The sequence below is a fragment of the Schistocerca serialis genome, chromosome 11 (genome assembly GCF_023864345.2).
Source record: "Schistocerca serialis cubense isolate TAMUIC-IGC-003099 chromosome 11, iqSchSeri2.2, whole genome shotgun sequence".
NCBI classification, from domain to species: domain Eukaryota; kingdom Metazoa; phylum Arthropoda; class Insecta; order Orthoptera; family Acrididae; genus Schistocerca; species Schistocerca serialis.
This window is the reverse complement of record NC_064648.1, coordinates 139,596,276-139,668,364: the sequence shown is the minus strand read 5'-3', so window position 1 is coordinate 139,668,364 and position 72,089 is coordinate 139,596,276. Positions and strand designations below refer to the sequence as shown.

Below are 72,089 nucleotides of genomic sequence, written 5' to 3'. Positions count from 1 at the left end.
GTGTCAACAATTTTCGCCATTCGTAGAGTTTCAGAAATGACGACCGACACAGCCAACATTCCTGCTTTCATCCAACCCAAGGATTTTGGGAAATGTTTGCCGCGTAGCGTGTGCTGTTGTCATTTGGGTTGAAATTCTCGCTTTCGAAAGAGTGTCCAAACATTCCTGAGTGATCGGTCAGTGGGCAAACTGTAACGACTTTTGTTTCACGTGTCTTTTTGATGGTCGGCAAGCGCGGGAGCTCACCGGTCAGCCCAGCCCTAGAAACGCATATGCAGATGTGTAGTCATACTGTGGAAAATTTACATATGTTCCATACGCATGGCGTTCCATGATACACAACCGTGACTTTGTAACCTCTACACTCCCGTCCTGTTTATTACGAGAGATTGTCACAACCTACATATGCAGCCCCTACCTTATCCTCTGTTCACCAACATGATACGTTCAGTGTTCCAAAAGATTCCTCCGTGTTAACGTTGTAGTTGCATCTTCCTCCGCAAAGTAGTTCCGCGACATCTCACACATTCCGGCCACGTATCAAATCAATATCAGAGTTGCCTTGATGAAGAGTCAGAGTAAATTACTCATTAATATCTGCTTCTACAAAACGCGTTGTGCACTCTCCGTCGTGTTTAAATGGTCCTTACTAGAAGACTGTAGTAGAAACTTGCGCCAGTCATACATGTACGTAAACTTTGAAAACTGTGACCCAATTACGGGAAACACAGTTGCCGTACTATAACCACTGTCTGCTACTAGAAGTTTTAATTTGTCACTGATACACTGACTTTTGCGTAACAAAGCGTCTGTTGTACTCAGGAGATTTGCGTGAATAATGCATACTACGGCACTTCTGTTTCTTTCAGACCGATGCCTCGACGTAAACATCGAAACTTCCAGTTGCTATTAAAGTTTTGGAGCCAGTGAAGATGTGGTTCTGGAGGAAGTATTTTGCTGGTTTCAGTTTAGTCAGTATTGGTAACATTTGAAGCTACTTTGTCTTCTGGTCAGAAGAAACTGATAGCACCTCTTGGTTCCGGCAGATTATACTTTACCGTTCCTGCACGTACAACCACCACGTCACACAGTATGTGTTACTCTTGTGCCGTAGCTTTATAGTGAGAGCAGAAAGGAAAAAAAAGACAGCTGATATCAGTATATTTAACGAAGTCATTCATTTCTGTGTTCGTTATTCACCTCTCGCTGTGTGCCCTGCTCTGTTTGGGAAAGGAGGAAGCGTCGGTAGCAAACTTTTGTCAACGGCTGAATCTGGAGGTCGTCCGTACTAGCGAGGCGATGAAGGCATTTGCGAACTAGGGGTAAATGTGTTTAATTTTTTTTTATTTCATCGCATTGGTGAATAGACTGAATCAGCATAGTGTGGTCTCCCCTAATCCACAGAAGATACGATAAGAAATGTTACGTTCTTCCGATTAATCTACAGCTAAGAAAAACCTTCAACTTCTCATCGTAATCGCAGTTCCTTCCAGTTCACCGCCCTGCAATTCGTCAGAATCAGATGAACGGACAATTCAAATGACGCAGTGTTTACAATATACTGTTGCGAAAACAGCTGTGCGCCTAAAATTCCGTTACAACGGGGAACGGAGTGGCTCGCGACGGCATTCTTGCGTCAGACGCTGTCCGTGCTCTTGTCGAGTTAAACTTTTATATCTGTTCGGGATTACTTTAGAAAGATTCATCTCCTTTACTTCGGCTCCGCATCACTGTCGTCGTACTGCCAGACGAGGTGTCGACGTCTGCGACGCTGCTCCCCCACGTCCGGACGCAAATGATTCGACCAACTGCCCCGTAGAATAGCCGCTGCACAAATTGAATTTTTTTTTGGGAAATCTGATTTTTGCGGCATCTCTGACGACAGAAAAATGTGAAGCCCTTTTCTTATACAAAAGTCTGTATTCCTATATTTTTTGTTGGTAACAGTACTCTAAATATTTTTACGTAAAACGCTAGGCAAAGTATTACACTTAGATGAGGCAAGTGGCAAACGAGGGAAAATGTTAGAAATATGGCGTTCTTCCCAGACTTGACTGTTCCCTTCGCTTCAGTTGTGTTACACATATTCAGGTCTGGGGAGGGCGTCTCTTGCTGATACACTGTGGAGACGTCGCAACATCGACACTCGCGAGTCATTCATTACCGACGATCCTGCACTGGCAAACAAGCCACGCCTGTAATCTAGTGACCCTGGCCTCACATTCTTATTACTAAAGTACTGAAGAAACAATTTTTTTCTATTTCAATGTGTCTCATTTTTGCTCTACTATACGCTTAATACACCTTGAAAACGTAAACGGCGGACATCTTTCCGACTGGTTTCAACTCTGCTAGCTACAGCTGCCAGCTAATATAATTATTAATCGCTCTGTCTGGTGATTGTGCAAAAGGATCGCGCGAGCCGAGTAGACGACATGTTTACATCGCTGTGACATCTTCTTCCCGGAAGTGGTGCTGTGGTCTCCTGTACATTCCGGTCGTGTATAAAAACAGGCCAGTACCCGTCTTCTTGACAATGTGGAAACACGTAAAGTTATCCTTTTTGCAACCTGTTGTCAAGTATGCTGGCCATTCTCTATCGTGTTTGAATAGTGGGTACCACAAAGCCGTAAAAGAAATAAGTGCGCAACCTGTATCTACACTTAGTTCACAACCGTGCACCAGTAAACGTAACTTTTGTCGCCCAATACAGCACTTTCCAACGCTTTAACGGACGTGGATACTTTTGAACACCCGTTTATGTGCAACCTCCTCCTGCTCCCCATGTTTTCACTGGCGTCCGTAACAAGTCCGTACCCTCCACCATTTGTTAATGTCTCCTCTCGATATTAGGGAAACACCGAAAAGTTCGCTGTACCGAGGATAGTTGCATTGCAGAGGCTATGAGCGTAATTGTTATGAAGCTCGCAAAATAGAGGCTTCTTCGGACTAACGTTTCATATGCAAACATGACTAGAGAAAAGCAGTTGCCCAAAGTTACGTCTTGTGAATGTTGTGTCCCGTGTGAACGTCATATCTGTCGTACAGTACACCTTACCTGCTCAGTAACCAGGCTAGGTGTTAAATCACAGAAAATATTAAATTCTGGTCGAGGTCTACGTGGTTTCATAGATTGTTGTCCACATATTTCAGATGTTTATTGAAATACAAAGAGAAGTTAATATCGCAGTATTCAACAGCCTCTGAGTCATCAATACCGAATCACAGACGATAAAAAAGAGTACCGCCATTACTCACGTTGATGGTAACAATGTGACCAACGCAGTTAAAAATTTTGCCTCGTTTTCAATCTTTGGCAATTGACCGACGGTGCATAGTCTTTACTTTCATTAATATTGACTCTGTGCGGTCTCACGTGTTGCCCCATAATAGCGTGACTGATACGCTTGTCACGACACTTGTACACTTACTACTTTACCTGAGGACATTTTGTAATCAAGAAACGTACTTCACATCTATTTCCACTGAATTTTAAAGTTACAAATTGCTACCAACGCGTTCCGTCATTTTGCCGTTTTCCACACTTTCCATCAAAGATTAAGTGTACTGGACTCTAGAGAATTCGACCAACCCTCTGTCACGCCTCGTCTGGCATATGCAGGGTGCGGAAACACAATTTGACCAAAAGTGTAGGGCACAAGGACGGCATCAAATGAAAGAATCTCAATATAGAAGCCAGAAGCCGCACGTGAATATTTAAGGCGCTATGTCAGCATGACAACGGTGGTCGGTTTTTTAACCATTTGCTACAGATAATTATGTTATTTAAGTGGATGCTTATCCGTCATTCATTTGGCTCTTTTATGAGATATTGAAAAATGAAACATGGTGCGTCAGCCAAGTCCGATACACGTGTGATACTTTAAATTTATCCTGTTCTTCAAATATTCTGTTTACGTATACACGTCCTGCAAATGCAGATCGTAGTAATATAGAAGCCGAGTTTATCTCTCCGTTAATTCTCCATATCTCGCAGACCACAGAGCTCTGTTAGATTCTGACTTTCTCCGGAGCAACTGGGATTCTATTAAAGAAATGAAAACAGAAAGAAGTAACGAACGCGGCAGCTAGCAGTCAGACAGCACTTTTTTTTTTAAGTTTAATGCGACGACAATTTTAAAAGATAAAGAGTTTTATCTATTAAAAAAATCAAAGTTTAAAGTTACGCTCGCAACGGACAAACTCACTAAAAGTTATCGTCCTTGCCACATTTCATTTTACACACAACTGAATCAGACTATTTCCTATGAGCTACACATAATTAAGCCTGTAATTCATGACGAAGTTGACTGTTACTATTCCTACTGTTGTATCTTCCTTACGTAACGAACGAGCAAAACGCTCACATGAGATAGTAGTCTTGTGTCTAGAACGCTATCACCCGGGAAACAATACCTCCAGCCAGAGCATTTCCTGTTGCCACACATGAAAATATTTTGTCATTACCTCTACATGTAATTCATATGTGACCTTCCAAACTGAATTACGTAGGCCTACTACATTGCGTGAATGAATGCGGCAGTTTTCTCGGCAACAACGATAAACGAGCAAAAAAATAGAAAGACTTGGCTATAGATGTCTGCCATCACAGGGCTGTCGTGACAGCTGAGTCTTCCGTGACGTCTTAACGGTGACGACAGCGGCTGAGCGGCGTTTAGAGAGGGCAGCAGACCACAATGACGTGTGACGTCACTTGGCAACCAAGTCTTCTTGTGTCCGCTGCATTTATTTTTATCAGTCATTTCATAGGTATACATTTTCGGTAAATTAGCCATCATTTGGTGCCAAGATGCCCGTGTGGGAGATTTTAATTACGTTCCGGTACCGCCGAAAATGTGCAAATTGCGACGCCTAAATGCTATTCTCAAATTTCTGTGTTTCATGCAGCGCTTCCAGGCTACGCTTTTCATCATGTATTTTCTATGTACCCTGTATAACGATGCTGGATGGCAAACTTCACTGAATCAGCACTGCTTAAATTTTTAATGTTTTACATACGCTGCGCATATGTCATTCAATGACTCCCACGGCGATCGTCCACCTATATTTTAGTACGTCACGCTGGCACGCGACATACAAACCGTCAAACCAGCATCAGCTCCTCATAATTACACTGTGCAGAGTGTAATTATTTAAAATTTTAAAAAGTAGACAGTAGTAATGTAGAAGCTGAATTTATTTTTCTGCTAGTCTTCCGTCTCCTGCAGCCCACAGAGCTTTGTCGCTGCCTCAGTGACTGATTGTTGCTGCTACCACGAGGATCGGTGTAAATTTTAGCTCTCCCACGAGTAATGGCGGTTTTCTGAGATAAACGAAAACGGGAGGAAAATATATATGCAAGTGTTCGTCATCGAAACGATAGTGAATCCGTAATTGGCACAGCGACTTAATTTTTAATATTTAGGAACAGCAGAATCTTGCGTTGCCCGCCAATTGCGAGATGCGTGTCCATTCCCACACGTGAATCACACTCCTAGTCGCTGGCAGTTGTACCATTGTAATGCATTCAGAGTGTGCTGTTTCGCACTCCGCACCTACATGGATAGCCTTCTGTCTCAGCTGATCTTACCCTACACTCCTGAGAAGGAGGAGATTCTGTGAGTAAATCTTCCGGAAAACACGTATACTAATCGTCAAAAAATACCGTCCAAACGTTTTTATCCAAGCCAATTACCGCATGTGATGCTTTTATTATGCTCACTTGCATGACGTGCGTTGTGCGGAGTATGCGTAGCGATAAGGGATGGAGCTCCACGGTTTTGAAGACGTATGATGGCTAGAAAAATTCCTCTCGAGTCAAGGCGAAACCTTAAACACGTACATAGGATTAGCAGATATCTAGTCACCACCCATCGATTGTCAAGACATAATAAAGAAGTTGACAGCGTCGTGTGTTTCGTATCGACGCGGATTATAATCGCAGTGTCAAAACGTGTTTTACTTCGTACAATGTGTCCAGCTGTTGTCCTTCCGTTTCTACAGATTGCGTTCGTATCTGGTAACGGATAAGAAAAAAGATCTATCGTCGGCTTTTACACACTGCATATGTGAAGACGAGAACCGCAGTGAAGGTCACAACTAATTTACTGGAAAGGCGATAAAAACAGAAAACCTTCTGTCGGCGATATTACTCTGTCATGTCGCCGGTGAGCAATGATCGCGAGAACGAAAGTCACCAAGGCTTTATTTTACGGCGCCTGACTGCATTATACGCTGCTCTTTGGCGCATGCGGACACACAGTTATCGGATTAAAATGGTTCAAATGGTTCAAATGGCTCTGAGCACTATGGGACTCAACTGCTGAGGTCATAAGTCCCCTAGAACTTAGAACTACTTAAACCTAACTAACCTAAGGACATCACACACATCCATGCCCGAGGCAGGATTCGAACCTGCGACCGTAGCGGTCGCGCGGTTCCAGACTGTAGCGCCTAGAAACGCTCGGTCACTCCGGCCGGCACACCACGTTTCATACCTTAGGCCATAGAGATACACATATTAAGGCACGTGCATCTATCCTTACCGTGTTGAGGTTCGAAACCAAGGCAGTGCAGTATTTATAAAAATTTCATTCTGCAGTATTTATAGGTAGAGTCAAGGACTGATTTCAACAACTGATCTCCTTGTTGTACTAGTATCACACACGTAGTAATGAAGTTGAGCTAATTTCCCCAAGATTCGCAGTGTTAATCCGATAACTGTCCTTATTGCAGTTGGCCACGTGAAACGACATCAAACGTTCCAAACACTGCCCTGACAATTCTTTATTTTCACAAACGACAGAATACAGTAATACGACGAATTCCTGTTCTTGTTGGAATGTGGCTCATTTAGCTGGCCGCTTCCACAGAATTGGTTTGGCGGGAAGCATATAGTTTTCTGGCCGTTTCATCGGGAGTACGTGTGAGGTGTGTTATTATGCTCTAACATCCGTGATGTCCGAATTTACACAGAATACGAGGCTATGATCCCTGCAGAATCCAGTACAGGTAGCGACACAGTATCGAGATATGAAGCGTGATGTACCGAATACGTCACTGATGGAAGACTTTAATATACCGAGTTAGAGATTAACATCCTGTCGTCTGAAAATCTTCACCATTCGTAGCGTTTTAGACCTGTCGACCGACACGCATCCCTGCTTTCAACCCGTGCAAGGATTCTGAAGCAGGTTTGGTGCGTAGCTTGTGGAGCCAGTTGGGTTAAAATTCTCCCTTTTGAAAGAAGGGTGTCCAACCATTACTCAGTGCTCCGTCACTGGGCAGACTGTAACGACTTTTGTTTCACGTGTGTTTGAGACGGTCTGCAAGCACTTGCATAGTAAGCAGCGCTGGTAATTCACTGCCGTCCACCCAGCCCGGGAAACGCACAACATGCAGATGTAGACACCTACTTTGGAAAGTGTACGCACGTTCTGTACCCATCGCGGCAGGCCTCGTTACGTGGTACACAACCGTGACGTCACAACACGGACACACTCGCCCTGTTTATCTCGGCCGACTCTGCAGCGCCACACGTGCAGCCCCTGCCTTCCACAGAGTTCGGCCTTACAGTCTTCTTACTAAGACGATGCGTTTAGTATTGCAAAAGATTTGTCCTATTATTAAGTTTTAACATCTAAATGGTGTACTGCTACTCCTTTTACTATCAAAACGTATAAATGGCTTACATCTAAACGATCGCCAGGAAAACAGGGATTACAAGTTCCAAACGCACAAATTTCCCTCGCTTTGTTTTCTGCATCGACAATCGAATCGCACAGCCTTTGTTGCCAAAGAGTTTTCGTTGTAGTTTGCTTCTTCCTCTGCGAAGTAGTACTGTGATTTCTTAAACATTCCAGCCACGTATCAGCTCAGTATGAAAGTCGCCTTGATGACAATAGAGAAGAAATTTATCATTTCAAGGTTCTCGTACGAAGTTTGGTGTCCGCTCCTCGACGTGTCCGAAAAGTCCATACTATTAGGAATCTGTATTTTTCTTTTGTTTCCTTCACTGCTTGCTCAATATACAGATTGAATATCGTGGGGGAGAGGCTACAACCCTTTCCCACTCCCTTCCCAACCACTGCTTCCCTTTCATGCCCCTCGACTGTTATAACTGCCATCTGGTTTCTGTACAAATTGTAAATAGCCTTTCGCTCCCTGTATTCTACCCCTGCCACTCTTCTATACACTGTTAAGCCGAATACATTTCTCCGCCAGTTCTCCGTCCCTGCGGCCGACAGAGCTTTGCCAATGCCTCAGCTGCTGACTGTCGCTGCTGGCGCTCCGAAAGGTCGGCAGGTCCACTCCCTCGCGAGTGACGGCGGTTTCCTGGCCTAAAGGAAAGCGGGAAAAGTTTTTCGAATATGCCCACAGAAGAACGTGGCGTCGCCTGCCATTTACGAGATGCTTAACCATTCCCACATGTCATAATCGCACTCCTAGTCGCTGGCCAGTTGCACTGTTTTAATGCATCCGGACACTGCTATTTCGCAGTCCGCACATTTCATTGCTGGCCTTCTGTCACAGCTGCCTCCAGCTGATGGTATCCCAAACTTCTGAGGAGGAGGGGGAGGAGCTTTTGTGAGAAAATCTACAAGAAAACGGATGGAAATCGTCAAAAAATACCGTCAAAACATTTTTATCCGTGCCAGGTAACGCATGTGATTCTACTATGCTCACCTGGATGACACACAATGCGTGGTAAGAGGTGTAACGTATTTAGGCTCCAAGGTTATGAAGACTTTTAACGGCTAGAAAGATTCGTCTTGAGTCAAGGCGAAATCTTAATCATATATGTATTATCAGCGTGTATTTTGTCAACAGGCCTCGATTGTGAAGATGTAATGAAAACAGTCGACAGTATCATCTGTTTTGTGCCGATGCGGAATTTAAACGCCGTGTGAGAAACTGTTTCCTTTCTTGGGGCAATGTGTCCAGCAGTTGCTTCTCTACTTATACATGTTCCATTAATAACTGGCAACTGAAAAAAAAAAGATCTATCCAGGACCTTGACACACTGCATCTGTGAGAATAAAGATCACGTTCGAGACAAACAGCAGTTGACTGAGAAGGCGGTAGAAAATTAGAATTACAACTTTGTGTCATCCATATTCTTTTGTCCTGTTGCTGGGCAGAGCCGGTCGCGTGATCGAACGCCACCAAAGCTTCATTCGCGGTGCCTGAATGCGTTATTTGCCGCTCGCTGGCCAGTGTAAGACTTTGGACTCGCACCATTTTCCGCACCTTCGACCAACCTCGAAATTCTGCCTTAGTGTCCTTCATATTCTTGCCATATATTAAAACGCTCTGACAATTTTTTTTATTATCACGTGAAACAAAAGTTATCATTTTGATTTCCTCTTATTGAATGAGCTGTCCGTCGTGTCGCATCGCAGAGTTGTCCCACAAGTCAGTGCGATTTGTGTATCTATGTACTCTTTCTAAATCATTCCCCAGTATGGGACAAGCACATCTACTGTTTGGATCTCTGATTTGTTGGTAATATACATATTTAGGGATGTGCGTGACGTCTTCAAATCGTCTCTTTGACAGTAAAATAGTAGGACTGTTAATACATCCCGCATAGGGCCGTCACTGCAAATCGATCTGCCAATAGCAGTTCTGTCTTATCACGGAAACACTGCAATATCGATGCTGCAAATGTCCTTATAACCACAGCCAACCTCTCGCTTAGGGGCATAGGCTCCATCACGCAACACTGATTGATTACTCTATCACAAGTTTTCTGGCCATCCCTAAACGCCTAATCTTTTCAGGTGCAAAACCCTTCCACCAGTGCCCGCCTCGCATTTCTTTCGACAACGAGCGTAATTCCGGTCTATATTTTCAGTGGCGTCCGTAAGGTATTCGTACTCTACATTACTTGTTGACCTCTTCGTTTCACAATACGAAAACACCACCAAGTTCGTTTCATTGTCGATAGTTTGCTCACCGGAGACCATGGGTCTGAAACGTACGAATCTTGGAACGTACTGCAGACGTTCGTTCCAGCTAGTAGAATCGATTAAGGTTTAACATGTAAACATGACTACAGAAGAGTGGTTTCCGAAATTTTGGTCATCCCAATATTGTGTCCCGCGAGGTCGCCGTCTGTATCGCGCCGTTCATCTTGGTTGCTCAGTACAAATATGGAAACTCGCAGCAGGTATCCGATTCTGTTAGCCCACCTCGATGCAGGGCTAGAAGCAATATTCACCACATTTCAGTACAATCAAAACAGTTAATAAGTAGAATAGTGTTTGCCTCTGGTCAGGAGAAGGAGTAGGGTCTACTTGGTTCCATAGAGTATCGTCCTAATGTCGTAGATATATATCGAACTAAGAAAGAGTAATCAATTTCACCGTATTCATGCTACTCCGAAACATTACTTCAACATCATAGACGGTATAAATTTATTTCGTCTTTAATTTTAAACGCTTTGGCAACCGACCAACGGTGCTTGCTTTCACTAATACCTGTTCTGTGGGGCCTCATGCGTTGCCCTACAATAGCGTGACAGACACTCTTGTCCGACATTTCTGCGTCCACCACTCTACTACAGGACTTTTTGTAATCAAGAAACGTATTTCACGTTTAATTCAGTAGTGCTTCCTTATAAGTGTCATATTTCCTTTTACGTAGTTACTGTCTACTGAATTTTAAAGTTACTAGTCGCTACCAACGTATTCCCGCCATTTTGCCGTTCTTAGCACTTTCTACCAAAGATTAAGTGTACTGGACTTGTGAGAATTCGAACAACAGAGTGTAATGCATCGTCTGGCATACACAGGGCGCGGAAAACCAGTCTGACGAAGACAGTATCAAATGAAGGAATCTGAGTATAGAAAATACAGGTCGCAATTAAATCTTTGAACCACTATGCCAGCATGAAAACGGTGGTCAGTCTGAACATTTTCTATACATACTCATGTTAAGTAAGTGGTGTCTCATTTTTCACTAATTTTGACCTTTTTGAGATATATTCAAACAAGAAACATGGACATGTGGTTGTCCTCATTCCTGAAGAAGTACTAGACGTGTTAGTGATGTTTTAAATTTATCTTGTTCCCATCGTGACGACTGGTTAGTCCGAACGTTCTGTTTACGTATACATTTTCTGTAAATTACCTATCATTTTGAACAAGGACCTCCGTATGTCAGATTTCAATTACGTTCCTGCACCACTGAAAATATACATTTACGACTTTTAGTTGCCATACACAAATTCCTATGCTACATGCTGTCCTTCCGCCCTGCAATCTTGGTCAAATGGTTTCTCCACGCCCTGTATATCGGTGCTGGATGGCAAAACTCGCTCAAACAGCACTGTTTAAGTTATTCACTTCATACGTTCGTTACACGTATGTCACTGAATGACACCCAGCGACGTTGTCCCCCTTGTGTTCAGCCACGTCTCTGGAAAGCCAGCACGCGATCCACAAAATCACGAAACCAGTTCCAGATTCGCATAGTGACACTGTACTGATTGTAAGCACATTCAGACATTAATCGCAAATGCAGATCATAGTAATGTAGAAGCCGAGTTTATCTTTCCGTTAATTCTCCGTCTCCCGCAGACCACAGAGCTCTGTCGCTGCATCAGCGGTCGATTGTTACTGCTAGCGCCACGGGATGAAGGTAGTTACGTCCATAGTTACTCCGGAGTAACTGGGCTTCTGTTAAAGCAATGAAAACAAAGAAGTAATGGACGGGGCCACTAGGAATCAAACAGTACGTTTCTGTTAGTTTAATGCGGTGACAATTTTGAACGATGAGCTTTGTGAAGCGATTGAGTTAACAGCAATTACACAAACCCAGGTTTTAAGTTGGGCCCTCCACGGACAAACTCACTAAAGTTATCGTCCTTGCCAAGTTTCATGTCACACGCAACTAAATTACACTATTTCTTATGAACTACACATAACCTAGCCTGTAATTCATGACGAAGTTGACTATTTCTACTACCCCTGTCGTATTTTTCTTAGGTAAGGAATGAGCAAAATGCTCACACGAGGCAGCAGTCTTGCGTCTGTCATGCAATCATCCAGGAATTAATTCCTCCAGCCACAGCAATTCCTTTTGCGACACAGTAATGATTTTCCAATTACCTCTGCATTTAATTCATATTTAACTTTATAAACTGAACATTTAGTAAAAGGGCGAACCGAATTACGCACTGCATAGTGTGAATGAATGCTGCAATTTTGGCGGCAACAAAGATCAACGAGCACAAAATACTAAGACTCGGCTACAGATGTCTGCCATCATAGAGCCGCAGTGGCAGCTGAGACGTCCGTCAAGTCTTAATGGCGGCCACAGCGGCTGATGTCCGCTACAGACGTAGCGGCAGCCCAGACGGACTTGTGACGTCACATGGTACCCCTGTCTCCCTGGAGCACGCGCCACGTGTTTCGCTGTATCTAATCATTTATGTCTCCTTATCGAGCATATCATCACATTCGAACACCAGTATATTTTGTAGGTATCAATATAATCAATTTAGACCATTTTTATAATACCTTGTTACGACCAGAATGATTATTAACAATTTTACATTCAGTTTTTGTCGGGTACTTATTCGTTAGTTCCTGTCTTTCCTCATTCTACGATGATGAGCCTACAAACCTATTGGCTTCGGAAGGAGAACGATTATGTAGATTATTGTGGCTTATATCAGTTAATATCATTTTCTAGTGATGAATACGGTAGGTAGTTTCTGTTGGAACGAACGACGACTTTTGCGATTCGCTTTCCACGTTTGCAATCGAGTTTTAACCGCTATTTCACAGCAATAAAACGTTAACACTGCATGCTAACAAACCAGTGCTCGAAGCTCACATTACATATGAGAATGCCGACATGATAATTAAGAAGCGATAAATCTTTATAGTTCGCCCATTACTACTGCGAAATGTTGAAGTGCTTTTATGTGCGGACAGAGTGTGTAAAGTAGTACACAATCGTTTGCTGTCGAAAGGTGGAAGTGTTATGCAAGTATGACACCACAAGTCATTAGTAGAAGTCAGTAGCATTTTTCATTCAAGAATACGACGAGTAATTTTGATTGGACGGAACGATACCTTTTCGAGTTTGTGTGTAGAAGACCTAACTCTAAATTATGGTTTATATAGACTACATACAGTTAGCCATGCCCCACCGAGGTAATTTACAGTTTAAAAGTTTACTCGCTTACAACTTGGATAAACGTAAAGTTTCACTGGTGATTGTGCATTTGTTATAATTTTTTTCCCGTTTTCATTTTCTCCATGAAACCGCCATCATTCGCGAGAATGTTATGAACTGCCAATATTGTGGAGCGCCAGCAGCAACAATCAGTCGCTGAAGCAGCGACAAAGCTCTGTGGGCCGCAGGAGACGGAGAATTAACGGAAAAATAAACTCAACCTTCTATATTTCTACGGTCTGCGATCGCGATTACATCCGTTCAATGTCAGTACCGTGTCCTTGTGAATCCGACGCTGCTTTTATGATTTTGTGGAACCCGTGCTGGCGTTCGAGTGGCGTGGAGTAACATAGGCGGACGTCTCTTCTACAAGTCATTCAGTGACGTATGTGAAAAAAAGCAAACGTGAGCAGTGTTGTTGGAGCGATGTTTTGTCATCCGGCACCGTTACACATGACGTGCTGCCCGCAATCTCAAGAGCTCCGCACTCATTCCTCGATAAAATGAATGTGCTTAAAACGGTAGACAGAACGAGGTGATGCACCGGTTAGCACACTGGACTCGCACTCTGGAGGACCACGGTTAAAACCCGCATGCGGCCATCCTCATTTAGGTTTTCCGTATTTCCCTGCATCGCTTCAGGTCAATGCCGAGATGGTTTCTTTGAAAGGGCACTGCCGACTTCCTTCCCTGTCCTTCCCTAATCCGACGACCTGGCTGTTTGGTTCCCTCCCCCATCAAACTCACTAAAACGGTAAACAAGGTGACGATGTCTGCGACGCTGCTTCCACCATGCTTGAAACGTCATCAGGTCTCGGAGATCCTTTGTAGCTTCTCGACGCCAAGACAACAGCCGGCGTGGCGGTAGAAGTCGCCGCCGCACATTGTCATCTCTGCGGCCTGTCTTTTCACGGAACTGATGTCGCTTGGTTCTACCTGAATATAAATAACGTAATTAATTTTGCCTAAAACACTGCAGCGAATATTTACATTTATTACTGTTTTCTCACATTGTCCTAAACATATTCAGGTTTCGTAATATCTTCACTGTTTCCCCATGTGTTTTTTTGGCCCTCGGCAAGCAAATGCACCATTAGCAGTGCAGAAAACTCACCGCCGTCAAACCAGCATCTGAGACGAATTTGCTAGCCTAGAAAACTGGTTATTATAGTTTGCAAGTGTTCTGGAACCGACAGAGCTTGGCCTATTATTGGCCACCCTAAGACAATACATTCAGCACCCGAGCACCTCCGTCGTTGTAGGAAGTTAAGGAATTTCGAGGGCTTACTTTTCGTCTGGCGCTAGCTTCGGTACACTCTAAAAACATCTCAGCCGTTTGTATGTAATCGTTTCCAACTCCGTCGCCTACATATAATTATTCTGGCCTTACTCGTTTTCTAGGAGCTGACTGCTTGATACGTTGTCCTTATTATGGCATTTTCCATTCTGACGCGAAAAGAAAAAGTTTTTATTATTTTCTCTCGTACTATCAAGAGTTTAGTGAGTATCTGTGCAGTTTATTTTTATTTTATTTATTTATTTATTTTTGGATAGTACTTCATTAACTATAGGCAACGGCAGGCGTCTCTTGCTGATACCCTATGGTGACGTCCTAACATCCAGACTCGCGTCTCATTCATTACGAACAGTTCTGCACTGTCACATATGCTAGCCCTGGAATCAAGTGAGCAGAGCCTTTTAGCTTCTCACGAGAATATTACATTAAGTACACTAAAAAGATCACGCTTTTCTGGACAGATTATATTTTTCCCCATTCAATACGACTCTTTCTTTTAGTATAGATATTAACAAGCTTTGAAAGCGTGTAAATGGTAGATACCTGTCCGATCGTGTTTAACTCACCTGGCTACAAACGCAGAACATATTCTCCTCATGGCTTTGTGTTCGCCTCGACTAACGGATCACGTGATCTCTGTTGGCCACATGCTGATATTATTCCTGTAGCGTCGTACATCTCGAAATTCTACCGTAGTCGGTTTCACATCCTTGCTATATATCAAAACGACCCCGCAATTTTTTTGATGACCACGAAAACCAAAGCTGTCATTTATATTTCCTCTTATTAGACGTGCTACGCTTCGTGTTTCAACAGTCGACATCGCAAAGCTGTACCACACATTGGCGAGATTTGTATATCTACATACTCTCCTGACGTCATTGCCCAATATGGGACAAACACATCTGTGGTACATTTGCGATGATAAAATTGTTCTCTAGTATTCGAATCTCCGATTTCCCAGTAACATACTTACGTAGGGAAGCGTATCTGGTACTCAGTCCGTTTCTGTGAACGTCAAACAGAAGGACTGCTACTACGTCGTACGTAGGGCAGTATTTGCAAGCCGATCTGCCAATAGAAGTTCTGTCTTATCAGGCAGACTCTGCTATATCGATCCTGGAAATGTGCTTATACCCACAGCCAGCCTCTCGCTTAGGGCCAAGGGCCACGGCAAACAGTGGCCGGAGACAAGACACCCCCTGACTCTGTGCACAGCGGTGTGACTGTGTGTTCACTCTCTGAGAAGTTTTGTCGCAATGTCTAAACGCCTGATATTTTTTGGTGAGATGTGTTTGCAGCAGTGCCCATCTTCCACTTCTTTCCACAACAATCGTAATCCTGATCGCTTAACAAATCTGCTATGAGCGCTTCAATGGCCGTGCACGAGACTTTGAACATTCTTCTACTTCCAATCTTCTCTCCACCACATCATGATTTCAGTGGCGTCTGTCAGGAATCCGTACTCTCCACTGTTTGTTAATGTCTCCTCTTATCTTACACAAAGACTGATGAGTTCTCTTCGTCAAGGACAGCTGCATTGCAGAGACCATGCGTGTAAAATTTATGAAGCTCGGGACATCGACGTTTGTTGACCCTAGCAAAGCCGATTAATGTTTAACATATAACCACATGATTAGAAAAAAACGGTTTCCGAAATTTTCCTCATCTGAATGTTGTGTTCCGTGTTGTCCTCGCCTCTGTAGTTCCGTTCATCTCGACTGCTCAGTACCAACAATGGAAACTTGCAGCAGGTGTCAGATACCCATATGGAGGACTTCAGGCAAAATTCACCACATTTCAGTCAAAACTGTAGGTAAATAGAACAAATGAGGGCAACTGGGATCCGTAGGTTACTGTGTCGCAGGTATACATCGAGGTACAGAGAGCAGTCGATATCACACTATTCGTCGCTCTCTGAATCATCACTTCCACATCACAGACGCCATAAAATTATTTCGTCTCTACTCACGATGATAGGAGCAATGCGACCGACGCCATTAAAAGTTGTGTTTCATTGTCAGTGCATTGGGAACTGATCAATGGTGCACTGTCTCTCGTTTCATTAATGCCGATGCTGTAGCGGCTCATATGTCGCCCCATAATAATGTGACAGACGCTTTTGTCACGACATTTATACATTTACTACTTCGGTAGAGGACGTTTTGTAATCAAGAAACGTATTTTACATCTTACGTAGTAACACCTTGGTTAAACGTATCGCATTTTCTTTCACGTACTTACCGTCTACTTAATTTTAAAGTTGTACATTGCTACCAACGCATTCCGTCATTTTGCCGTTTCCAGCACTTTCTATGACTCTTGAGAATTCGATTATCATTATGTCATTTGCTACGACATACTTACGTTAATTAAGTGGTGACTAATTTTTTGGCTCATTTTTCATTTACTTTAATCTTATTAAGACACCTTCAAACATTAAACATGGATATATGATTGTCTTCATTTCTAGAGTAGTACTATCTGGTACGTCGGCTAAGTATGACAAAAGTGTATGTGATCTTTTAATTTTTTCTTGTTCTCATCCTGAAGACTGGCTAGTCCAAGGACTGTGTTCAGGCGTACATTTTCTGTGACTTAACTTTCATTTTGAGAAAAGACGTCCCCATGTCAGATTTTAATTGTGTTCCTGGAGCGCCGAAAATACTGATTTGCGACCCTTAGTTGGGGTACTCAAACTCCTATCTTCATACTGTCTTTCCGCCCTGCACTTTTGATCAAATTTTTTTTTTTAATTATTCAGTTTTTACGTACGCTGCACATATGTCACTGAACGACTCGCAGCCCGATCGACCGCCTATATTCCGCCACGTCACTAGAACGGAAGCACGCGACACACAAAATCGTGAAACCAGCGTCAGATCCGCATAACTAAAGTGTACCGATTATGAACACATTTAGATGTAAGTCGCAAATGCAGATAGTAGTAATGTATACGTTGAATTTATTTCTTCGTGAACTTTCCGTCTCCTGCAACCGACAGAGCTTTGTCGCTGCTGTTTGCATCGCGGAATGTTGGCAGTTTTATTTCTCCCGCGAGTAATGGCGGTTGTATGAAGTAAAGGAGAACGATAAAGAAATGAGAGTGAATCGAAATTTGACGCAGCGTTACATTTTTAAAATCCAGCCACAGCACAGCTTCGCGAATCCCTCCAGTTTGGAAATGCACGACCATTGCCACGTGTGAGTCGCACTGCCAGTCGCTGGACAGTTCCAGCATTTTAACGCATCCGCACGGCCCCTGTTTCGCACCCGGCACATTCACTGTCTCTGCTGCCTCCAGCTCATGTTACTCTACACTGCTGAGAAGAAGCCGATTGTGTGAGAAAATCTTCCGGAAAACGTGAGTAGATATCGTCAAAAAATACCGTCGAAACGTTCTTCTCCGAGCCAATTAACACACGCGATAGTTACATAATGCTCACGTGGCTGACACGTGCTGTGCGGAATAGGAATAGCGGTAAGGGGTGGAACGTATTTGCACTCCATAGGTTTGCAGACGTACAATGGCTAGAAAAAGTGCAGTTGTGTAGCTGCTGGTAGGTGAGGTGGCTGCAGCGTGTCAGAAGGACCGCTGAAGGCGAAGATGGAGGAGGTCACCCGGGAGGAGGCAGCCATAGCCGTGCGCCTTCTGCAGCGGGGACGTGCTGCGCGGCAGTGCGAGTAACTGCCGAGCTCCAACTTCGTTCTTTGGGGATGGGGTGGGGACGGGGTGTCTATGCGGCCGGTGTATCCGCTACTGATGTTTCGTGGTTACCAGTGTTAAACGTTCCCAGTGTGTTAGGTACATTGCATCACATTCAACGTAGGCGAAAGTTTACACCTTCCTGTAATTTATGTACAGAATACTGTCTTTTCGTTTTGGTACTGTTCACTAAATTTTATAATGTAGTAACTGAAGCCGAGGTGTACCACACAGCACTCACTGCAAGTTTTAGAGGTGCTCAACACTTTATCTCATTCAATATCCAAGACCATATTCGACATGAGTGAACAGTTTACATTGTTGCTAATTCTTGCTTCAGTTATTGAAGGTTTTTGCATTGTGATGTCATTTTATTGCTGTACGTACTGCACAAACATAAGACAAATTCCTCTTCAGTCCCTCTCTACAAATACTGTAAGTGTACTGTAACTCAGCTGCCCGGTTTGTGCTACAATCGGCTGTAACTGTCGTAAATCGTCGGTCCCTTCTACGTCGTTATAAACGGTTTCGACTGTACCATGGCTCTGATGCAGTGTACATTATATTAACACACAATTCAAGAGTTTTGCTCAGTCCAGACATTCGCTCGAACAAGCGAGAAGGCCATCTCGAAAAAGAGTAACAAAAAAGTATCGCCAAGATTCCCTTTATGACAATGAAATGAACACCCTTAGCTGCTTACAGGCGTTGACATACGTCAACGGGGACAGATGAAGATGTGTGCCCCGACCGGGACTCGAACCCGGGATCTCTTGCTTACATGACAGACGCTCTATCCATCTTTTTTTTTCATTTTTGTTCGGTATCGTTCGTTGCGTTTGGTCTGGACATCCGTTCAAGTTGATCGTTGTTTCCTTTACTCATTTTTTAAATTTCAGTTGGCTAGCGCCTCTCTGACCGAACACGCTGAGCTACCGTGCCGGCTAAGCCACCGAGGACACAGAGGATAGCGCGGCTGCAGGGATTTATCTGTGGCGCGCCTCCCGCCAAACCCACATTCTCAACGTATTGTCCCGCACTACATTCGTAGTGCCCCCGCCCTTTATACTCATTACTCGTGGCGCGTTGCCGATTCTCGTAAGAGTTCGGGCACTGTTTGTGCATCCGCACAGAAGGAGAAGATGGTCCAGTGGCCGGTGAGCCTTAACTATGTATATACTAAGATGGTATCTGTTCTTTCGGACATCTTAGTATATATCGTATATATAAGATTCCCTTTCATACTCAAGCTTGTGTCATTTTCAAAGATTGTAATGCTTGTTTTATACAATCGTAGTAATGTTTTTCCAACAAATACGTACTTCCCCTTACGAATGTTTGCAGTGACAAAGTGTTTCATCGCCTACTAAGTGCCAACACAAGCGGCTGCCACTGCCTCCTGCATCCTCATGCCGTTGACCACTGCCGGTTCTTCGGCCTTTTTGCAGCAGTTTCTCAAGTCGAGGGCGAGAGGGCGCCCTGGACCTCTGCCCCCTCCTCCGCCCTCCTTGACGAGGCCGACAGTCGGAGCTGCCACCACCACCAAAACTAAACCAAAACGAATGCATCCCACAGTAACAAAAGAAACTAAACGAAATGGCGAGACGGAAACGGTTCTTCCCAATGCAATGCTTAGCGTTGCACAAAGCGTAGTGTGCAAAATTCAGCCACACACCTGTAGAAGAGCGGGAAGAATGGGGTAAGAAACAGAGAAAAACCATGAATATCGATAATAGTTAATGCCTTTTATAGTACTGAGTTCAAGCATGAGAACTGTTCATAATTCACGCGAACACTGCTGGAGATGGTTTAAAATAAAGCGAAATTCGCTTTCTCGTAACAAGACTTTTATTACAGTCGCAAAAGGAACTGATATAACGTACATTGGATGCAGCAAAATATGGATACAGTTCCGCAGAATTTTGTAGAACAAACATTAAATTCCATATACTTAAAAATAGTACAAACAATACTTTAACCAGCCATTTCGTTGCATCGTGCATGACGGTCAACGACAACACGTAACAGTCATACTATTATAAATACGGCGAAAAGGGAGCAGGAGATTCTTTGAGACCACTCGATGGGATACCGCACCTTTACTTCAAAGTGTCCCTGGCGCATACGTGAAGACGCAAATAGCTCTGCAACACGTCGCCCGACTCTTCCGGAAGTGCTCCCTGGAAACTGGAATAGTAAACCTCTCTGCGACGCATGACGCCTGCCTCTCCTGTATCGTCTGCCACGACTGTGCTGCGGGGACCAGACGCTGCGGCGTGTCTTGGTCGGGTGTTCCCTGTCTCCTCTGCCGGCCCTACCCAGGAAGCATCCCAGACTGACGAGCAGTACTGAAGGTTCTGTCGAACAAGTGCGTTATATGCCACAACCTTTATGGATGACTCACATTTCCGGAAGATGCGTCCTATAAATCTCAGTCTGGCGTTTGCTTTTCCTACTGTCTATTTTGTGTGATCTTTCAATTTAAGGTCGCTCTGCATACTTATCCCCGGACATTTTACGGTGGATACTGTTTCCAGCAATTTGTCCTAAATGGTGCAGTTCTAAGTAGAGTATTTCTTTTCCAATGTATGAGCAACACATTACATTTATTTAGTTTCATAATCAGCAGGTCATTCTGCAAACCGATACCGTCCTCTGGCGCCGCTGCTTCCTCGGAGACAGACGTGTCACCTGCAGACAGTCTTCAACATCTTCTGGCGCTTTCTACTAGATCACTTACATACGCTGCAACATTAACTATCGCCTCACACTCCCTTCGAGCACTCCGGAAATGAGCTTCACGTCTCTCGATTTTCTTCTGTTAAGAGCGACGTGTTGATTTCTGTCTGTAAGGACACATATGGTCCGATGTTTGATAAGCTGTTTTTTTTTTTTTCAGTGAACGCGCATTGCTGGACGGAGTGAAATGCCTTCCAGAAGTCAAGCAAAACGGCGTCAACCTGAGCGGCGCTGTGGATGTCATAGAGGAACAGAGCGATCTGAGTTTCGCAGGATCACTGTTTGCAAATTCGTGTCTTATAGGAGATTGTCGTTCTCCAAAAGCGTCGTAATTCGTGAGCATTAAACGTGTTCTATAATTCTGCTATAGCTGACGTCAACGATATAGGTCCATGATTGTGTGCATCTGTCCTACCGCCCTTCTTAAAAACGGGAAAGACCCGCGCTTTCTCCCAATCGCCAGGCGCTCTCCGGTGCGACGTACGATAAACTGCTGCTAGGAGGAGAGCGAGTTCTTGCGCACAGTCTTTGTAGAATGCTACAGGTGTCTCATCTGGCCCTGGCGCCTTTCCACCACTAAACGATCCTTTTTTGTTATTCGTTTTTCGACATGGTCCTCTCGCTTGCTCCAGCGAATGCCTGAGCTGAGGAAAACTCTTGCTTTGTGTGTTAGTACATTGTACGCTGCGTCAGGGATTTGTAACGTTGTTTTAAAATCTGTGTGATACTTAACTGAGCGCCTGTGCACGTAACAAACAAATAAAATTGCCTTACTTCCAAAACAGCAGCGGTGGAATGCGATACGTTGTTGTCTCTTATGCAAAAAAATAAAAATGTGCTAGCTACAGGCTCAGTTGTATGCTATGCCGGCCGCAATACTTTGAAATGTACGTGAAATTCTTTCGGCTGATAAAACATTCACGAAAAATCCAACGTCTTTGAAAAACATATGACTTGGAGGCTGCTGGTACTGACTGTCGTGAATTACTAACACAGATTTTTTTTTTTGAAATTATATTGCAAGTTAACTTTCGCTTTTCAAAACATCTGACGCGTGAAATTACACTTCTCGGAAAAATACACCATATTTACCAATTGAGTCACAAACGACGAGATTTATACAGCAAATATCATCTAACATCACTAAAAAGGTATAAATACAAATCATCTAATTACATATACCTGTGCTAACAAATCTTCGAACCATTAGAAAGGAGAAATATCTAACTAGCCCTTTCATCAAATCAGTTTAACCACATTGTGGGGCTACTCAACAATTACAAACTATCAGCCAACTCATCTACACAAACGCATCATAAATATTTAACGGCTTTATCTTGCTTCCGAAAAGACTTGTGCTTACATGTTCTCATAATTCCTACGTTAATCTTACACTTGGTGGCTTCACAGAGCACACACACCACAAACACGGCCTACTCCATCCTCCTTCCCTCATACACTACTGTGCGCCAAGTGCTCCCTTACTCCCACACTACAACCTCAGACCAGAAGCAGTATCTTTGGCTCTGAGGTCGCGCAGTCAGCAATCCGCATTATAAGGCAGTCAGAGTGGATGCTGTCCAGACGCCGACATTGTCCTAAGAGCGGCGGCGACAAGCCCACAGGGGCCTGAAGGAGTGGCTGGGGCCAGAGATTCCGTTACATCGCAGAAACCTACTGAAGGGTTACGAGCGAGGCGCGGGAATGACTCGTGTACCCAGGCAGTCTTGGCTGGCAAATTCCCGCGTTTTCTGCTAAATCATATCTGCGATTGGGTTGATCAGGGGATAGCTCCGTAACGTAGCAAAATCGTCGCAGAAATTGGCGCCAAGATTCTCCATTGGTGGAATAGCAGTGCTTCGGCAATAGAGTGGAATTTTACACCGGTTTTCGAGTTGTTGATTGGCACGTTTATCCACGGCCACTGTGATGGGGGCGGTAATGTTCTGTGCTCGGTTTGTACTGGTGCTCTTGGTGGGGTAGAGCCTCGCCTTTTGGTCTGACTAGGTTACAAGGCTGAGCTCTCGCTGCTCTGGACAACCTGACTCCCCCGTTGGGTGTCTAATATACTTTCATTTAATTGTACCTGTTTGACGAAGTTACTGAAGTTTCGACTTCAACATAACTTTCCGAGTACAGTTGGCAATTGAGCATTGTGCGTTAGTGGCCTATGTGGTCGGTCTTGAGCAGTTTTGGCTAAAGTTGACTGTATCGGAGTTACTGTGTGACTTTGCTTGTTAAAATCAATCGCTGTGCCGTCAGTGATTGTGTGGCGAGCCTTCTTTGTCTCCCTGAGAGACGCATTTAAACTGCTAGGAAGTCTTTAGTCTGGAACAACCAGGCCAAGCTAATTAGTATCGGGCTATACTCGCGACATTATCACCACCATGACGGGACGTCGAAGCAACCAGCCATCGCCTCCGGTACGCCAGATCGTGTTCTTGCAGTAAAGAAGACAGCCCGGTGATGTATTTCTGCAGCACCAGCAGATTAGGGAATTTTGCTACGTGATAATCAGAGCTGAGCGGAGCGCGCCTGTTTCCGTTCTTTCTATCCTGGTTCTGTCTTGGGTTTTCATTGCCTGAGTTCTCACTACTGTTGTAGTGCAATTAACGTTCTGCTTACTGGGTGTTTTTCTTAAGATTTGAGTTGCATGTTATTGGCTCCGCATACCACTTGATCATAAATGTCACAAGCTAGTTTATGGAGAACTTCACAGCAATTATCTGTCTATCAAATTGACGTATTGTAAATGTTTCATATGTTTTTCATTTTGAATTTAGTCAGAATAAATCCAATTGCTATCTTAAACAGAACTTTCATTCTGTAGTTAGGTAGAGCAACCCTTTCATCTGTCATGACATTAATTAATCTTTCCACTGTCAAATTAATTTTTATCAAATTAAATTATTGCAGGTGCCAAATTCTTCTCTACTTCACTTGCAGGGTCGATAACAATCAGTTTGCGTTTCTTTTTTTAATCCATGTGCGACAGAAAAAGTCGGAGTTAGGAAAGGGGGTCTTACAGCATTTCGATATGCAAATTCTAGCTGAATTTAATGCTAAATACGCTGCTAGCCCTGGCACAGCTGATATGGCAGTAATTTGAGTATGGTGCAGTTTACACTAATCTAAGATAGGACCACACATGCTGCCAGAAAATAGTTTCCAGTAATCAGGCAATGTAGGGGACTGGTTCAAACAACAAACGCTAATGGAGTTGGGTTATGTGCTAGACAACCACCGATATTCCGGCGTTTGGCCTTCAAAGAGATTGGGCTTTTAGTTTTTAAATACACGAGATTGTGAAAGATGTCGGCTGCATTCTTGTAAGTAGTATGAATACTTCATATTCCATGACAAACACAAGCTCGACAGAGAGAGAAGTTGTGTTTCTTAGCAATGGACTGTTTGTCAGTAAATGCAGAGCTTTTACAAAGATTCCTGTCACACTGTTCACAGTTCGTAGTAATTCAGGAAAATCATCGAGTGAAACGGAAATCATTTCCAGCGTTTCCCAAGGTAGTGCTGTTCCTTATTTATATAAACGATTTCAGAGAGAATGCAGGAACCGTCTGAGGTCGTCTGCAGATGATGTTGTCATTTACCATCTAGTAAAGTAATCAGAATATCAAAACAAATTGCAAAACGATTTAGAAAAGATACCTGTATGGTGCAAAAGTTGGCAGTTGAACCTAAATAATGAAAAGTATGAGTTCATCCACATGAGTGCTATAAGGAATCTGTTAAACGTTGGTTAGATCAGTCAAGGCAGCAAATTGAACTAAATACCTAGTAATCACAATTACGAACAACATGAAATGGAAAGAACACATAGGAAATGTTGTGGGGAAGGCGAACGAAAGACAACGTTTTATTGGCTGAAGATGCAACAGATCTGCTAGGGAGACTGCCTACACTATGCTTGTCCGTCCTGTTTTCGAGTATTTCTGCGTGGTGTGGGATCCCAAACACATAGAATTAAAGGATTACATCTGGAATGTTCAAAGAAGAGCAACACATTTTGTATTATCGAGAAATAGGGGAGAGAGTGTCACTGACGTGATACAGAGTTTGGGGCGGACATCATTAAAACAAAGGTGGTTTTCGTTGCAGCAGAAACTTCTCACGAAATTTCGATCACCAACTTTCTCCTCCGAATGCGAAAATATTTTGTCGACGCCGACCTCCACAGGGAGAAACGAACATCACAATAAAATAAGGAAATCAGAACTCGCTCGGAAAGATATAAGTGTTCGTTTTTTCTCGCGCTTTTTGACATTGGAATGATAGAGGATTATTGTGAAGGTGGATTGATGAAGCCTTTGCCAAGTACGTAAGTGTGATTTGTAAAGTATCCATGTAGACGTAGATGTAGATTACGAGTTTACTACGAGTGATATTGTAATGGACTTTTAAGGACGTTTATGGTTCTTTCACTTGCTCGCATAAACTGTGGTAATTATTCACTTAATGCCTGTATTTTTTTATGTTCTTACTTTCATTTTCGTTACCCCAATTTCTTTTGCGGTATAACTTGTGGCTATGTAATTAACCGCGTGAGCTGCAATGCAATTTTATTGTACGTATGTGTATTATCCTTCTTTTCTGTGATACAATCTTTGGTTTAGAAATAAACCCCACTGCCTTCAGACGTCGCCTCTAAGTAGCATCTGTGACTCAGATATGACGTCGGTCAAAGCCATAGAGTACAAAAATTTCTGGAGTGAGAATTGCGTGCTGCGCACGTTGTCAACATTAAGCTGAAATTGTCAAATGATCTCGGGATGACTCTTTTTAAGACCAGTTCTCCTTGGGCGTCACGTCAAATCCAAACATTCCACAATGCGCTTCTAATGGCGGCATTCAGACAAGTCGTCAACAGACCGTCACGTCACGTCACGGCAGCTCAAGGTTTCTCGGGAAGGAAGTATCGATGGTATCATCGTCTGCTAATATCGTAAGTTAACCTATTTTGCCGCGCTCACTCGTTGTATAGTAGTGGATTGTGTGCTTTTGTAACTTCTTAATCTATATTTCGTTATTGTGTTTTGTTTTCGTGGCAAATTGTGAATGTACCATGACAACTTGGATGTTTATTGCATTGGATATAGTTACACAAGCAACGTGAGATATCTGAAGGCGAAAAACTATTTAGGTTTTACGATAACGGAACAAATGTCCGCTTCCCCAAACCACAGAAATGTCGATGTTTTGAAATGCTGTGTCACATCTCAGTGCTTCAACAAACAAAACTGATCAAGAACGCAAGTTATGAGGTTTGCTTTACCCATTAATCCTCAGCTGCAGTACTGTACTCTGACGTGGACTAAGCGGAATGACGTGACGGTGCCATGCCGTGGTGCCCGCTAATTTTGCTCATCAAAGCTAAGAGAACAATTTATTCTATGTATCAAATGCCAATTGTTATGGTGTCTACAAAACGCCTGTCACAAATACACAGCACATATGAGGGGAATCTATCTGTAATGACGATATGGCGGCATTCAAAATTTATGGGGCGTTTTACTGGCAAACCTACGCCGCCCCGAGATCACGTGCCCGCGGTGGTAAAATGTGTCGACAACAGAAAATCACTTCTGTGCATCTGAATGCTCACTCTGTGATTAAGGCCGACGGTGAAATCGTACACTAGAATTTGTTCATTGTTTCTTTCTGTTTGTGTATCATTAAATGAGGCGTCTTTATCGTCCTCGTGCCAGTGTAATTCGTATCCTTAACACCAGTGCAGTACTGTCGCATGATCTTGGCCTCTCGCCTCCCTAGAATAGAATCAGTAGAGACTGCGCTAATTCGAGCTGCTGATATGTTGGTTCATTTCGCCGTCAGCTTTGCCATTCAGGCCATAGACCTGACACCTATAGTGGTCTGCAACATATTGCTTACAAATATTGTAATGGCAAACTTTCGCCATTGTCTGTACCATGGTTATATATGACACATGGACATTTTTATCATTTAAACCGGTATATGATGTGGCTATTTCTTTCGACATGCTGTCATATTTTTGTGCTATGAACATGCTATTTACACCTTGTGGTCACTATTAAAAGATGATTTTAAGTACCTATGATATTCCTGTGAACATGGATTGTCCATCATGGACTTACAACCTATGCTATTCATATTTGGCCATGTCAACAATTATTTTCCGTAGTATATTTTCAGATCAAACGCACTACACGTGTAACTGCTGCCCTGGTGTTCATTGTGTGGCTCGATTGTTTAATGACTGGAAAACTTATTTGCTACCAGTCTGCCATAGATTTTTACGATTCTGCACTTTCTGCACGCTGGGGCATCCATTACAATAGATCTTGACGATGACATCACTTGACAATGTCTAATTTTACCTACCATTGTTGACTTAAGACCAAAATCATGATATTAATATAGAATAAGGAAGTTTTATACAGTCAGAAGGTGGAAATATCATCCAAAAGCTATGCGCGTCATTGTTTAATGCAGTGTTTCATTTCGGTGATGCGTAACTTATAGCAGTGAGCATCATTTGCACAGTTGTGTATCCCACGATGTGACAGGTTCGCCGACGACGAGTTCATCTAGCAGCACACACGTGAGCGATATATCGCTAGCAATGTCGCTAGAAATTGGTCACAAAACACACCAGCGATTTATACAGCAATTTTAATCAGTAATTCGAACGTCACTACGTCTGGAACACCTGCTATCGAAAATTATCTGCAGTGATTAGAAAAATTTAGTATGTCGGTTAATACTCGCAAGAGTATGCATTGCAGTTGTTTTGGGATGTTACCGACTGGGCACTGTAACATATCAAGTAAAATGGTGTTGAGATTTAAACTGTCTGCTCTTTTTCTTTTTTCCTTACCTCGGCGTCAGTACGTTAATCTGTCAGTGGTTTAGGGTCGCGGGATGCTCCTTCCTATTGCCAACCTTTTACCATCCCCTAATTTTTGGAGTGAGTGGTGGGGGACAAAGGCAGTTTCGGCATTTCTAACAAGGGCTCAGGATTACGCCATTGGAGCTTGTATGTCTTTATGGCATATTTCATGGTGTATGACATGGTTGTCAGATAATTTTTCTCAAAATTTCCCTGGGAAAGAACTACTCGCGACAAATCAAAACTGTCGTCAGCGACAAACTAGGTTCAGGTCATACTATTCTCAAAGAATAGGGAATAGGCAAAACAAGCACCATTTCTTGATAAATAAAACAGAAAACTGCTGACAAACTGCTTTTAATAAACGCTTTAAACATGCACTCGCATAACAAGACAATAATTTAAATTCTTGGGTCGGACTCAGATTTTTTTGATACTTTCTTTTTTAACACCTCGCCGTATTCTTTCACGTATGTTTGGTGTTCGCTCAACGCAACTAGTCTCCCTTCCCTGTAGCGATTCGGTTCTAAGCCAAGTCTTTGCTGTTCGTAGGGTATTGAAGGATCGTTCCATAGTCACCGTTGCCATGGAATAGTACTCAAAATATTTAGTGCTTTTATAATGGTAGAGAAAAGATTCTTGCGCTAGTTGAACAGAGTAGCAATCTACAAATCACCTAATTTGGAGCCAGAGATGCATTTTCTCCTCCATCATTTGTACTGCAGGTGCAGTTCAACGGCAGTGACATTAAAACCGTGAAACTTTTAAAACAACTCCGCGCTTTTATGGAAGTGCGCTGTGCTACTTTTGCCCATATTCAGCGGATGTACGTTGTTCAGAGCAAACGCCGGAATACTTTCAGGGAAAATTGAATTCTTAATGGAGACGGGAGTGATTCGATGTATGGTAATACGACCGAACGTCATCAGCACTTCCTCTCACTTTATGTTAAACATTTTCTTGCGAATTTCTATTTACAAACCAAAAGTCAAAATTTAATTTCCACCTCCGGTCCCCCTGCAGGAGCAGCCTGTGCTTCTACAAGTAATTCCACACTCATCGTGTCTCGTTCACTTAGGTCTGCACTCAGATGGTCGATAACCCATGCCGTGTGCTTCCCCACCGACTTACATTGCAGGACATCCACAACGGGTACCAAACTCTAGAGACCTCGCTACTGCCATTCTGCAAAGAAAAGATAAACTACACCAACGTTGCCTTTGAAATGTCGATGACGGAATACCACATTCTATTACTTGGTAAGTAATTACATGACTAATTTTTTAGAAATTAAATGCCATTATCTCACACACTCATTACAGATTCATACACGTCATGTAGTAATACGCTTATTCTCCTGTTCTTCATCAGCAGCATAACGAGTACCACCTGTCTGCCACCATTAACTCTGCCGTCGACTGCATTTTATTTGCAAACGGATGACGTCCTAGTCGAAAGCTGGCTTTCAATTGTGGGGAAACCAGCACTTCTTCCATTCGTTTGATAAGTAATTACATTTGGTGAACATTATTAATATTACATTCTGCTAGCTCACGTGCAATCTATAGATTCCTATATGAAATGTAGTACATCTATATCTACATGTACGCAGAGAATCCGCAAGCCACAGTACGGTGCGTGGCCGAGGGTACTTTGTACCACTACTTGTTTCCCTTTCTGTTCCACTCGCAAACAGAGCGGGGCAAAAACGACTCTCCATATGCGTCTGTATGAGCCCTAACTTCTCGTATCTTCTCTTCGTGGATCTTACACACAACGTATGTTGGTGGCAGTAGAATCGTTCGGCTATCAGCATCAATTGCCTGTTTTCTAAATTTTCCCAATAGTGTGATTCTTGGGTATCTCCCGGTGTATTTGATAATCAAAATATCCACGGGTGTGCTGCCGGTCTATAGTGTCCAACGGGCACAATATTTCGGCGATCATACATGTCGCCATCATCAGGTGAACTGACGGACTGAGCTCCTGTGAACGTGCCGGTACGGAGATCCGTACGCTATGGCTGTTCAGAGGGAACTGGCTTCGGTCGCGGCGGCGGCCGATTTAAATGCCCTCCGCCCGCGGCGCGCTCCCTCCGCCGTCCGCGCCCCGCGCCACGGTCGCGCGGTGGAACAGATTGCGACGGCGTCTGAGATGACGTCGATGTGATGGCTCTGTCCGCCGTAGTCGTCACAACTATACGTTTGCTCGACTTACTCTTGATTAACCCGATCGCTGGTTCCCAAGCCTTGCTAAGATTATAGCCACAGTCACGGTTTACGAGGCCGTCATTGGTGCGAATTTCGATGACCTCTCTAACAACGCTGCCCAGTATCTCAACGTCTGTACCAGAATCCTCGTGCGTTCATACTCCATAGCGTGATTTTCCGACAAACAATGTTCAGCGACCGCCGACTTGCTCGGATACATCAGTCGAGTGTGCCTCTGGTGTTCACGGCATCGATCCTCGACGGTGCGCATCGTCTGACCAATATACGACTTGCCACATTGACACGGAATCTGGTACACGCCGGCCTTCCTCAGACCGAGGCCATCTTTGGCGCTCCCCACCAGTGCACGAGTTTAATTTGCAGGACGGCGGACGGCGGAGGGAGCGCGCCGCGGGCGGAGGGTATTTAAATCGGCCGCCGCCGCGACCGAAACCAGTTCCCTCTGAGCAGCCATAGCGTACGGATCACCGTACCGGCACGTTCACAGGAGCTCAGTCCGTCAGTTCACCTGATGATGGCGACATGTATGATCGCCGAAATATTGTGCCCGTTGGACACTATAGACCGGCAGCACACCCGTGGATATTTTGATTTTCCCAATAGTGTTTTTGGAAGAGAAGTATGCCATCGAGTAGGTTTTATTTGGAAAGTGAACATGCCCTACTCAGATAGCTTTGAGACGTAGGGAAATGCTTACTTCCCTGATTCGTTTGGTAAGTAATTACGTCTGGTTAACATTTACAAAATTGCATGAATTCAATCAACAGATTCCTATATGAAACGCAGTAATAGGGTTGTTCTCCTGTTCTTTATCAGCAGGTTAACGAGCTTCTTCTGCTTGCCAATATTTACTTACTATGCAATCGACAGCGTTTTTCTTATTATTTTATTTATAAGATGCCCTACTCGATATCTGGCTTTCAAATGTAGAAAAAGAGTAGTTCCTTCTTTCGCTCGTTAAGTAATTACATCCGGATAACATTTTTAATATTACATTGTGCTACGTCAAATACTATTTGCAGATTGCTATATGAAATGTAGTATTAAAATGATTCCTTTCATTTGATTTGAGATTTCATGCTAGTATGGTGTTGTTTAGCTTCGGGTGATCTATTCTACTGCGAAAGAAACGTAATATAACTCTTTGCCAGAACTCGACATGATTCTGCCCCTGTTGTATAAACGTTCTAAAAAATGTGAACGTTATTATTAATCTCTTTTATGAAAGAAAGTGGTCCCCGTGCCTTAATGGTCTGTAAATAATGTTGTTCGTGAAATGGTCAGTCTCCGTAGCGAACGGCTCCTGATATGAAAATACCTCACCTCGTAATGTAATTGCTTGGAAACGCGGTGCTTGCTGCTCTGTACTCGTCAGTCGCAAATTTCTGACTGCAGTCGCTGAGAGCCCAGTGCAACGCTCCAGACAGCAAGTAAGCTGTGTTATACACATCACTGTGTGAGGCACTTCTTAAATGAAAATCACTTGGATCGAAGTTGTGGACAATGCCCATAGGTGAAATATCCCTTTAACCACCTTTTTTCAAAATTATGTGATAAATTATTACTTGTATGCAGTTCATGTTACAACATTTATTAACATTCACGAAGGACGACACCGGTACCAAACTCTTACTCTCACGAACGTTACACAAATAATTAATAAACATGAAAAACACCTCACAGAGAAAATTACACCATCTTTGATGAAAAATCTAAAGTTCTCTTATATGGGTGTCTCATTCAACAGTGAATCTAATTACGTGCGACTGCGGTGTCACTAAATAAGAAATCTCTTCATACTCTTTTCTAATCTCATTACGTGTCTTTTCATTCTAAACACTGATGGATTCTTTCTCCTCTGTTTCACAACACTCAAACAAAAATGTTTTTCCCTGAACACAGACGTAGCCACCTCCACGGCTTCTCTGCCACGAGTCCCCTGCTCGGCGCCCGCCTCGCTACTCCTCTGACGTCACAACTCCCCCGCTCCTCGCTGCCAGGCAGCCACGGCAGGGCAAACACATCTCCCAGCGACTCGGCTGCTCTGAGCACAGGCTGTGCGCGAATAGTAAGAGATCCGAGATAGTCGTTTAGCGTCTGAGACTTACGTAGTACGTATAAATTCCTGAAATGCCAATAACAAACTCCCAGTAGATCTCTTTCACTATTCCACAGCCTCTCCGGCCAGAATTTTGCAGGAAGATTTTTACATATGGCAAAGATTGTACTGAAACATTCGCCTGTGTCATATTATACGAAAATAATAGTAAGCCACGAAGTAGTATTGTATTTTGTAAAGAAACATAAAAAAGATTATGGAATATACAAAATATACATGTGACGTGCACATAGTCACTGTAAACAAGTGATAAAATGTAGTGGTGCTAAGTCGCTTATAAATTAATTTGCAAAAATCTTTGTACATTTCGTGCTCAGGTACACTCCAAACAAAGTTACAAATGTTGTTTATATTGGTGTTCAGGTTTACTTACAATACGTCACGTTCCGTTTGAAATAAGTGTGCACAGGTTAAAAAAAAATTGTTCACTACATTAGTGTGCGCTAGTGGCAAAGTCACTAATCGTGGGAAAAATGACATTCATGGCATTTTTCTTTGTCGTTATTTTGCACAAAATCTCGTGTAACTGATTGTGATTACATTGTCTTTTAGTCGTAGCAAATATGTATCGAAGCAATAACTTTTCGTGGTTTTCATACACGAAGCTGTTGACACGAGTGTGCACAGTAAACGAAGTGACACATGTTGGAGTGTCTTCCAGCACTTATGACGCTGTAATATCCCATCATGTGAGAGCGTCGTATCGCGATTGTTTGGGAGGCGACTGAGAGCACACTTAGTGGGCGCAGTACGTGTCTATAATAAACCCAGTGACAACTCAGAGCCACACCGCTCACAAAAGGCACCTCCATGTCACTTTAGTAAAATGTCTATGAAGTCATCTAAAATCACGATAATTGACTTGGCATGTCGTGGTAAAGAAAATATTTATAATATTTCGAACTTTCTCACAGTGCACAGAATAACTCTACTCAAGTCCATAAATGTGCTGTTTTCACAAAGTACTTATATTCTGTCACAATACAGTGAAAGAAAATAAAGCATACAGATTTATCTAAATATGGTGAATTCTCAGATTAAATGACAAAAAATAACAAACATTTCTTACCAAAATCGAAATTACAGATATGCCGGTAGTGACATCTCAAACAGAATAATCATAATCGAAATCTGTTTTACGCAGTGAAAGAAAAGAAACATTAAAATGAAGTAATGCATTACATGTACAGTGCATTGGGAAATATCAACAGGCAAACACTGTTATCAGTCTTCTTACTTTTTCCACGAGCACGAGTCGACCACTGGTGTTGTTATGCAAGAGTACAATAGTGATTTCTGCAGAGTGTATGTTTTTATATACTCCAGTAAACGCGCATAAGAATACAGGCTAAAGGAAAGGACAGGGAGCGAGTGTGAACAACATTTTATTGCTGTAGAGAAAAATAGGAATTGTTACATTTATCTGTTGTGTGTCAGTCACCAAAGAAAATAAAATAAATATGTGTTCACAAAACCTTAACCTACGCACGTGCCAGTTACTTATAATTACCCCAAATGCAAAATTTAAGTATTATCAACACGAGTAGTTAGTAACTATGAACAAGTAAAGTGAAGGTACAGAATGAAAATAATTAAGAAATATTGTCTTTCCGATGAAATCGGTTAACTACAGCCGAAAAGTTATGAGAAACGGTATTTTCCTGTGAATGAGGAAAGACTCATTAGCATAAGCAAAATGACAAATTCATCAAAGCAAGTACACGGCAATAACAGTCTCCAATCCTTCACATTGTTGTTCACAAACAAAAAAATTCATATTTTTGAAAGAAAGTTTTATATTCCTGTAACTTCATTGCCTTGTGTTGTCGTTTGGCAACACCTTATCAGAAGCCATTATAAATATTACTTATCAGAGATACACACCAAAACACAATCAACAAAGCACACAACAAGGGTAAAATCATCACGTAATCCCTGACAATCCCTAAGATCAGTATGCCACACTTCATATCATAAATCATAAACGTCTGCATAATAATCATAACAAGTTTGCTATCCTCACTTCCTATTATCTCACCATATCCTCATTATAAAAATCCATAAATCATTGCTACACATACTTCACCTATAGTTAATCCTTAAGTCTTCACTTCACATACGACACCTACAGCAAAATCCTTACAGTCAATGAAGAAACCCTGATTCTACCACGGTGTTACAGTATCTCGGTGCAAGACGATGAAATTAAACTTTTTACAAATTAATTTCCGTCATCTCACACACTCATTACAGATTCATACACGCCATGTAGTAATACGCTTATTCTCCTGGTCTTCATCAGCAGCATAAGGAGTACCGCCTGTCTGCCAGCATTAACTCTGCAGTCGACTGCCTTTCATCTGCAAACAGAACATGCCCGGCTCGAAAGCTCCCTTTGAGATGTAGGGATGTGTCTTTCTTTCTTTAATTTTATAAAAATGATATCTACAAATTCCTATACGAAATGTGGTACATCTACCCAGATGGGTTACTGCTGCTACGATGGCAGCTTATCAACATTTAAGTGAGTCTTAACGTGGTGTTATAGTCGGCGCACCAGCGATGGGACACAGCAACTCCGAGGTAGCGATGAAGTGGGCATTTTACTGGACGACCATTTCAGTGGTGTACCTACAATATCAGGATACAGGAAAACATCAAATCTCCGACGTCGCTGCGGTCTAAAAAAACATCCTGCAAGAAGAGGAGCATCAACGACTGAAGAGAATCGTTCGACGTGACAGAAGTGCAACCCTTCCGCAAATTTCTGCAGATTTCAGTGCTGGGCCATCGACAAGTGTCGGCATGGCAACCACTCATCGAAAAATCATCGAAAAGGTGTTTCGGATCCGAAGGCCCACTCGTGTACCCTTGATGACTGCACGACACAAAGCTTTACGACCGTCAACACCATCACTGGACTGTTGATGATTGGAAACACGTTGGCTGGTCGGACGAATCTCGTTTCACATTGTATCGAGTGGATGGACGTGTACGGGTGTGGATACAACCTCATGAATCTGTGGACCCTGCATTTCAGCAGGGGACTGTTCCAGCTGGTGGAGGCGCTGTACTGGTGTAGCTGGAGTGATGTGGGACCCGTGACACGTCTAGATACGATCCTGACAGGTGACAAGTACGTAACCATCCTGTCTGGTCACCTGCGTCCATTCACGTCCGTTGTGCACAACGACGGACTTGGGCAATTCCAGCAGGACAGTGCGACATCCCGCTCGTCCAGAGATGCTACAGAGTGGCTCCAGGAACACTTCTGATTTTAAACACTTCCGCCGGCTGTCAAACTTGCAGCATACTGTTCATAGGAGATCTCCACCCCCTCGTTCTCTTACGGATTTATGGACAGTCCTGCAGGATTCATGGTGTCAGTTCCCTCCAGCACTACTTCAGATATTAGGCGAGTCCATACCACGCCGTGTTGCGGCGCTTCTGCATAAAATATGTGGACTTGAACAGCAAATTTTAAGTGTGTCTTTAGGTTTAGATCTACTCCTTTTCCTGAAACTGCTCCTCTATCGTTATTCTTTTCTAATGGGAGTGTAGGGCAAGAATTATTCGGATTGCGTTTATTACATGCTGCGTCACTAATCAATGTAACTGGAGATCCATAGTCAGTTACCGCGGTGGAATTACGTGAGTCAATTGATATGTTGATAATCGCACGATACACATTCTCTTGTGGCTGTTCTTTTCCCTGCAATAACGCGTATATTATTTCTTCCAGTGTGATAATACGTTCTGTTACTGTGTTCATATTGTAAAAATGTGCAAACTGATTAAATCGTCAACCTAACTATTGATTTACTAAATAAAAAGAAAGTGGTCCTCATGTGTTAATGCTCGTGTTGGTGAAATGATCCCTGTCCATTGATGATTTTCGTAGCAAACAGATCCTGGAATGGAAATACCTCACCTCGTAATGTAATTGTTTTTTAAGTAGTGGCGCCTAGTCGCTCATAAATTTTTTTGCAGAAAGCTTCGTCCATTTCGTGCTCAGGTGAACGCCAAGTCGAGTTACAAATGTTGTTTACATATGTGCTCAGTTGTACTAAGAATATGTTACATTTCGTTTGAAAGAAGTGTGCACAAGTTAAGAAAATGGTCCACACTAGTATTGTGCACTAGCTATAAAGTCGTCAATTGAGGCAAAAAATTACATTCATGGCATTATTTTTTGTCGTTATTCTGCACAAAATCTGGTGAGACTAATTGTGATTATATTGTCTATTAGTCGTAGCAAATGTGTATCGAAGCAATGTCTTTTCGTGGTTTTCACACACGCAGCTGTTGGCCTGAGAGTACGCAGCACGCTATGTAGCACATGTTGAAGTGTCTTCCAGCACTCATGACGTTGTAACACCTCTCCAAGTGAAAGCGTCGTATCGTGATTGTCTGGGAGGCGGCTGAGAGCAGAGTTGGTGCACTCCGTACGTGTCAGCAACAAACCCAGTGACAACTCAGAGCCAGACCGCTCACAGAAGGTACCTCCATGTTACTTTTAACAAAATGTCTGTGAAGTCGCCAAAAATCACGATAATCGATGCGGCATGTCGTGGTAAAGAAAACGTTAATAATACCTCCAACTTGGTCACAGTCCAGAAAATAACTATACTCGAGTCCACGAATGTCTCGCTTTCACAAAGTACGTATATTCTGTTACAATACAGTGAGAGAAAATAAAGCTAAGACGTTTATACTGTGTGAGAGAAAAGGAACATTAAAATATTGTAATCATTACATGTACAATGCATTGTGAAAATATCGATAGGCAAACATTGTTATGAGTCTTCTTACATTTTACACGTCCATGAGTGCATGTTATGCAAGAGCACAATAGTGATTTCTGCACAGTGTATGTTCTTATATACTTGAGTACACTCGTGGAAGGATAGAGCCTAAAGGGAAGGACAGGAAACAAATGTGAACAATATTTTACTGCTGTAGAGGAAAAAAAGAAATTATCACATTTGTCTGTCATCTGTCAGTCATAAAACATAAAGCAAATGAAAATGTATTCCGAAAATTTTAACTTGTGCACACGCCAATTACTTATAATTACCCCAAATGCAAAATTTAAGTAGTATCAAGACGAGTACTTAATGTCTGTGAACAAGCAAAGTCAACGTGCAGAATGACAATAAATAGGAAATTATCTCTTTCCGATGAAGTCGACTAACTATAGGCGGAAAACAATGACAAATGATATTATCCTGTGAATGAGAAGAAAACTGATTAGCTCAAGCAAAGTCACAAATCGATCAAAGCAAGTACATGGCATGGCAATAAGGGTCTTCAATCCTTCACGTTGCCGTTCACAAAAAGATGCATTCTGCTGAATGAAAGTGTTTATCTTCCCGTAACTTCATAGCCTCGTATTATCGTTTTGCAACACCTTGTCACAGGCCGTTAGAAATAGCACTCGTCATAGATACGCAGCAAAACACAATCAACAAATCACGCACCAAGGCTAAAAACATCACGTAATCCGTAACAACCTCTAGCATCAATATGCCACACTTCATATCATAAATCATAAACGCCTGCATAATAGTCATAAAAAGTTCGCTATCCTCACTTCCTATTATTTCATCATATCTTCAATATACAATTCCATAATTCATTGCTACACATACTTCATCTACAATTAATCCTTGTCTTCACTTCACATACGACATCTGTAGTAAATCTCTTACAGTCAGTGAAGAAACCCTGATTGTACCTCCGTGTTAAGAGTATCTCAGTGGAAGACGCTGAAATTAAATATCTCCTCCGACTGTTGAGAGTACGCGTTATGCCTGTGCAAATAAATGTACTCTACCTGTTTTCTCAGTACTATCTGGAATCCGTTACTGCATACTTCTGTATGTTATCCTGTAAGAGAAAATGCATTACGACGAGCAAAATTCGATGTTATTGTTTCTCATGTTGCTTTTATCTTCTGTGATGCCCTTTCTTCTTCGAAAAACTCATTGCTGTCTTCTTTTGCGTAACCTTTGCTTGTAAAATGATGTATTCTAAAGATCTGGGTCAGTTATGTTAGAACATGACGTGGTATATGCTCTGTAACAATCATTGTATCGGTTACATAAAAGTCGTAAGGCAGTGAAAATAGACGTACGAAATGGCTTGTACTTGTAGTACTGTATCAGGAAAAATATTTTCGTCATTTACGTGCGAATGAAAGAAAACCCATAGAACCAGCTTGACTACTGTGTACAAACGGTTGATGTCATACGAAAATGAAATACGTGTTGTCAGAACGTAATTGTTATATGTCGGTATGGTGGTGTCATCATTAAGGAGTAGGAAGTCAACCAATTATTTAGTGAACGGTTTTGTATTGGTGATGTGATGAAGACCTCTCGAAGCTCTCGTTGTGAGTGTTTCAAGATGTCCTGCGTTTGGAAGTGGGATTCGTCGAGTCCGAAATTGTCCGTTATAAAGTAATACAAATTTCTGACACCTGTTCCTTGCTTTACCAGATAATGGATGTGCTCGAACTAAAACTGTTTGTCGAACTTGAGATATTCGAGTGTGATTTACCTTCTTTTGTAGCATTTCCTCTTCTCAGCTGCCTCTTTTGTATTAGCCATTGCAATGTCAATCAGTTCACGATGACGTAGACGCTGTGACTTGGGGAAAGAAACAAGTTCTTTTATTTTGTCCGGCGGATTTTTATTCTTCAAAACTAAATGTGGCGAGAGCAAAGTTGAATCAGTAGGTGTGCTGGAAAATCTGTCCCATTCAGTGTGTTATTTGGACCGTCTGTTGGTGCTCCAAAGCTGTCAACCTTGTCTTTGATTACTCATCTGCACTGTCGGCCGTCTGCCCCTGATCAAACGGAGCTCGCAGAGCAGAGCCGCACAGCGCCGGCCGGCTAGAGGCCGCCACCTTGGGAACTTGCACCTACGCCGTGGCAGCGTAGCTATCGATACCACAATTTTTACTACATTAACAGTGTTAAAATTTCGTGATAGTAACGGAAAAGAAAAAGGTTGCTATTTAATGTCGTATTACCAAGACCTTGGTGAGTGTGTCTGCTGTTTCTTTGCGATAGTCTATCGTCAACTGAAGACCACGGCATGCGCCTCTTGCTCTCACACTGTGGTGACGTCACAACACCACCGCCACACACGCTGGCCCGTTGCCTCTCACCGGAACAACAAATCAACACTTTGAAGTCTGGAAACAAACAAACTGAAAGGCATTTACTAAAAAATATCTTAATACACAACTAAATTAAATTACAATTTTTTATAAATAATTTGTATACGTAATTGGCTTTCGTGTGAAATGGTTCAAAGCATTCTGGCATGCACAGCGCAACATCACACACTGGACAACAGTATGTTGTTTCTTTCCTTTCCCACACTCCAGTTTCTTTTTAGCTTCGCTACCAGACACTTTACACCATCTCCACGGCCTCGCTTTGCTGTCAGTTGGAGGAAATTGTTTTCCAAAATGTCGCCCAGTTAGTCTCTCGCCTGCAGTCGAAGGCTTCGCCCATACTGGTTCCTTTCCAGCCACCGTGGCCAGTGTTTCTCCAGTTAACACACATGAGTTTATCTGGAGGACATGGCTGCCTGCATAGCATTTTATACATGACTGTTTACTATTCCCCAAATGAAAATTCTGTAGATAAGTAAGTCGTATCTAGGACTTGCCAACATGTTTTGTATTATTTACTGTCTGATATGTCACGTGAACGAATTATTTTTTTGAATGATGTAGTGAGAATTACTAATTATTCTTACACGTTTCAAATAATTCAAAATGAAATTCACGCTTTACTTCAATCCTGTAGGCGACATTTGTAACTAATTTCCGAACACCGGATTTTGCAAGATTCAGCCGCGACTCACTCGCGTTACGGAAGAAGCGTTTGTACCGAGCAATGAAATGTATATTCACCGATGTCATGTGGAGCGAGGTAGACCTTTTGCTTTCACAATTACAGTGTCACGGTCGGAGAAGCTGACAGGGGCTGCGTCGTAATCCTGCACAGTTACTCACACCCCGCTGTGGTGTGGAGTCTGTCAGGCCTCGAAGCCGACACTGGCGAGACGTGCGTGCAGTGAGTACGTGTAACGGCGCGCCGCTCACCTACGGCTTCCGTGTCCAGACCTGCAGTCAGATTTTGCAGGGCGCCACAGAAGGGTGTCGCGCCTTCTGAGTCGATGGCTGAAAAATCTTTCCCTTGGAGCTCTCTTGTTTGATGCGGAGGGAGTGCAGAGGTTTAGAGAGGTGACCACATTCGCAACGCCTTTGACAATGCGTCCTCCCGGCTCTTTTTCTGCATCCTTTAGTTACTGTGTTCGTGAAGAGTTACTCACCGCAAAAGGCGCAAAATCTGCATTACGAAACTCTCCACTTGGCCGGTGGCCACCCGAGCGAGAAGCAGAAGGCGTACTTCTGCGCATGCGCGGGCGTATCGAATCCCTCTGCTGGTTCTGTGATGCTGGCACCCTTTCTGCCCCCAGACGGCTGTCGCGCTGGACCTGTACCGTACGTTTTTGACAGTTCCGTCACTCTCTTAATAGTAAGTGGTTCCAGAACAGAGGAGCGTTCCGTTCACACAGCTAGGCCAACAAATTTAATTACCATCAACGTTCATGTCCACCGCAAGGTACAGCGACTGTCACAATGTATCTGTGAAAATATATCATTTTACATGTTTCAAACAGGTAAATGAAGTCTAAACATGAAGATGAACAATATTCAGGGCCAACATTTTAATCAGAGTAATTTGTTTTGCAGACAAATGACATATACAAATTACACTGAAATCGGCCTGCTCTCTCGCAGGCGAATTGTTCGATATACTGAGTAGCCTCTAATTCTCATCGTGTAGCGTGTGCTTCACATACACACATTTACCAAAAGATGTGGGACATCCTGATTAAAAAATAGTCCGACCGTGCATGTGTAACGTCAGTCCCGCATGGTGCGTAAATATTTAAGCGGAATGTCTCAGCGACAGAACATGCATTTGCACGTCTGCTGGGATAAAGTTGGACGTTTTCAGGTGTAAACCCATCCCTTAAAAGAACTGCCGTTGCGCTGTTTACTTCTGCATGGATAGTAATGACAGCTTGAAAGTCAGCTGATGTCATTGAGAGACTTGCTGCAAAAATAAAACATTACATGTATTAAATCATCCAGAGCACTAATTTTAACAGAGGTTGTTATCGAAATAATGTTTAGTGTTAGTACATAGTGGATTGCCATTACACAGATGTAGCGTGCTGTGACATAACTACGAAACTGCTGGGAGGGCGAGAGAAAATATCTTTGTAATACTGGGACATTAAATGGCTGCCGGACACCGGTGTCTGCGATCATCACCGACTTTGAAATTGTTGAGTGCAACTGGAGCAGTAATCGCTAAACAGTATTACAGATTTTATGTCGGAAGTGATCGTCCTGATTTAGTTTCGGCCCCCCCTGTCGTGTGGCCGGTCTTTTCTCCGCCGCCGTGGTCGGACCGCCCCTACCGCCTGCTCCCGCCCCGCCGCAGCTTCTGCGCATGCGCGGCCCTCTGCCGGATTCGCTGCCCGCATTCTGCGTCGCTCCCCCACCTGCGAGTTTCCCCTCGGCGACTGCGCCGGCCTTTTGCGCGGGCAGTCTGACGCCACCTGTTGCTGTTTGCACGGGAATAACAGTGTCGTAAGCGTTTCTGCCTTAGAGACAAGACCGAATGTTTACACAGGCTTTCCTTACGTAGAGAGTAATGCAACATGTTACAATTATGTTGCTCTTTCCGGAAATAACTGTTTCTTTGGCGTCATTTTTATCGATGAAATTCGGATCTCGGAAATTTCTTTGTTATCTCGTCATCTGGCGTGCGCAGACGCATACTTAAATGAAAAGAAGTGCTGTAAACTCATCGCTGTGAAACTGGGCTTGAAACGCATTTGGTCGGTACACACCTGTCTGAAGCGTATTTCACAATGCTCCTTAACTTCTTCCACTGATACCCGCGTTGTTGGTGCTGCAGAGGAAAGGTTACCTGAAGCCTGTTTCTCGTCGCTCTTGCTAAGCACAATAATATTCCCAACTTATTTTCTATTTATGGTTACGGTCGTATTCGGTAACACTGTAACGGTCTTGGCATAGCTGATTCCCCGTTCTACCCTAACAGATTCGAAAAGTTCGGGTCTATCTGTCACTTGCAAGTCTAAGATGCTGTCTTCACGACTCGTTTCTCAGATTAATGGCCCGAGGTAGTTTTCGAGTAAAGCACTTGGATCAGTTTCTCACGATTCCCTGGCCCTGCCGTCAGTCTCGGCCACCTATGTCGCCCACTGCAGAGGTGGCAGGTTAAAGGTTCCACCTAAAACTGTAACATGGCGAGGAAATGCACGCCAGATGTTCTCCGGGTTTCTTACTTTCCATTCAGAGCTCCTAATAGACGAGTAGTTCAAAGATATTTCTAGCATCGCTACTGCAACAGGAAAAGGCCGGAACAGCTGTGGTACTCAAACTACCCTCCGCCACACACCAGAATGTATCTGTGAAATTATCATTTCAGACTTTCCGAATCCCTAAATTATTTCAGAAAGGCGTTATCTTGTGAATTTTGGAGCAGTTTTGACACAAAGCGGGATGCGTTACATTTTATCTTCATTTGCACTATAAATACGGTAGCAGATCTGGTGCAGTTATTGTTTACAAGTCTCAAGATAAAGATTTACAATATTCAGGACCAATATTTTAAATTGAGTTATCTGTTTTGCAGATAAATGGTATGTATAAATTACATTGAAAACGACCTCCTCTCTCGCAGGCGAATTGTTTGATGTACCGGCTAGCCTGGATTTCGCATCGTGTAGCGTGTGCTTCGCATACTTCCGTACAAAATTTAATTTTTACACTTTTCTGTCGCACTGGACTGAGATTTACGTATTTCGTTATCAAAATAAATTTTAGCCATTTCTCAGATACCAACCACACACTTAGAAGCACTAGTTTAAATAAATGCGAACACGTTTCAAAATATATGACGTCCGTTTCGACAGCGGATGTCTGCCGTGAGTGCTATTGTGTTTGACGATGCGAAGAACACAGGTGGAGTTCTGGGCTTTTTTCCGTCTGCTGAAGCGGGCCTTACCGTTCCAAAGTGCCGTAATAGTAGAGTGGAACAGGTGAACGGCGTTAGGCGCGATCCGAATTTTGGGGAGTCACCGTTTTTTTAGGACGCTCTAGCGCGGTCACCACTCGTTGTCAGAAAATCACTGCTGATTGCTGCATGTTGTAGAAGAGTTTGTCCAATTTAATTTTGTGTTGGGTTGTCAACTTTGAGAAACACGTAGTCTTTGTGAAATAAATGAAAATCTGAGAAAAGTCGGAAAATTTTGAGGCTTTCGTTGTGAAGTCGACATACTACAGGGCAGGAAGCACGAAATTTGGATTTAGGAGCCCAAAACATGTGATTATGGAATCGCTGAGAAAAGATGTGCTGCAGTTTGTTACCAATTGGTATTTTTGGTCATTGCACGCAAGGTGGCTATGGATAGTTACTGCTAGATATTTTACGGTAGGTGACTTACTGTTTCCAGCAATTTGTGATCAGCAGTGTAATTGTACAGTAGTGGATTTCTTTTCCTGTGTATGCACAGTATATTACATTTATTTATGTTGAGGATCAAGTGGCAGAGCCTGAAGTATTCATCAATGCCGTGCAGGTCACTCACCAAGCCAATACTGTCTCCTGGAGCCGCTGCTTCCTCACAGAGAATGTTGAGGAGCTTCCGTGTGTAACGCCGCCACATGAGGGCCACAGAAGCTCTTGTTCAGAATGCAGTCTGCCACTTTGGTGACACATGCACGCACGGGGATGCCAAGTCTAATTGTATCATAGAAGACAGGGGAATGAATGTTCCAAATGTGGTCTGCTTCCAAAGCGTGTACAGAGACGCAAAAGTGTACTTTGGCGAAACTGCCGTATAATTCCAGTGATGGCTGCATGTCTCACGCGATTGAGTATAATTCCTTGAGAGATGGTAGTTTGTTCTGTAAGAGAAGCAAGGGAGGTGTTTAGGAGTGTAATGATTTTAGGCGGTTGTTCAATTCTCTTTATTTGAAGGTGAGCTGGCAAGAAGGCTGCAGATGGTGTGAGCATGATGTGGTGTGAGCACTGCTACAAATGTGACATTACAGTTAAACATGAAAAGTACTTGTGCGGTACACGCACAGAAGTGAATTCAGTGTGAGGTCGCAAGTGAAGATACATTCTAAGTGAACAGCTTATATGGCAGTAATATGAGAATGGTGCAGTTCGCAGTGATGTGATGTAGCACCATAGACACTGCTAGCAAATAGTTTGCAGTATTTAGGTAATGTAGGAGACTGGTGCAAAGAACTAACATTAACGCACAACAACCGGTATTCTCGCATTTGTGTCTTGGAAGAGATTGGGTGTTTACATTTCGAAATACAGGCGGTTGTGAGAGAGGTCGGCTGTATTCTTGTAAGCTGTTTGAATATTGTATGTGGGACGAGAAACACAAGAGAGGGAGAGAGAAGTGGAGTTTATGAATGATGGAGTATTTTGCAATTGTTGCTGAGCTTTTGCAGAAATTGCTTGTGAAATGTTTTGCAGAGTGAATTCTCAAAACGAAGGTTTGTCACGTTGGTTTACAGATATCTCCTGTTGTTGCAGTAGTTGTGGTGTTACTGGTGAAATTGTGTGGACTGCAAAAGGTAGAAATGAATAGAGAAAGCGATCTTTTCTTTCAGTTTTTTATTTTAATATTATGTACAATGAAGTACTACTTGCACGTATTAATGCTGTGTTAGCATCTCGACGATCTCGTGATGGTTTCCCTCCCTGGCGATGTCCAGGGCGGTGTTCCCCCACTCATTCCTCACCCCCCTGTCGGCTCCGGCCTGCAGCAACGCAGCCGCCGCTTCTGCGTGGCCAAAGAGTGCCGCCAAGTGCAGCGGCGTCTCCCCCCGCTGATCCCTGGAGTTGGGGTCGGACGCCGCAGAGAGCAGCAGCCGCACCACAGCCGCGTCGCCTCTCTCTGCAGCCCAGTGCAGAGCGGTCCACCCATCCCCGTCCCTCGCCCCCACGTCCGCCCCAGCCGCGAGCAACGCCCGCACCTCCTCCACCTCCCCCTCCTTAGCCGCCTCTATCAGCCTCCTGCCTCGCTCTGCATCAGAAAGGCTCCTGCACAAAACATCGACACACTTACTCTCTACTATCGAGACACACACACCAAATGAAAGAAACTGTCACAGCCGCAAAACTGCCAACAATTCTGAATACACTTCTTCCGAGCAACAAATCACAAATCTAGAAATCTCGCTTCTGCGATACGGGTTAACCAGCGTATTACAGACAGACCCACAGCACTAGCCCATAATCAAAAACTTCAGCCATCTCCCATTAAAAATAGGTGCACTCCATCCCGTAACAAATACATTTGGCACATTCCCTCATAGTTCACTCCACAGATCCGCCTCCTTTCACCTCGGCATGCAGCTGCTACCCAATCCTTCATCTACATTCAAACACACCCCTAAAACTACCTTCTCTGGGTACCAATTCCTTCTCTCACTTAGGAAGAAAACACTAGAAACTAAACGTATCTGTAAGTACTGAAATGCAATTTCCTCACCAGACAGCTAAGTGATTCAGACCAGTAACATGGAAATTTCCTGACATACCGACAAAAGATATAAAAGTCACTGCTTCGTACACAATAAGTCGGTCGACATATTTCAAATACAACAAGGGCACCAGGTCGGCTCTCCCTGACACACACACACACACACACACACACACACACACACACACTACCCGCTGCATAATAATCGTCACATGTGCTCATATAATCATGCATGCAACAAGAGATACATCCACTGGAACATTCATTTCCATCTACTTACACACTTTGCAACCCACCATATGGTCTGTGGCAGGCGGTATCCTGCACAACTACTATATTCAGTCATGTTAACTTTGTGCAACTTTTTGCATTTTCTGAAAATTCTGGACACAAAATAAGTTACACACCACTACAGAAGGCGTAAAACTTTACATTTACACTTAAAAAGGTCTAAGTAAACTTCAAGTGTACACCAGCTACGCTGCTTCCAAGTAAAATTTCTCTTTCAGTAGTAGTACAAAGACTTAAACCCTAACTTTAGACCAGTCTCAAAAAAGTACTGTATTTCCTGTATCTAATGCTATGCATAAATTAGATCATGCCAGAAAGAAATCAGGTGCCTGTAAGAAATACAAACAGAGTGTTGATTCATTATCGCATGTTCACTTACAAATATCAAAATACTGGTATAGATCTGGCATTGCTGAACTTTAACCAATGTCGCGGGAACCTCTCTCCACAGCTGATGCAAGTTAAAGGCTGATCCCAAGCGAGAGAGCCAGTAAGAAGCTCCAAAGACAATTGAAATACTAACTAGAAACTACAGACCTAATAAAACTGCTGCATTCAGTACAAAATAATCAATGTAGGTGGAGCAGCAACCATATGAAACAATAGTAGTAACTGGTACATATAAAAAGTTCTCAACTGACTGCAGTCATCTGCTTTTTCCGTTCCGCTCCCAAGTAGAGCGAGGGAGAAACGACTGCCTGTATGCCTCTGTACGAGCGACAACGCCTCTCACCCTATCTTCACACGCCTTGTCTCAAGTGTACATTGCCAGGACTAGAATTGTTCTGCAGTCAGCGTCAAAAAACAGTTCTCTAAATTTTCTCAACAATTCCTCGAAAAGAATTTCGCCTTCCCTCCAGTGATTCCGATTCGAGTTCCTGAACTTTCTGCACAATACCTCTGCGTCACTCTAAACTACCGGTAGCAAATCTAGCAGCTCAGCTCTCAGTCCTATAGCTGTCTTCCTTTAATTCTACCTGTTGCCAATACCAAACACTCTAGCAGTACTCGAGAATAGGTCGCACCAGCGGCCTACATGCAGCCTCATCTACAGGCCAACCACTCTTTCTTAAAATTCTCCCAACAAACTAAAGTCGACCTCCCGCTTTCCCTACCACAGTCCTCTCACGCTCGTTCCATTTCGTATCACTTTGCGAACTCTCGCTCAGACATTTAAGCGACGCCTCTGTGTCTAGCGCAACACCTCAACACTACGTGTCTGTTTTTCCTACTCACCTGCATCAACTTACGTTTCTCTATATTTACAGATGGCTGCCATTCGTCACACCAACTAGAAATTTTGTCCAACTCGCCTTGTGTCCTCCTACACTCACTCACGACGACATCTTACTGTACACCAGGGGACAATCAGCAAACAGCTGCAGATACCTGTCCACCAGATCATTTATGTATACAGACAGCAAAAGCGGTCCCACCACCCTTTTCTGGAGCACTCCTGCCTCTGGCGAACACTCGCCACTGAGGACAACATACTGGGTTCTGTCACTTAAGAGCTGAGGTCCACTCACATACATGGGAACCTATTCCACACGTTTCTATCTCTTTCAACAGCCGACAGTAATCCACCGTGTGAAATGCTCTGTGGACATGTACGAATATGTTATTCAGAGATGATCGATAAGTGCACCACATCACAGGAAAATCTGCACAATGCAAAGAATTGCGATCTTTGGGGTAAAAATGGCTCAGTCACCTCTATTGCAATCACGGGTTGTATTAAACAGTCGGAACAGTAAGAACTGGGGGCTAATGTTGCCCGTCTCAAAAAGAAAGGATTGTAGTTTACATAAAGTCAGCCTTGCCGCTATTGGACGCATCAGAAAGGCGACCGAAAATAAACCACGCGGTTTGCCAGAACCGCCAAGAAAGTGCACTACGAAATTTGGAGTATAAATCCATCATTGCAAGCAGCTTCTCAAAATCGGTAATTTGATCAACCATAGGGACTTTTGTATGGCTAAAAACTAGTGCCGACATTACACAAATAAGTTGTTGGCGTAAAAACAAAAAAATTATTTTCCTTGGAAGAAAGCTGTTTAGCGTAAGACACTGCATGATATGCGATTTACTTGCAACAGACCTCTAAGTAAAGGAAACATCCCTCTAGAGAGAAGTGATTACTGACTGGCGATGCAAATACTTGATACAAGTCAGGAAATTAACAGAACTCTTTTCTATCGACGAAACTTGGGTGGTGAACCAACGACATTCCTCTTAGAAGACGGTGACAGGGTCGTGACATTGGCACCAAAATGGACAATATGATAGTGGAAGCAACAGCGGTGAATGTTGAAACCAATACTTGGTTTATTTATTAGTCTACATCAATGTCGTCTTCACTAAGATATTTCCCATTACATATTATACATTTATTCCAGTAGTTCTTCCAATGCTTGAAACGATTCTGGAACAATCCTTACAGTAGCGTTTGTTTCTAGCCAAACATGCACAAGCACGCAACGAACTGTGAACAGGTGCGTTACCGCAGTGCAGAGACGGTGAACTGTTCCGCCACAAAGCCGGACACCTTTCCGTGTTGCTTCAAGCCATCGGGGTTCAGCTGGTGAGAAGATCTGCCTACTGGCCGTTTCATCTTGGGACAAGGAGTCGTGGTGCACTGTACTGTTAAAACCGAAGATTACCGTCAGACACATAACATTCACATTTCACTGGTCTCGGCCATATGTCACCGAGACGATTGAGTGTTAGTTTACGCATCGTTTGGTTTGACTCTCAGTTCGTCTTCTATTATGAACTTCTCGTCATCCTTATTTTCTTCTAAAGGTTTATACCAGTCGTAAACACCTATTTCACTCGTAGTATACTCACCAAAAGCAGTATATAATATTTCTAAAACCACGATGCATTTTAATCCGTTCTCATAGCAAATTTTAGTACAAATACTCATCTGACTCAAATGGATTTCTTTCTACGGGGAGCACTGAAAGATAGAGTCTGTCATGAATCCCAGGTATGTCAGATGATACGCGCCAGACCACACGACAACGTATCATCCAATGTAGCTTGTCCAGTTCATCTCCCTCTCTCAAACAGCCATTCCAAATGTGCCTAGCAGTCGATGGTGTGCAATTTGACTATATTGTTAATTAAAATGTAAAAACACACTTCACTAAGGAAAGTATTTAGTCTGTGGATGACAAGGCATCAGTTATTGTGAATAAATTTTTAGCTTATTTAAAATCTATTCCGTCTACGTACAATTTCGAGTAGTTTCTAATCGACAGCAGGTCTTTTGCGCTGTAGAACCACCCGAGTGCTTCCAGGCAGAGACAGGCTGAGCTGACAGAAGGTCATACAGATGGCAGCAGTATCGCGTACGCAAGGTATAAAAGGGCGGCGGGTTGGCCACGCTGTCACCTGTACTGAGGTGGCTCCTGGGAAAGGCTTACCGACGTCTTGATGGCCGCACGACAGGTTTTAACAGACTTCGATTGCGTAATTGTAGAGCTTGTCTATGACTTGATATGTTTAAAATGTACAGTATCCGATGTATCGACATAAAATAAAATACCGTTATCTGCTCCCCATGTATCGAGAAAAGGATTGATATATCAGCGCAAAATCATCAACGTGCCTGCCTATAAAAATATGGGTTGCACGTTGTAAGTACACTCCCGGTTTTAGAGCTGTTCGTTGGAGTATTGATTTATTATTGGATACTCTGTACATCAACAAGCTATCCCCCTCAGAGCAAGAACTGAAAGGAAAACGACGGATGTCCACGCCTCCCGACAACCACCGTGCAAGCTGCGGTAACTGCATGTAAGTGGCACACTGAAAGGTGTCTCGTGGGTCCATCGTTCCGTATCGTCACGTATCGGATTTGTCCGCAACACTTCACGTCGACTTCCCTGCTTTTTCGTTTCAGCAAATGCCAGCGACCCTGCAGCTGTAGCGCCAGAACTGGGTCGTGAATCTAAACGTTTGCCGTTTCTGTTGGTAGCGCTGGGCGCCGATTACGCCCTCAGTTCCCTGAGTCCACTGCAGCGACCAGTTTTGTCGTTTAGATATTTGTTCATTTTCAACGTCTGTTTTTGAAGAATGTCGATGTGAAGAAAGAGCACACTAGTCTCGATAAAAATTGTGTAACGCAACTGGTGTCCTGTTTCTTCGCATTTGATATTCCATTCAAACCGCCCCTCCCCCCGGGGCAATGGGTGTCACATATACTTGCCTCACATAGTCAAAATTAAACACTGGACCTGATGAAAGTTCAAAAAGCGACAACACTCCTTTACACAGTGAAACTAAAATTATGCCTCAGTACAAATCCGAAAACTGTGAAAAAATCTAAATTAGGAGGACTGTCTTTAGTTGCCGTGGCGAGAAGACGTATTTCTAGTGATGCAGAATGTTGTCTGAATAATACACCACTGGCCATTAAAATTGCTAAACCACGAAGATGAAGTGCTACAGACGCGACATTTAACCGACAGGAAGAAGATGCTGTGACATGCAAATGATTAGCTTTTCAGAGCATTGACACAAGGTTGGCGCCGGTGGAGACACCTACAACGTGCTGACATGAGGAAAGTTTCCAACCGATTTCTCATACACAAACAGCAGTAGACTGGCGTTGCCTGGTGAAACGTTGTTGTGATGCCTCGTCTAAGGAGGAGAAATGCGTACCATCACGTTTTCAACTTTGATAAAAGTCGGATTGCAGCCTATCGCGATTGCGGTTTATCGTATCGCGACATTGCTGCTCGCGTTGGTCGAGATCCAATGACTGTTAGCAGAATATGGAATCGGTGGGTTCAGGAGGGTAATACGGAACGCCGTGCTGGATCCCAACGGCCTCTTATCACTAGCAGTCGAGGTGACAGCCATCTTATCCGCATGGCTGTAAGGGATCGTGCAGCCACGTCTCGATCCCTGCGTCAACAGATGGGGACGTTTGCAAGAGAACGACCATCTGCACGAACAGTTCGACGACGTTTCCAGCAGCACGGACTATCAGCTCGGAGACATGGCTGCTGTTACCCTTGACGCTGCATCACAAAATGGCTCTGAGCACTATGGGACTTAACTTCTGAGGTCATCAGTCGCCTAGAACTTACAACTAAGTATACCTAACTAACCTAAGGACATCACACACATCCATGCCCGAGGCAGGATTCGAACCTGCGACCGTAGCAGTCGCTCGGCTCCAGACTGTAGCGCCTAGAACCGCACGGCCACCGCGGCCGGCGTGTTTGCATCCCAAACATTTCCCCACTTCTTACCTTTCCAAGTCTTGCATCTCATCCTGGCGTTCTATTTTTTTCTGCTTTGTTTCACATTCTCTACGGAGCATACGGATTTTGATATCAGCATGTGCTGCATTATTAATACTATTATCCTGGACACTAAGTATACAATTCGACACTGTCGATGATGTTTTCAGTGTGCATGTAGCACATGTAGGTGTGTGTCATCTTATATGTAGCGTTTTTAAAATTTTTTTACTTGTAGGTATGTACTTCCTGTGCTAAATTACGCGTTATTACCCGCATGATTAGTATGCACGAAAATTGAAAAATTTCTGTTTGTTGCCTGCCCCTGATATAATTTCAACACTAATTCTCTCTGTCTTCCATGACTGCGAGTGGAAATGGGTGTGCTTCTGTTGCCTGCCCGAGGTGCAGGAGGGTTTTGAATGTTCAGTGGATTCCAAAGTCGATCAAATCTGCAGCTGATTATCTTGGTCAATCAAAGCAGAAAGTACTTGAATCTCTATACAGGAGGGAATCAACATCTACATCTACATGTTTACTCTGCAATTCACACTGAAGTGCCTGGCAGAGGGTTCAATGAACCTGTTTCATACTATTTCTCTACCATTCCACTCTCAAATGGCGCGTAGGAAAAAGGAACACCTCAATCTTTCCATTGGAGCTCTGATTTCTCTTATTTTATTATGTTGATCATTTCGTCCTACATATGCGGATGTCAAGAACATATTTTCCATCGGAAGAGAAAGCTGCAAATTGAAATTTCGTAAACAGATCTCGCCGCAAAGAAAACCGTCTGTTTCATTGACTGCCACACCAACTCGCGTATCATATCAGTGACACACTCACCCATATTGCGCGATAACACAAAACGAACTGCCCTTCTTTGCACTTTTTCGCTGTCCTCCGCCAATCGTACCTGGTAAGGATCCCACACCGTGCAGCAATATTCCAGCAGAGGACGTACAAGTGTAATGTAGGCTCTCTTGGTAGGTTTGTCGCACCTTCCAAGTTTCTGCCAACAAAGCGCAGTCTTTGTTTCGCCTTTCCCACAATATTATCTATGTGGTCATTCCAATTTAAGTTGCTCGTAATTGTAATCCCTAGGTATTTAGTCGAATTGACAGCCCTTAAATTTGTGCGGTTTATGGTATACCCAAAATTTAGCGGATTCCTCTTAGTACCCATGTCGATGACCTCGCACTTTTCTTTGTTTGGTGCCAACCGACACTTCCCGCATCATACAGAAACTCTCTCTAGATCATTTTGTAATTGGAATTGATCGTCTGATGATTTTACTAGACGGTAAATTACAGCGTCATCTGCAAACAATCTAAGGGGGCAGCTCAGATTACCACCTAGACCCTTTATGTAAATAAGGAACAGCAGAAGGCCTACGACACTACCTTGCGGAACGCCGTATATGACTTCTATTCTACTCGATGATTTGCCGTCTATCAGTATGAACTGTGACATCTCTGCGAGGAAATCAAGAATCCAGTCACACAACAGAGACGATACTTCATACGTACAACAGAGACGATACTTCATACGTATCAAATTTGATTAATACTGGATGTATACGTGGACAAGGAAAAAAATTCCCGGATTTTTCCCGGATTTCCCGCTTAAAAATACACTTTCTCCCGCGTGAAAACACTTTTTCCGTCTTAAGTGACAGTATATTTTCCGTCGGAAGTGCAAGAAATTATCAATCCTTTGAATGGTTATGGTTTTGGACATGGGCGTAGAATTTCCTGGCACTTTAGAAAACGAAACTCAGGGGAAAAGACACGTTTTGGAAATATCTTTGATGTGCAGCAACATGTACGTTACGTATTTTCGTATTACGACAGCACACAATGGAATTCCACCAAACACCGCATGTTACTTTCCGAATCACTGAAATCGAGATTGCGATGCGCTTTTGTAAGCCAGCCACAGCTCATGTCACATGATCTCGCCAGCTCATGACAGCGAGTACTCAGGGCATAGGGCGCGTGATGTAGTCAGCCAATAGCAACATCCCTGCTAAGCAGCGGTAACGCACGAGTTAATGGCTTACATTAATATACATAGTGTTGCTACAAGAAAAGCAAAGCTTCGACATATAATATTGGTCACTAAGGTTAATAAGCTGCAAGAGAAGCTTATCTTTCGATATAATGGTGATTTTTTGCTCGCGTTACACTTTAAGATACATCACACAAATGTGGCAGTAAAATTTTCAATAATGACATAAATGTCTGATCTCCAGGGTTCGAAATTCTTCTAAATGGCTTGTCATCAAAGAGTTGATTTTTAAATGGAGTGAAACACACTGTGATTTAAGAATTTCATGGTACATCCTCGCGCATAGTCCAACTTACGTTAAAAGATATTTACTTTGAAAGTAACGCTTTTCAAACCAACATTCGCAATATTTTTCCACGACCTGCTGGAAACAGGTTCGTTCCAGCAGCTGCCGGAGAGCGCCAGGTAAGAGCCGCCCCGCGCTTGCGCAGCTAACATGACGTAGGAAGCCCGTATGTACGTACGTGTAAAACATTGAAAGATCTTACATTACGTTGTAAAAGCAGTAAGACGTCCCAGGGTACTCCAAGAGATCAGAATTTCGTGAACCATACTAAAATGTGCACATTTAAACTGCTACTTAAAGCGCACATTCGTATGTCCAGATTCACATGTAAATTTTCTTGGAGTACCAGTGCTGCATTATCTCATGTTTGGTTCATTATTATGGAATAATGCCATACGTGCTAGAAGATGAAAACTTGCACTTGAAATGCAGCGACCAGTTGAAACTAGCCAGTACTGTGGAATTAAAAATTTCGTTTCAAATACATTGGATGCCTCTGCAGAAAAGGTTAATAAAGGCCAAATTTCTTTAGCAAACAGACAAAAATCACTTCATTGTTCTGCAAGGCGATTGGTGCTTGATGTCAGAAACGTGGAAACAAAATAAAATCTGAAACTAATAATGTATATCAGCCTTCAGTAATTATGTGAATGTATTTTAATTCACTTGATACCTCCCGGCCAAAGATATCCGTTTTGCTTTCATGTGACGCGAGAGTAAACGAAGGAGAAACAGGAAAACCACTGAACGTCAACACGGGCCACGTGGTGACTGCCCACTGTAGTTCAGACTTCTCTGCGCATCAGCCTCGCATCTACGATATTTGCGAACCGGTCAACACCAAAAAAATCGAATTTTCAAAAGTACCCTAGGGCATCTTGTAAAACACATCATTCTGAAAAATTTGAAACAAAATCATACGTGCTCGAGAAAATATAAGACATGTTATATGGTCTGAAGTGTGCCGAACCGCAGTGCCACGCCTCTTCATACAGCATTCTCCTATCGCACGTCACTGTATTTCACCCTGTGGAATTGAAACGGGTATATTTTGTAAGCGATGACAAACTATATTCAGGACTGTGGAAATAGAAATGTCCTGTGGTGCCTCTCCTGCTCCCAGTCAGCCAGTTTGACAGCCTGCCCATCTTTATTTTTTTTAAAAAACTCGCCATTAATAGTGGATGGGATTATTTGTAATCGGGAGAACAAGAACTCTTCAGAAAATTTGGACTCTTTATTGCCTAATAGCTAATAACTTCCTGTTTTGTGTGACAAAAGTAAAATATAGGATGCATAAAACCAATATAGACAAGAGACAAGCAAGAAAGTACACATTTCAATACTTAGCTCCTAGCATTTTTTCTCTCTAATCTGGCTACAGCTTTAAATGGCGTGCTTTGCTTTCTGCACAAGAATCTATTACCTCACCAAAGTTCGCCAAACTTTTTGCTGCATGAAAAATCTAAATTTCGTTATCTAATACTGAAAAAGCTGTTAATACAAATTATACCCAAGATTGGTGTTTTCTGGATCTGATCACGTCTATTTTGTCGCTGGATGCTAAATAAAACAAAACAGGCCTTTCTAATATTGTAGCAAATTTTGTAACACACACACCAAATTATCGAGACTGTTTTGACACAAATGGTCATTTTTAAAACACGATAGAATATAATTCACCAAGTACCAATATCAAATGCCTATTAGGCCTACAACAAGCAAAAAGCTTTATGTTAGGAAATAGTTTCACATTTTATTCATGCGCACCAGTTTCTCAAGCATGAGATCGGAAAGTAGTATTACGAAATTCTTATATAAATTTGGAATAGTCTCGTCCTTCCATAATTTGTGTGATGTCCCCGTTTATTCTGCTTCCTCGTTCTAACAATCTTGTCATCACCAATTCTGTGGACATTCCTGCTACTGTCAAAATTCGTTCGCCGATTAACTTCAGTAACCCTGCGAGAAACACCGGTTTAGTTACCCCGCGATTGTTCTGCCATTAGGCGTTGTTACAAATTCGTACAAAACGTTTTCTGCGTTACTTCCGGATCACAACTTAAGCGGCTGCTAGACAGGGGCTGTACAACTGGTCCTTACTAGTGTAGCGATCTGGCCAGAAAGTTTCTGTCAAACTTCCATTTTCTTGGATACAACGAGAAGATAATACGTAATCTTACCCACTTGTTATTCCTGCAGTCGTTTATTTCCATTCTGGTAGGCTGAATCTATGGATTTCGCTACGAATTATAAGAAAGCTGATCATTCGAAAACCCAATCAACCACATAATCAGACAGCGACTGGCATTTATCCGTTCGGCTTTACTCCGCTCAGCTCGTACGGCCCCATCCCCTTTTGTCTGCAGAAAGTTTATTTTCTAGATGCGATTAGGATTCTCCTGACAGAGACATCACGTACACTACCCACGCATTCAAAAATCAACTTACGATTCATTCAGAAATGAACTTAAAATGTGTTCAGAAACCAACAAGGATGCGTTTCAAAATCATATAAATGATCGATAGATCAACGTGCGCTGGATGCTAGGCGCTTTGTGAAACAAGTTTTTTTCCTTGAGAATATGAATTTGGCGCCCCCTTTTCCTGGTACCATCTAGCTGCTTGCTGCGACTGCTTGCACAGCGGAGAGCCACATTCCTGTAGCCAGAAGCGGGAGAATCTGCTTCTCAAACGCGACTGAACTGCGCATGCGCATGAGCTCGCTCGTAACTGCTAACACGAATGTAATGTAAACAGTTGTGACTTCACGGTCATCGGAGGGAATTTGTTGTTATGAAGTATTGCACAGCCTTCCCAAAGCTGTTGACACGTTTTGCTGTTGGCAGACGCTTGCATGAGGACTCTGTGTCGTCGTCGTACGTGGCGCATTTCGTTTGCATTTTAAGTTATTTTGGTTTTTTTTCTCTCGTTAAGTTTCATTGTTGCAGTATTATTCTGCAGTTGCGGGATACAGTAATATCATTTGTTAGAGTAACGGTTCTTGCCAGTCAAAATTACAAAAATTTAACTGAAAACTAAAACAATGAAAAATTCCCAGAATTCTAAAAAATTCCCGGGTTTTTCCTGGTTTTCTCCCGGATGAAAAAGTTCCCGGGTTTTTCCCAGATCTCCCGGTTGTCCCGGGTCGTATACACTCTGTAGAAGATGAAAACGTGCCCTTGAAATGCAGCGAACAGTTGAAACTATCCAATAGTGTGGATTTGAACACTTTGTTTCAAACAAACTGGCTGCCTCAGCGGAAAAGATCAATAAAAGCCGAATTACTTCAGCAAAGCGACAAAAGTAACTTCATTGTTCTGCAAGATAATTAATGCTCGACTGTCAGATAGGTGGAAATTGTATTAAAATCTGGAACTAATGACGTATTTTAATCTTACGTAATTGTGTGAATGTATTTTAATTCCCTTGATATCTCCCAGCCACAGAAACCACTCTCTTTCATTTGACATGACAGCAGTGAACAAAGAGGAAACAGCAAAGTCACTAAATGTGAACACAGATCACCCCCCCCCCCTCCCCATTACAAGTCAACCTGATCTACGCATCAACCCTGGATCTATGATATTTCGTAGCAGGGCAATACTAGACGGTTAGATGGTGGCGCCCCGGGTCATATACACCATGTAATAGTCTCTTGTTAGAAATGGTATCAAACCCTTCTGGAAATCTAAGAATATGGAATCGATCTTAGATCCCTTGTCGACAGCACTCATTACTTCATGGGCATAAATAGCTAGCTGTGTTGCACAAGAACGATATTTTCTGAATCCGTGTTGGTTATGTATCGATAAGTCATTTTCTTCGAGGTGAGTCATAATGTTCGAGTACAGTGTATTCTCCAAAATCCTACTGCAAATTGAGGTCAGTAATATGTCTCTGTAATTCAATAGGTTACTCCTATTTCCTTTCTTGAGTACTGGTGTGACCTGTGCTACTTTCCGGTCTTTAGGAACAGACCTTTCGCCAAGTGAACGGTTGTATGTGATTGCTAAGAAAGGCACTATTGTGTCTGCATACTCTGAAAGGAACCTGATTCGTATTCCATCTGGACCAGAAGACTTGCCTTTCGTAAGTGATTTGAGTTGTTTCACAACACCTAAAATATATACTTTTATGTCACTCACGCTAACAGCTGTTCTGGTTTCGAATTCTTGAATAGTTACTTTGTCTTTTTTCGTGAAGGAATTAAGGAAAACTGTATTTAGTAACTCAGCTGTAGTGGCACCATCATCATTGTGGAAACTCTGCTGTTGGTTATATATAAAAATAAAAGTTAACTATACCATGGAATTATACAAAACTTCTCCTCGGTGAATCAAATCCACTACTCATCACACCTGGTGACCATCATCCATCGAATACAGGAGTTTGTTTACGAGTGACGAGCCATACAGTGCTGTACGCATCTCGACTCAGCCACACCCACTGCATTTCTCACTTCTCGAGAGCAGATACCTCAATCATTAGACCAGCTGAGTGCATTTGCTGGCGTAACTGGAAATGCCATTGTGGATGATGTTTTTTACCCATGGTTTGCAAACACTACCGCCAGAGATTCTCATGTACATCCTCTGAAGTAGGATAACATCCACCCATTAGATTTCCCTTTTGCTATCTTCCCACAAGTCCCCCAGGATAAACTCTAGTGCAAGTGTCGATGAGAAGCCGAGTCAGAAGTGGAGGTGTGCTCAGGCAGCCGACTGGTCAAGGTGACTGCCTGCAATAAGCAGCAAATCTGGGTTCCTGTTCCAATGCGGCACAGATTTTCAGTAGCCACTACAGATGTAACTGACCAGGGAACCATTTAAGGAATACTCGAATTACATTTTAAGACATACCCAAAACAATCTGTATCCTCATTACTGTACTAAATATTAACTTTTTGTCATTATTACTTGTATTTCTGTTTACCTTATTTTCGCCATTTCTTACTCAGTGTCTTCAACAACTTATATCTACAACCATTCACATAGGTTTTGTTGAGTGCAATTGTGTGAAAAATCCTGTTTCCATACCCATTTAATTCAGAATCAATTTGTAAGACACACAGTCATCACTCTAAACAAAATCTAGATTCAACACATCAATATATAAAGAATCTTTGGGAATGGGTATGATTTGTATGGGACACTTCCTACGTAGCTACAGTTGAGTGACTCTGAACTGAATGTAATTCTCACGGCAAATACAGAGAACGAGAAATCTTCTGCATATGTGCTCAATCTTCAAAATATCATAGCCAAAAAAGTGAGAAAGGAGTAATGTTTAATGGCAACTGTAACCTCTATCCAAAAACTGAAGGAATCTGTACTTTATTTTATTTACTATATCGGCTGGTTAATGCCAAAATAAGCAGTACTGTGGGGGTAAGACTTGGGCACGTGTGGCAACACAACTCACCGGAAGCGAGAGACAGCTGCGTCATCGGGTGGAGGGGTGTGTCTGGCAGACGTGGGAGGCGCAGCTGCAGCAGGAGTCCGGCTGTGGCCGCTGTGGGGTTGACGGTCAGAGTTGGGGGTGGGCCCGCCCCCTGTGGCGGTCGGCGAGCTGCACAGAGAAACACTGTGTGGGTGGGCGTGTTCACACAGGGGCTCACTGCAGGCGGTACAGCTGAGGGACTGTCCACCAGGGCAACAGAACACACAGTGCCAACAACACCAGCCTGTCGCTTAACGTGACTGTGCCACCAATTAACTGATCTTTTTCTGCACTACTTCTGCTATATTCCCCATTGGCGTAGCCTAAGATGCAAAACAACAAATTGTTCACAATGAAGCACAAACCAAATCCCAAACATAAGGGCCAACAATTTTGCTGCCCTGATAGAACAACTATCAGACAGAATTTAGAAGCAGTTAAAGTCAACTGGCTGCTACTTTTGGTTGTGAGGTAATTTGAAAACTGATATATGGATGCTGAATTATATCACTGGAGGAAGAGAGAGAGACAGAGACAGAGAGACAGAGATCCAGCGATAGAGAAACAAACTGGTAAGTTGGGGTATCAACTTACTGTTTAAACTATATGGTCATGGATATGCAGGCGCTCTGATGTGAAGCCCGAGGGAATGAAGAAGATGGACAAGAATTACAAGAGCTATGCTATAAAAGTTATCAAGAGTATATTCAAAATCTGCATTTCAGTAAAGCAAATAGAACTGTATATATGCATGTAATGTCTCCACAATTCGATTCATTGAAAAGACAGCAGTGGTGATGTGTTTCTTAAACAACAATTTTCGTGTTGAGCAGTTTGCAGTAGAGGCCACCATTAAAAGAAAAAATATGGGTTACGCAGTGTATGCAATTTTATCTGATGGACAACGTTTACAACTTGTGAAGTAACCTGTAGTCTATTGAATATGGATTTTTTTTTTTTTAAATTGGAAAGGAAACAAAATAGACTTGTATGGAGCATATGTATCCGAGAGACAGAGGCAACAAATGATAGCTGGATGGAAACGTCACATCAATACTGACGTTGTGGGAGATATGTCGTACACCTGTAGGTGGACAGCGAATATAATCTGCTGTATCCCAGTAGCGGAAAACCTCGTAGGATTCCGTGGACGATCTCTGGTAACGCCATAGGGAACTTCAAACAAGACAGGGGGGCAGAGATTTCCTGTCTGCTTTGTAAAAGGGAATGCACGGAAAAAATTCGGGGCGATAGCTGAACAGAGACGAGAAGGAAATGTGATTGTAAGGCACAGCCTTGAGTGTGACAACGTTACTGTGCTGGCTGGAGTATTCTCTTCTTGTTTGCCCCCAGTGTGCATGAGTAGCCGCAGTGCTCATAGCTCCTGCTTGACTGGATATCTCAGGGAGTCACACCCTGCTCTTTGGGGCCAGTCACCCAGGGGTAGCGTCTTTTTTAGTAATCAGGAAAGTCTTCAGTCCCAGGTTTGAACCTCACCATCACTTGAATTTTGAATACGAATCATCAGCATTGGTGTCTGAAGACTTCCAGCATCAGGTGTCACCCTCTTTCAGCCAACAGCCTTTCCACAGAGGGCGGAGGGTCGACAGAGGTTCAGGGCACTCTCTTTCCCTTGAGGTCTGAAACTGCTCCTAAATGAGGAAGAATTGGCAATGATCAACAACATGAAGACACAGAAGGCAATGTAAACTACTGTGTAAATATGCATAACGTGCATCAACATGACATGTGGCATGTGATTCAATAAGAGCCATAATGGTCTCTCCATTGGCAAAAGACTAGTCCCCCATTCAAACCTCCAGGCGAGGTGGCCCAAGAGGGAGGTGACCACGAGAAAAAGGTTGAGTAACCAACGAAAGGATAACATACTATGATTCGGGAGCTCGAAAATTTGGGTTGCATTCAAAAAGTATTGATATAATCAATCAACCTTAAATAGAAAAAGAAGCGAAATATTGCAGTCAGTTTCGACCTGGAAGATTGGTAAATAAAATACCCTTATTCTTATTAATTGAATTCAAAAAGAATGTGGTTGGGAAGCCAGATAATAAGAAACGAATTTCTGGTCACATGAGAATAGGGTAGTAGCAACAGCAGTAGGATTCAGTATCAATAGAAAGGCAGGGAAGAAAGTGAGTATAGTTATGTTCTCGTGAGAATCAAAAGCAAACCAACAACATGCATAGTTCAGGTATACATGATGACGTCGCAAGTTGAAGGTGAAGAGAGAGAAAAAGTGAGGATATTGAACAGGTAATTCAGTACTATGTAACAGTCATGGAGGGACTGAAACGTAGTCGTAGGGGAAGGAGTAGAAGAAAGTGTTACACGAGAATATGTACTTGATAATAGGAATAGGAGAGAAGAAAGGCTAGTTAAGTTCTACAGTAAATTTATCCTCGTAATAGCTGGTATAGTCCGTTCAAAAATCACTAGACGAGGGGGTATATTTGGAAAAGAATCGAAATATGGGAGGTTTAAAGTCACACCATATTATTGTCAGGCAAACATTTTGAAACCAGATACTGGGCTGTAAAGCATACCCAGGAGTAGATATAGAGTCATAACAATTTAGCAGTGATTCAGAGTAGGCTGAATTTTATGAGACTTGTCAGGAGCCATCGATGAACAAAGAAGTGGAATACAGTAGTACTAAGGAAAGAAGAGATGTGATTTATGTTCTCTGAGGCTACAGATACTGCAATAATAAGCAGCTCAATAGGTAGTTCAGTAGAATAGGAATGGATATCTCTAACAACGACAGTAACAGAAGTTGGAAAGAAAAACGTAGGTACAAAGAAGCTAACTGCGAAGAAACCATGGAAAATATAAGAAATCCTTCAGTTGATCAATCAAAGAAAGAAGTTCAAAAACATTCAGGAAAATTCAGTAATAGAGAAATATGTTACTTAGGAATTAAATGAATAGGAAGTGCAGAGAAGCTAAGGCGAAATGGCTGCACGCAAAATGCGAAGAAATCAAAGAAGAAATGATTCTTGGGACGACTGACGCAGCATATAGAAAAGTCAAAGCAATCTTCCACGGTATTAAAAGCAAGCGTGGTAATATTAAGAGCACAATGGGAATTCCAGTGTTAAATACAGAGGCGAGATCGGATAGTTGGAAAGAGTACACTGAAGGCCTCCCTGATTGGAACAACTTGTCCGATGGCGTGACAGAAGAACAAGCAGGAGTCGGTATGGAAAATATTGGTGATTAGAATCAGAATTTAAAAGCGCTTTGGAAAATTTAAGATCAAAGAAGGCATAAGGTATAGACAACATTCAATCAGAAGTTCTAAAATCATTGGGAGAGGTGGCAAAAGGTCTATTCTCACTGGTGTGTAGAATGTATGAGTCTGGCAACATACAATCTGACTTTGAGAGAAATATAATCATCACGATTTGGGAGACTGCAAGAGCAGAGAAGCGTGAGAATCATCGCACAATCAGCTTAACAGCTGAAGTATCCACGTTTCCGACAAGGATAATACACAGGAGAATGAACAGAAAATTGAAGTTCCGTGACGTTCATAGGATTTGTGGTCCTGGAGAAAGCGTTCGGCAATATCAAGTGGTTCAAGATGTTAGAAATTCTGACAAAAATACATGTAAACTATAGGAAAAGACGAGTAATTTGCAATATGTACAAGAGGCAAGAAGGTAAAATATGAGTGGAAGACCAAGAATGAAGTAATCGGATTAAAAAGGGTGTCAGACAGGAATGTAATCCTTCGCCCCTACTGTTCAATCTATACATGGAAGAAGCGATGACGGAAATAATGGAAAGATTGTAGAGTGGAATTAAAATTCAGGGTGAAATGATATAAGATTTGCTGATGACTGATTCCCTCAGTGACAGTGAAGAAGAATTACAGGGTTTGCTGAATGGAATGAACAGTCTAATTAGTACGGAATATGGAATCGGAGTAAATCAGAGAAAGGCGAAATTGATAAGAAGCAGTAGAAGTGGAAACAGTGAGAGACTTAGCATCGTGAACGACGATCAGTAAGTAGATGACGTTAAGGTGTTATGCTATGTAGGCAGCAAAGAAACCCACGACGAACAAAGCAGGGACGAACATAGCAGGGACGAACAAAGCAGGGACGAACAAAGCAAGGACGGACAAAGCAAGGACGGACAAAGCAAGGACGAACAAAGCAAGGACGAACAAAACAAGGACGACATCAAATTCACACTAGCACTGCCAAAATGGGAATTGTGCTTACCTGTCTTCTGCTGGTGGCCCTCCGACCATACTGCTGACTTCAATGACTTCTTGCGGGTACTCGAGCACAGCGTCCGCCCAGCCCCGCGTGGCCATCACCTGCAGGTGGTCCTTTATGAAGGCGACGGCAGCCCTGGTGGCGTCCGGGCACGAGTGCCTCACTGCCGTGACGGCCGTCGCCGCTGCGGTCTCGACGGCCAACTGAGAGATCAGCTGCCGCTCGCAGGCAGCCTTCAGGGCCGACAAGCCGTACTTGTCGGCCGCCGAGAGCAGCTGGGCGGCCGTGTCGGGCAGCTGGGGGGCCTGCAGGGTATACGTGTAGGCGACCAGGAGCTTCAGCACCGGGCCCTCCACGTCGTCGATGCTCACCTGGCCGCAGCTGGCCTCCAGCATGTCGTGCGCGAACATCGCTGCGAACACGGGGCTCGCGGCTGCCAACACGGCCCTGTGAGCCGCCACCCTCGTCTCGCCCGCCACCAGCGTCACCAGGGCGCCGTCACCCCCGTCTAGCAGGGCGGCCAGGGCCTCGGTTGTGGTGTTCTGAACCTCCGTAACTGCCGACATGGTGGGTGGTCCTGAAACACAGTGCCACTGAGCAGCCCTCACACTGCACCCTCAACACTTGTACGAGGCGCATGCATACCTGTATGAAACAACAGCTGTGAAAGTGTTGTCCACCCTAAACCAATTGCAACATCACCAGTTTCCCTAAAATGACAAGGGCCCGTACTGCTTCGCGATCACCTAACGTTTGTAACTACCACTGCGGTGCTATGATAGACTGCTTTCACCTTCTAAAAATGTTATCGTTCTCAGTCAAAAGATGGTTTATTTATGTCTCAGCAAAAAAATTAGCAAAGCAACAAACTTGTTTCAGCCATAAAGTTACACGACTTATATTTAAATCCAAGTTGGTGGCACCTCTAACTAGGAAAAATTTTCTTCCTCCTTATCCCAAGTTCCTCAGATCCGTGACACCTGATCAGAAGCAATGTACATCTAATGCAGAAATCAGTTTCCTCGGTGAATGTCTCAGGCTAGGCACGATTAAACTTGACCGGCCACCTTGACCGAGTGGTTCTAGGCGCTTCAATCCGGAACCGCGCGTGTGCTACGGTCGCAGGTTCGAATCCTGCCTCCGGCATGGGTGTGTGTGATGTCCTTAGGTTAGTTAGGTTTAAGTAGTTCTAGGTTCTATTGGACTGATGACCTCCGATGTCAAGTCCCATAGTGCTCAGAGCCATTTGAACCATTTTTGATTAAACTTGAAACCCAGATGCCTCTCCTATTCCACGGAACTATAATGTTTTATTGACTGCTGTACAGATTTCCATGTAAATTCGTCTGAAAAACATTTCACACAATAGAATGCCCCGTTAGTAGCTGCTGCTGTAATCAGGTACTATTCCCTTAAAAGGGGCAAACTAGGAATGCTGACGAGACGGACAGGTTTATGTTTCACGGTTTATGTTTCCATCTAGGATCATACACTGAAGCGCCAAAGAACCTGGTATAGACTTGCGTATTGAAATACAGAGATACGCAGTCAGAAAACGGCGCTTCGGTCGGCAACTTGTATGTAACACAAGTGTGTGGCGCAGTTGTTGGATCGGTTACTGATGCTACAACGGCAGGTTACGAACATTTAAGTGTGTTTGAGCGTGGTGTTATAGTCGGCGCACGAGCAATGGAATACAGCATCTCCGAGGTGGCCGTGAAGTAGGGATATTGCCGTACGTCCATTTCACTAGTGTACGTCGAATATTAGGAATCCAGTAAAACATCAGATCTCCGACATCGTTGCACCGGAAAAAGATCCTGCAGGAACGGGACGAACGACGACCGAAGAGAATCGTTGAAGGTGACAGAAGTGCAAGCCTTCGGCAAATTGCAGCAGATATCATTGCTGGGGCATTAACAAGTATCAGCGTGTGAAACGTTCAGTGAAACATCATCCATACGGGCTTTCGGAAAACTTTTGTGACTGCACGACACAGAGCCTCAGGCCTCGCTTGAGCCCGTCAGCACCGACAGTGGACTGTTGATGACTGGAAACACGTTGTCTGGTCGGACGAGCGTCGTTTGAATTTGTATCGCGCAGTTGGTCGGGTATGTGTATGAAGACAACCTCGTCAATCGGTATACTGTTCAAGCTGGCGGAAGGTCTGTAATGTTGTGGGGTGAGTGCAGCTGGAGTGATATGGGACCCCTTATACGTCTAGATGCGACTCTTGGTAGGTGACATGTACTTAAACATCCTCTCTGATCTCCTGCATCCATTCGTGTCCATTCCGCATTCCGACTGACTTTGGCAATTCCAATAAGGCAGTGCGAATCCCACACGTCCAGAATTGCTACAGAGTGGGTCCAGGAACGCTATTCTGAGTTTAGACACTTCCACTGGTCTCCAAACTCCCCAGACATTAACATTATAGAGCTTATCCGGGATGCCTTGCAACGTGCTGTTCGGAAGAGATCTCCACTTCCTCGTACTCTTACAGATTTAAGGACAGCCCTGCAGGATTCTTGGTGCCAGTTCTCTCCAGCACTACCTCAGACATTAGTCGAGTCCATGCCTAACCGTGTTGCAGCACTCCTGCGTGCTTGTGGAGGCGGCACACAATATTAGGCGGCTGTACCAGTTTCTCTGGGTCTTCAGTGTAACAACACCAACATATATTACTCCTACTTTTGAAGCGCTGGTAAGTTAGCATAGGCAAAGCTGAGAAACTGAATTACCGAATATCTGTTAGCTTTTTTCACAGTTGTGTCACGTGAGCTGTCCTGCGATGCAGTTTGAGCAATCTACACGGAACGCAGTAAATAACACGAGAGCAATTATTTGATCTCTGAGTAACAGTGACTGCAACGTCCTCTGAGCTTATCCTGCTCGGGGCAGACACTGCAAATGGGTCTGCTACTTAAGTGAAGGACATCTTTCGATTGAAAGCTATACGATTTATGCTTTATTTCAAGCATCTGTCCATGTTGATAACTCTATGCTTGCAACAATTTGTGACTGTGACGTCTTCCAGCGGCAGCAAAACCGTTTTTTGCAATTTTTAAAGGAGAAAGACATTGTCGAAGAGAAAAGTCGTGTAACACAGCCTCTACTCACCTCGGACTCGGGGAGAAGTGACGTCACGGAGTGGACTCAGCAGGCAGAACGCTGGTGCAGCAGTGTGGGGCGGACAGCCTGCCCGCCGCTTATATGGCCGGCGGCGGGTGACGTCACTGCCTGCCTGCTGCTGCACGCGTCACCGACGGCTGGTGATGGCCCGTATCAGGCGATCCCTAATCTAAAGTGCGCCGAGCCGTCGGGCTTATATTGTACAGCCAGCCTCCTGTTGCCAAGTGACGCCCCTGACCCTGGGAAATCGAAAATTTGGACACGGGTTCTTTGTCCGATTGAAACTTGGGACTTCCTAAGAGATAACTTTCCACACAGTCTGTATCTGAACAGACTCAAACAGTTTATTTTCGCATTGTCTGCAGGACGGCTGCGGTTGTACTTCTGATGGTTGCAAGTCAGTTCTCTTTGACTCGAATGAATAGTCGGAAGTGAAATCCACACAGCAGGCATATTCTCCACAAATAATACACGTAGTGTTTTCGGATCTTCACACTGGTGCAGGGCTCTATTTCAGCCGGAACGCGTTCCGACACCTCCCAGAGACCTTTTTTTTTTTTCCTTTTACAGTTCAGCACCGGAGATTTGAAATAGTACGCGTGTATTAAATCACAACGTAACGATAAGTTACAAGTTACAAGTGAACGTGTCAATGGGACACCAACGTGATGTGACGGGCAGGAGGTACTGCGTGTGTGTGTGTGTGTGTGTGTGTGTGTGTGTGTGTGTGTGTGCGTGTGTGTGTGTACGCACGTACAGTACACCCAAGATACGTTGAGTATCTTGTTGTTGTGATCGGTACATAGCGCCTTTTGTTTACGACTGCCTACAACCTCAGCGGTGTAGTAGCAAGGCGACGTCTCATGTTATGTGTGTCAATGACAAATAAATAATGTAAGCCGTTTTTGAATGTCGACGTCTGTACAATGTGCTTTCACGACATCATTTTATTCCGTGACGTAATTTATGTCATAGCTACTAATCAAATGTGCGTATGGAGCACGCATGACTAAACGTTGGCAGCCTTTCCAGCCGATACGTCCATTTTTCCACAGAACTCTTGACCTTTAAGCTCCCACAGGGGGCAAATTTGAACTCCCAATGCAGAACGGAGGTGTATATGTCTGACCCGTAAGTCTATCTGTCTGTCTGTCTACCCCTACATAGTTCTCAAATTAAAGTTCCAATTTTAAAGCAGATTTTTTTATTTGAAAGCTGGTTTAATCTGGACGGTTCTTACCTATAGTTCTGAAAGTTTGTTCAGCCGTTTAAATTTCATCAGCTACATGAAGTAAAAATGTTTTCCGCCAGCATGCTCTATTGAAATACCTTACGAAGTCCATAAGAACTGCACCACGTTATGTAGTACCAGGTTGTAGATCTCAAAAAGATGTACCTAAATAAAAGATTACGGTTGAACGATAATGATGATTTTTGTCTTCTGAAGTCGCCTGTTTCCGCACCTACAAAGCGGAAAAAGTGTGAGTGTGACCTTGTAAGCCATCGCTGCCTCACAGAGAAGCCAGCAAACAATCCAACAGCTGCCTTCGGAATTCACATTCAATAATATTACTCACTCACTCTATTTACGTCAGTCGCTTGCAGCTCAGTTGCTGATCTGCTCAGAAGCGACAGCATTGTTTCGGTCTGTTCGTAGTGTTTATTCACACATTGTGAATGTGAGTGAACACGAGAGTTTAATAGTTACGTGTACCTCTACAAAAAATAAGTGGCTTCTTCAAACCTAAAAGACAAAAAGTTAGTGAGAGCAACGAAAACGGCAGCCACGTCTTCAACTGCGGCTGGAGAAGAAGATGCAAACAGCAAAGCAGACGGTTCTTCTCCTACGTCGTCGTCGCTAAATGATAATTTCTCTAAGTTGGTGGATATGGATATGGGCAAAACACCTATAGACAGTAATGAAAATTGTAATGATGATGAAAAGCCAGATTGTTGGTCTATCGAACAATGTACAGATTATAAAGCTAAAAACCCCTCGTTAATTATTAAAAAAGCTAGTTTATAGAAGTGTATCTGCACCAGGTCCCAAAAAACGAAAGGGTTAAAACTGGGTGAGCAATGGGTTTTAGGAACTGTAAGCTCATATGGAACAAACAAAAAAGATCAACTAACGTCTCTTAGGAAAAAACTATTTGATAACCGCACATCTCAAGCTCACGGTTTAGCGAACAAAATCCAGACTAACGCAGAAAGACGTCACATTCAGAACCCAGTTGCTTCAATGGTACAGGAACAACAAGTAGTTACGAAGCGTGTATTTCGCACAGCTTATAAGCAAGCAGAGTTAAACAGACCGTTTTATGAGTTTGAGACAGAAATTGATCTGCAAATTAAAAATGGTTTGGATATGGGACGAATACCACATTAAAATGTTGCTTTCTCTAATATAGTGCTTCATATTTCTGATCAGACATCAGATCTAATAAATAAATTAATAAAGAGTGACTCCGAATTTTCACTTCTTTTGGATGAAGTCACTACTCTTTCAAACAAGAACACTTTGATTGTATACCTTAGAACCTTGTTAAAAGGAATGGGAAACCCCACGACAATTTTTGAGCTACATGACAAAACAGCATCTGGTATCTTAGAAGAACTTTTAAAGTAGTTGGAATCCCTAGGTCTAGGCTATGACTTTTTGAAAGACCGTATAATCGATTTGACTTGCAATGGAGCTTGTATCATGTTAGGAAAAAAGTCTGGCTTCGCAAAGCAGGTGTTGGAAATGTTTCCAAACTTATTCACCTGGCATTGTTTGAATCGTCGTATAGAACTCGCCGTGGACGACACGATAGAAGAAGTGGCGGGAATTAATCACTTTAAAATATTCATCGATAAAGTTAGAAATATGTTCAGCTGCTCTCCGAAAAACAGCAGGGGGCTGGCAGTTGTTGCTAAAGGTTTTGAGCAAGAAATTTTGAAAATCGATCGTGTGCTTGACACTCGTTGGGTGGCCTCCCGTTTATTGCCATGGCTCTGTACAATCATTTTTTAGAAGCATCAGAGGACACGCGACGGGACTCAAAACAACGGCCTACTTACAAAGGGCCTTGTAACACATTGTCATCGACATCTTTAGTCTCCAACCTAGCTGTAATGTATAATGTCTTTGAAGAGTTCGCCGATCTATCCCTACAGCTGCAAAGATCAAGTGCAAACCTTGTCAAGCTCACTACGACATTACACTTTTCATAAAAGTGTTTGAAAGTCGGGTTGATGCAATGGGATAACATGCAAATGTAGCTAACATTGTAATGGAAAATATGAACTTTCAATGTGTCGAACTTCGTGAAAGAACAAATATTTCTAAGATTTCTGATAAACAGTTTTGTCGCAGCTTGGCAAATAATTTGTCATACAGGCTGTTATCATCAGTGAATGCATCTGAAAGCTACGATGTTGTTATGAATGACATGAAGGTCATTCATTCCAAATTATGGCCTCATAACATATCGATCACTTACGGAGAAAATGAGATTTAGCGAATGTGTGAAATATTTAAGATCAATAGCCCTCGTGAAATAATGAAGGACTTCAGGGAGTACAAACAGCGCATGAAACCAGTACTAAGCGGAGAAACGCCAACTATTCTTGTACAGCCACCAATGTTCAAAACGTTCTTATCAGTAATGAACAGCATTGCAGTGTCGAGTGCGGAGTGTTAGCGTGGCTTTTCTGCAGTGAACTTAATTATGACACCACTGAGATCTTCACTCTACATCAGCACTGTTTGTAGTTCATCACGCATCAGACTTCTGCGACCACCTGCAGCCAGATACGAACGTGGGCGTCACGTAAAGTCTTGGCTGGCGAAGGGATATCATTCTGCACTGGCTACACAGTCAAAGGCACGAAGTGATGAAGTGTATAATGAAAGGAATATTGTACTATGGAAATGTTTTTCTTAATCCATCTCAAACTGTTTATGATTGATTGTGTTTGAAATAATTTCGCAATGCTTACTTTTTCTTCCTTTGTTTGAGCCACTGAGTATGAACTTAGTTAAAATTATGAGCTCAGTTAAAATTCAATACTTTCTAACAAGGTACTTTTTAACAATAAATATACAACGTATATTCTGCGTAAATTGACTGGTCATATGCCACTGACTTTTGTCAGAGTAACAGATGGTTGTCTTAATGGGAAGTATTTAAAAAACGTTGGATACCCTTAGGTCAAAGATATATACCGCATGTTGACAGGACTTGTTATTTTATGAGTGAAGGGAAACTAAAATCGTATTTCTGACTACAAAATCGTAATCTCAAAATTGTTCTACTCCACTACGGTTCAGCACTGAAATCCCAACTCCCGTACTTCCAACTGTCAACGGCTCTGCAACTCTTTCTGGTCAGCTGAAAAAGTTGCTGTAGTTATTTTAAGCAGGGGGGAGTACAGCAACACGTCACGACATTCAAGTGTGTGTGTCCTTGATGCTGTTATGTCGATAATTTGTTCCTTCGTGTTGTCAGTCTTGACTTAGAACTCGAGCGGGTCATCATTCAAATGTCTCTCGCGCTAAGAAGTGTTGTTTTGCATGCGAATGCTGAATAGCATTAATTTAGGAATGAGCAGTTTATATTATAAGTTCGTTTCCATGGGTTTCTAAGGGAACCTTTTAAGATTATAGAACACTGTTTCAAACAGCCTATAGAATCCTCAAGGCAGAGACTGGTGTTTGGCGGAGCAAGGTGTGAGCACTCTACCAATCTTATCCACTTCCTGTCTTATTCCTGTGGCGCGGCTATCGAGGGACAGATGTCTGTCTGCACGCCTCGGCCTGACCTCTATAAAGGTATTTCAGTACTGGCGCCGTAAGGAGATGAGAATCTCTCCCTTGAACAGACTGACATTTGCGTCTTATTTCTAAAAAAAAAGATGCAGCGTCCAACTCCGTGGTAAATAATGCTGTATAATACAATCATGAATAATGTCGCCGTCTTATCCGAAAGTTGAAGGTTGTGGTGTACCCAGGTATCATTTCCAGGCTGAGCAGTTTAGAAATCAATGACAGTGCGTCCCTTTGCAGAAGATGTATTGTGGAACTTCTGCACATACATCAGCCAAGAATCACAGATGGAAACAGAGAAAGTGTTGAAAAAGAGTGAAAAATTGATATCGGGTTTAGGGGAAATATTAGAATACGGATGCGCGGTCATATTTCTTTTCGTACATATCTCCTTTCGGCGTGGGCGTGTTTATATTGTATCTTTGCCCCATAGAACGTTCCGATACTTATTAGATGACATGTACGTCATGGCTGAACCAAAGCAAGATCTGCCATACCTCCGACATCACTCTTGACTCTCCTGGTCGTATGAGGGGCAAACGACGGAGTCAGTGAAGTAGTTCCACACCCTACAGTGTAAACTGGTTTCCTAGATTCAGACAAGTGGGTTTCACGAGCACGGCCTCCACTTTTTTCGAAACCTGCCGACTTAGCATCTCCATTCCGCCAGCGTAAGACGTCTGCCGGACCGTTACGGTGCCAGCAGAGTGCCTAAGAATTCGTCCCAAGGCTTCTGTCGCGGCAGCTCGACGTGGA

At 43.1% G+C, this 72,089-nt stretch overlaps 1 protein-coding gene across 1 annotated transcript; it reads right to left on the bottom strand.

The window, feature by feature from the left end:
* Window positions 1-44,967: 44,967 nt before the first annotated feature.
* On the bottom strand, window positions 44,968-66,559 carry LOC126426545 (uncharacterized). The gene is made up of 4 exons (XM_050088447.1): window positions 66,512-66,559; window positions 63,395-63,968; window positions 59,127-59,273; window positions 44,968-45,355 (listed from the first exon to the last, which is right to left on the bottom strand). Exons 2-4 carry the CDS (start codon window positions 63,955-63,957, stop codon window positions 44,968-44,970), a joined length of 1,098 nt encoding a protein of 365 aa, XP_049944404.1. The 5' UTR covers window positions 63,958-63,968; window positions 66,512-66,559.
* Between the last annotated feature and the right edge of the window lie 5,530 nt (window positions 66,560-72,089).

Excerpts from the sequence above, each read along its gene's own strand:
- LOC126426545 (XM_050088447.1), bottom strand. The coding sequence starts at position 63,957 with ATGTCGGCAGTTACGGAGGTTCAGAACACCACAACCGAGGCCCTGGCC. Across the intron at positions 59,274-63,394 it reads GGGCCACCAGCAGAAGACAG|CTCGCCGACCGCCACAGGGG; the intron begins GTAAGCACAATT and ends TTCTCTGTGCAG. Across the intron at positions 45,356-59,126 it reads GCAGCTGTCTCTCGCTTCCG|GAGCCTTTCTGATGCAGAGC; the intron begins GTGAGTTGTGTT and ends TGTTTTGTGCAG.